At 45.4% G+C, this 65,935-nt stretch overlaps 1 protein-coding gene across 1 annotated transcript; it reads right to left on the bottom strand.

Annotated features, from left to right (window-relative positions):
- Positions 1-8,626: 8,626 nt before the first annotated feature.
- On the bottom strand, positions 8,627-50,438 carry PITPNA (phosphatidylinositol transfer protein alpha). The gene is made up of 12 exons (XM_075589325.1): positions 50,197-50,438; positions 44,793-44,823; positions 20,908-21,053; positions 20,471-20,562; positions 19,708-19,715; positions 17,840-17,914; positions 17,528-17,611; positions 16,249-16,326; positions 15,918-16,028; positions 14,153-14,275; positions 13,155-13,221; positions 8,627-11,501 (listed from the first exon to the last, which is right to left on the bottom strand). Exons 1-11 carry the CDS (start codon positions 50,214-50,216, stop codon positions 13,174-13,176), a joined length of 816 nt encoding a protein of 271 aa, XP_075445440.1. The 5' UTR covers positions 50,217-50,438; the 3' UTR covers positions 8,627-11,501; positions 13,155-13,173.
- Positions 50,439-65,935: the final 15,497 nt, after the last annotated feature.

Genomic DNA, 65,935 nt, shown 5'->3' with positions numbered 1-65,935 from the left:
CCTGTCTCCCTCACCCTCTGTCTTATCTTAACTGCCGTATACCTACACCGAAGTAACCTACTCTGCTTTCTTCCAGATCTGACTCAAATTTCACGCGGGAGACATCGGAAGACAGGTAAGGAACACCTCCCCTCTAGTATAGTACCTTGAGGGACTGCGGATCAGGTAAGATCCCAGGCGGGATTGCTGCTTTTAGAAATTGTGAAGAGGGGGCATCCTGACACTGGTTAATGGGTTCAGAATCATTCACATCTGGGTTTTTTTTTTTTGGTTCGATTATTGAGGCGCACACACACACACACACACACACACACACACACACACACACACACACACACACACACACACACACACACACACACACACACACACACACACACACACACACACACACACTCTCTCTCTCTCTCTAATGGTAGTAAAGTATAAGTGTACTACAATAAATAACCTGTTATATATATATATATATATATATATATATACATGTAGAGGTATCAGTACCGTGTTAGCCGAGCTTCAATAATCAAAAAATAAATAGATGATACCGTTCTGTGGCTAACGAAATGCTTTTATTTGTGCGAGCTTTCGAGATACACTGATCTCTTCTTCCGGCGATGTTACAATGAATCATTGAATGAATTCATTGTAACATCGCCGGAAGAAGAGATCAGTGTATCTCGAAAGCTCGCACAAATAAAAGCATTTCGTTAGCCACAGAACGGTATCATCTATTTATTTTTTGATTATATATATATATATATATATATATATATATAAAAATGTGTCCCGGTTTTTCATTTTCAAAATCTGGTCACCCTAGCTCACAGCCCCTGCTTTTTGGGAGCCTGGGGTACTCTATCCCGCAGTGCAGCGCCTCAACCTATGAGGATCCCTGCGTAGGCAGGATGACTCCTCATAGGAACCAATACTTAAGCAAATACCACAACACACACAGCAATGGTAATAACAATATCCTTTACCAGCAGGTCCCTGCTCCTAAACACAATATCCACACAATAATAGTACCTGTGTAGTAACCCAAGGCCCCTTGTCCAGTCCCAGGAGCAATCCCACCCCAATGTTTGTGCACGGTGGGTACCTTCCTGGCTATGACCAGGGAATTAGGGGGGATCCTCCGTTAGCAGATTCGCATCAGTGGTCCCACGATGCGGGGTCTGCAAAACTCCCCTCGTGCCTCACCTTTGGTAGCGCACATCAACGAAATCAAGTCCCGGAGAATCTTCCCTGGTAGTTGGTCCAACCCGGTTGCTCTGCTGCAAATCTGGGCTAAGTGACAGAGTCCCTGAATATGGCCTTCCCTAATATACTTTGTCTAGGGTGGCTTAGGGCCTATCTCGGGCCTAGTGGGGAAAAGTTCTTGCCTAGTCCAGGAGAATACTCGCTCCTGAGACAGTACCTCTCTCCCTGGTGGCTCCATGATGACTGACCACGTCGTCTCCAGTCCGCGGAGGAAATCCTACTCCTTAGGCCCTCTCCTTCTGACGTCGCCAAAACCCAACATGGCCACCGCAACACAGTCCCATAGACTTACATGCGGCACCAATCCCGAAATGGCCAGCGCATCTTTCCTCCGATCTCCCGGTCTGGCGGAGCCTCGGATCACCGGCGCATCAGCGGGGCAATGCAGAGCAGCTCCCCCTCACCCAGGTAAGGTAGGGGAACCCCGCTACACCCTCCTCTTGGTGAAGACTTCATCGTTCCCACATGAGAAACTGATACTACTAACATGCATTATATAATGAAAATACATATCATACATATTATAGTCATTTTTCTTCATATCCATTATGATCATAAATTATTTTATTAACTTATTTTAATATACTTTATGAATTCTGTCTGAGTTTAATAAAAATTCTGAAATTCGCAGTGTATATACACTTTATCACATGTTGTATACAATCAATATTTCTTCCTGTGCAGTATATACTCATTAGTGTTGTGATTGGCTAGAACATTCACAGCCGATTGGTGCAACAATCTTTCCATCTAAATATCGACCCAGGTATAAATATATGGTTAATTTTATACCTTATTATACCCCTGATGAAGTCCGACAAGGACGAAACGCGTAGGGTGCTTTGAGTATACCCCTGTATATATTTTGTATGCCTTGTTATATGGTGACAATATACAATACAAGTTTGAAGGAAGTTAAAGTGTTTGGAGTTCCTTTTTGGCCGATTTTTCTACACTGACTCTGCATGCTGTGAGATGGAGGCTCCTCCCTAACATTGGGATACTGGGAGATCAGAGCAGAGCTGGTGCACCTGTCGCTCCATACACAGGTGGTGTGCTGATGCCGATGAGTGGAGGGAGGTCCCTGACATACCAAGTGTAACATCGGGGCTAGTTTGGAGCTCCTCCAGCAGCTGCACAAACAGGCGGCACACTGAGATTTATAAAGGAGCGTCCGTGGTGCATTGGAGATTGGCGTGCATAAGATTGGAGCGGATCCGGTTTACCTGACTCCTGACGTGTTCGGGGGTCACGTGTTATAAGAGGGGACGACTTGGCGAAAGAACCGAGGCGCAGAGAAGCCAAAATCCATCGGCGTAGTGGACAAGCAGTGTGGCCCCATCGGCGTGAAGGTCCAAGGTTTCCAACAGAGGTGACAGCCAATTCTTTGTCCAGCACAAGCCACAGATACCTGCTACACTTTCTTATATTGGAGACTAAGCTTTAAGTAATAAGGTGCTTTGAAAATCTGCTCTAACACATTAAGACAGGAACTATCCTTTATTGTGTATATTTTTGTCATCTTTTCCCCCATTTGTCACATTGATATTTGATTTTAACATTCCATCCACATTGTTTCTTTTATAGATACATTGAGACACTTAGTATCTACAGCCCCGGCCCCTTTTATTCTCCAACATCTCCGAATTTTTGGGGGGATTTTTTCCGAATGCCACGCACTTCACCGCGTTCATGCCGCATTCATACCGCATTCACGTTCATGCATTCAATATTACGAGCGCTACAATACCGGAACATATTCCGGAAAGAAAAAAAAATACTGCACCTGCCCGCGGTTATCAGAGTTGCGCCGATACGGCCGCATTAGGATAAAGGCGGCCGCAGCTGTAGTTCCATTTCCTATCACAGTGAACAAGTATCTACAAATTTTATATCCTATATCCTAATAGGTTCCGTTACTTTAGGGACCTGGTTATGTTTTTGCGCCAAATGCATTTTTCTACATAGTTATTTACTGTGGGTCTCCGTGTTAAGACCAGCATTTAGGCAGCATTTACTATACATTATTTGCTTGTTTTTTTTTATTATATATTAGTTAAATACAACCTCAGATGAACAGCAACACATGACATATTACACCGTGTCATGATTTATTTAACAAAAATAAAGCCAAAATGGAGAAGCCATGGCCGTCAGACCAGATGTGACGAGAACGGGGTGGACCCCGGCCCCCTCAGGCTGCGCTGCAAACAAAAGGCCGTAAGTCAATGAGGACGGCCAGAGAGTGCTCGAACGAGAGTGACAGCTCGGCCGATATTTCGCAACACAAAATGTTTTGATTTTGTTGCGATGGCCGTGTCACGTGCGCGGTTCAGCCAATGAGGGTGAACCGCTCATGGGATGACACGGGCACGCCTCCCTGTTGCGTGTCCTCCACATCCCACAGGCCACGAATCGCCTCTGTAGCAGGCACTCTGTCACACGTGTGCATGTTCCTAGTATATAAGAAGGCCTCAGGGTAGTACGCGACCGTCGATCCGTTGAATATAGCCCCTGAAAAACAAGCTGTGTACGGCTTAAGGGACCAGCGGGTGCCACTTATTTGGACGTACACCGTTACAGCATTAGGGCAGTGAAGGGGTTAATGACATGTATAATTACAAAGTATAATGCACTAGGATGTACAGATTTCCACACATTTTTGATTTACAAACCCACAGAACCACTCATTTTATATTTAGACACATATAGCCCCAAAAATACATATTTGAACAAGAACTATTCTCTAAAACCAGAGACAGAACATAAAACACAGACATATATATTTAGGCACTGTACCGTGTATGAGTTTCACTGGATGTGCACTGAGCTCTGTCTGTGTTTTATGTTCTTTCTCTGGTTTTAAATATATATTGCCATGCTCAGTAGCACTCCTCTGTGACACTCAGATGCTTATATATATGTTGTGGTTATTTTGGGGGTTCAATAGGAGCTTGTTAGGTGTCCAGTATGTTTTGTAATTCTTGTTCAGCTAGTCTTAGCTGATTGGAGGGTGGCAACCTCCTACCTAATTGAAGCTTACCCCCTCCCACATTTAAATGGTTAAAAGCTCACTCCATAGCATCTCCCACCCTCAGGGGAACTTGCTTGCTTGCAGTATGATTGTGACAACTCTAATACAGAGTGCTTTTCCTGGTAATGTACAGGTGAATAAAAGCTTCAATCAGACTTAGAACTTTGCAACTAATATTGACAGATTTATTATAAATCATTCTTCCTGGTATTGCACAGGTTATTAAGAATTTATATTAGTGTTAGGGACCCTTGAAACATGGTCTGCCGTGCAGTTGGCTCAAGGGCTTACAACAATTTGGCCAAAATGTTAAACTAAAAGACCATTTTATTTAATAGATATTTATACATATTATTTAGGCACTGTACCGTGTATGAGTTTCACTGGATGTGCACTGAGCTCTGTCTGTGTTTTATGTTCTGTCTCTGGTTTTAAATATATATTGCCATGCTCAGTAGCACTCCTCTGTGACACTCATATGCTTATATACATGTTGTGGTTATTTTGGGGGTTCAATAGGAGCTTGTTAGGTGTCCAGTATGTTTTGCAAGAACTATTCTCTGCCATACTGTTAAAGTTTTTTAAGCAATTTCCTATTCCAGTTTTGTGTATTTTCATGACATCAAAATAGCCCTTTAGAGACATGTTGCCTGTGTGCTGGCCTTATGATTATTTTTGTTCCATTATTTGGGGGGTTTTCGTCTTGAGGATTATTTTTTTAGCTAGATGATTATTGCCTTATTTATTTGTGCAGTAGATGTTTGCTTTACTCTAGCTTTCATTATGAGTATTTGCAATTGTACTTGCATTGTTTATATATGTGTTAATAATATATGCTTTGTTAGTACAGCTACATGTGTGTTGTGTGTGGTCTCCGATCCCATAGGTCTAAACTGTACTTTTTTGGGGTTCCCCACTTATTCTCATTGTGATCAAAACAACCAGTAACAATTTTATTGATTGCAGACCAATCAGTACTGGTTGCACCATGGAGAGTAGACATCAGTAGAACACATACATTCAGTGACCGTACAAACAAATATGTGTGGTTTCAAAAGCCCTGCACAGTATAATGTCATATATGAAGTCGTCTTTGTGTTGGACTATTGATGGTTATCACAATGGTGCGCAAACTGGGGGTGGGGCGCAAGATTATTTAGGGGGGGCGCGGGCTGCGTGCGGGGAAATCTGGGGGCGGGCGGCCAGAAGCTCCGTGCTGAGGCTGCTTCTCTGCTGTTTCTAGCAGAGGGGGCGGGGCCTTGCTGTGGGGTTGGAGCTTTCCTTCCCTGCACACAGACATCCCCTCCGCCTCTTGTGTTACCCGTCCCAGTTTTCAGCAGCATGGGGGACAGAAGCAGGCTTACAGTAGTACTTCCTCCCCCAGGTGAAAGTCTTTGACTTATGATTGTGTGTTTTGTCTGTCTGTCTTGTGTGTGTGTTGTGCCTGTGTTGGTTGTGATTGAGTGTATGTGTGTGTGTTGTCTGTGTTGGTTGTGATTGAGTGTGTGTGTGTGTGTGTTGTCTGTGTTGGTTGTGATTGTGTGTGTGTGTGTGTGTGTGTTATGCCTGTGTTGGTTGTGATTGTGTTTTGTGATTGAGTGTGTGTTGTGAGTATGTTGTGCCTGTGTTGGTTGTGATTGAGTGTGTGTGTTGTGTCTGTGTTGGTTGAGTGTGTGTGTGTTGTGAGTGTTGTGGTTGAGTGTGTGTGTTGGTTGTGATTGTGTGTTGTGTCTGTTGGTTGTGATTGTGTGTGTGTTGTGATTGAGTATGTGTGCTGTGTCTGTGTTGTGATTATGGGTATGTGTGTTGTGATTAAATGCAGCGGTGCGCAAACTGGTGGGCGTACGGTCTCCAAAGCTTGGTGCTTCGGGAGACAAACAAAATTGTCAAAATTGTCAGCAGCAGTCAATGCGCGCACACACACACAAAAATAGCCCCGATCCATGCTCCCCCCACTCGTGCTTGCAAAATTATGCAGGACACCCTGTGCTCATGCTTGGAGAGTTGGTGATGTCACCGCTCTCAGTGGCAACGTGGACACAGCCTAATTTTGCAAGCGCGAGCTATTGAAATAAGTATTTAGACATTTGTATTTACATTGTATATCGTTTAATAAATTTTTTTTTTTCCATGTGATTTTGATTACATCAGGCAGGGGGGGCTCGAGAAATTTCATGGATGAAAAGGGGGGCTCGGCCTAAAATGTTTGCTCACACCTGGGTTATCACATCCTGCAATTAATCTATTTGAACAGAAAATCCTCAGAACATTTCAGAGTTCAGAATGTGATAATGAAAAATGATATCTGGTGGGAAGCCAAAATCCAGTAGGACATTTCCTATGTTTTCATGACAAGAACATACGCTGTTTCTCACCCCCATTCTCCTCCCTCATCTCTTTCTTGCCCCTCCTCCATCCATCTCTTCCCCCTCCCCATCTCTCCGCTCCCTTTTCTCTCCACCACTCCATCCATCTCTTCCCCTCCCCATTTCTCAACTTCCCTCCTCCCCCCTCCTCCTCCACGTAGATGCTCTTATCCTATTCTCACAGCCCCTCTATCACTGTACTTACCTGCCGGCAGACAATTCAGGGATGAAGGTCCATCCGGCAGCAACAGGAGAAGGATCGCAGTGGAGCGGCGGTGGATGGTGGCTGGGGAGGATCATGGCGCCAGTAGTGGTGGAGCCTGCCCCAGCAGAGACCAGAAGTTGTCATTGATTTCCGGGTCATTAGTTAACACAAGTCTGTGTACCAACTCCCATTAAAGAAGCAATCCATGCCGTTTTATTCCCCCTTCCATTTTCTAAATACAAGAGGTCTCCAGAGCTGATTCCCATTAATTTCAGCTCCAGGGACCCCCTGCTTCTGGAGGTACTTAACTCTGTAGTGAATGCCGGTTGCCACTCCAGGGGTTACTATATGCCTGCTTTTCAAAGTTCCCGGGCCCTGCGGCTAATAGGAAGCACTGACATCACTTGGTGTGGCTTCCTATTGGCAGGTGACGAAGAAGCTGAAAACTGCAGCGATACTGGTACCCACTTTGGGGGTATCTCTGGAAGCAGAGGGTCCCCAGAGCTGAAATTAATAGGGTTCAAATGGGGGCCCCCTGCTTCAACCTGTATTTAAAGAAAGAAAACAATTTGGATTTCTCCTTGTACTTGAATGGAAAAGAATGCATCATTCACATCTTTCTCACTATATTAAATGAGCTTAAAGCAGCAATAACCCCAGAAGCCTAAACAAGTTAAACACATAACGTTAGTATCTTCCTTCATGAGCATGTCCTGCCTTTTCTTTTTTTGTGTTACAAATCATTGCTCTCTTAATCACTAGTTCCTGAAGTTACCATGGTAACAATTTAGACTTCATGCGGCTCTGGGGTAGAGCGCCATTTTATCCTTCCAGACACTTAATATTTCAACCGCTTATCTCTCCTAAATGGAGCAAAAAAATGCAAAGAAAAAAATAGCGATCAGCGCAGACTGCTGCTTTTAGAGTGATAAAAGAAAAATGTAATTGTTGTATTATGTAGTATTTGAGATGTTGCAAAAAGAAAAAAGGACACGGTAATACATTCCACGTTAGTCCTTAATACAAAGCAGTAGAAATTCTGCTCAATCTTATTACAGACATTTCACATATGGGGGGTGAGTTGTTGAGTTACACGCTGTTCATCAGCTAGCTACTGTGGGATTGATCTATTCTACGGTTTAACCTTTTTGGTTAAAGAACACTATAATTATATTGTGAAATTCTGTGAAACTCCAACCCTCTCTAATAGCGCGTCTGAGATCAGATGCATTGTAAGGAACCCCAACCCTCTCTAATAGCACGTCTGAGATCAGAAGCATTGTAAATTCTTCTGTATTTGGAACAATTTTCAAATGACCTGGAAATTGCAGGGAACCCTATAGGGATGCCCGGGGAACCCAAATGTTACTAAGAAACCGGATTGAAAAACACTGATCTATTCCCTAGTAAGGTTTATCAAAGCCCCAGTTATCATTAACCGAGGTCCATTGATAATATTGTAAGATCGAGGACAACACATCTACGTATGTCTTTATTTATATAGCACCATTAATGTACATAGCGCTGCACAGCAATAATAACACATTAAGGATCTATTTTTAATTTGCCACGTCTCTGCCCTTTTAACTTTGCCACCGACTTGGAGTTTGCAGTTGCATCACACTGTTGACAAGACAAATATGAGCATTGTGCTTTGGGATTGCCTTCTACAATTAAACGAATAGTACTATAGATGCAAATTTGGACACATTTTTAATTTGAAGGCGTATTGTGAGAAATAAATGACACAAACATAGCAAGTCATGAGTCTTCTAGAATATTTATTTGTTTTTTTTCTCCCAATATACCTGCATTGGAATATTAGACAAAAAAAAAAAAGGCACAAACTCACATAAAAAGAAACAACAACCTAGGCAACTCTACAAATAGTACTTATTTTCAAAGGAATGTTATTAAACAATCAAATTCTGTCAGAATTTCAGCTGAAGTTTATGCAAGATACAACCAGAGGAGGAGGCGGTGGCAGCTTCGATTTAAACAGTACGTGTGGATAAACATTGGATGATTGGTGTTTGGACTCTGCCATATGTTGGGTTCCTTTTTCCACAGGGAACAAATCTATTGTCCTTATAATCCAACCCTCCTTTAACAGAGCAGGACCACTTTTCTGGGATAATTAGTGGTCACGTGTGCTGAGCAGCCTTCTAAGCAGCAGTACATGACAGACACTGTTCTTAGAGAAGCAGGAAAATCTAAACAAACACTCTTCCAAAAAAAAGTCTGCAGTTTTTTGTTTTGTTTTTTTTTAACCCGCCTACAAACCCATAAAATAGGCAATGAATCACAAAGGCAGCAAAACCACTTAGAAGGAAATAAAACAGCAGCTGTTTTCTTTTTCCAATCAACAAAAGGCCTAAAATATAGTACGCACGGAGATCTCCGTAGTTCTGCTACTTGACAAAGACCAAGAGAGAGAATGAAGCGACTTGTTTGTAGGTTTTAGAAGCATAAACACGGTGCATCTTAAAATCATGAATTTGCAAAGAGATCACGACTAGATGTTTCAGACTCGGACAGTCGAGTGGTTTTTATTATTTTTCCCTAAAGCAAAGCATATGATCAAACAAAAATTGCACGTTTTTTTAAAATCTTCAATATGCACCTTCATCTTGCCGGTATCCAAAGCAAAATACTCCTGGAAGCCCCGTTTAAATCACCTCACTGCCAAAAGGGACTTTTAAAAGGCAACAAGAACCTTTGACAGGTAAGAGGGTAAAATACATTATTACAGTCTTTAAAGAAACTGTTTGCCCTCTTGACAAAAAACGTTTGTGTAGCTGCAGTCTCTTAAAAAGGTAAAGTCTCTCATGCACTGCTGCTGTCTGTTGCAAGGGACGTACAGTAGCCACAGGTTAAAGAGGACACACAAAATAATGAATTATGTTCTGCAGTTTCCATCATTCAATGAATTTACTTCACGGATGTAGGGTATCTGGTGGAAAGGTTGCACTGCTAAAGCTTTAACTGTTGGATTGTTGGCTGCACAATCCCCATACTTGAAACAATGATGTTAGAAACAGGTTTCATTAGGTCCTCCAGTCATCATGCTGGCGTCTGACATTACTTCCAGTGTGTACGATTTGAAGCCACAACAACCCATCATTGTCCGAGCCAGCATTTCAGATGGTGTTAGTCGGAGGCTCCGACGTTTACACTTCAGAATTGTACTTGCTGAATGGGAGGAATGAAATAATTGAATTCTGGTAACTACAACACACGTGCCGATTTGTATTGACATCCTGGAGAAATAAAAGTGAATCTTTGAGGTAGAGGCCCAAATATCCTCGTGAAATCCAAATCTTAGATGCACCTCCCACTAAAATACCTTCATAATTAGGCAATTCATTGATCGACTTCCGCTGGGACAAAAATGTATCAGGCTTACTGGTCTGAGGATACAGGTGAGCACTGTGATGGCAGGAGAGTTATCGTTTTTCTGATTGTTTATACTACTCTTCAGGGAATTAAGAAGATTTGTGATGCCAATTAAAATTACCATACAGTATTTGTATGATATCTTCTTAAATACATGTCCCCCACGTCTTCTTTATTAATAAAAAAGCATCATCTGTGTTTACACAGCCAAACCCCTCCCCCCACCCAAAAAAACACGTTCTCTCCTATACCGAAGGATCAAACAGCCATGATTGCCAATATTGAACTACAGAAGATCACCAACACATGAAGATGTAAAGAAATAACAGTTATGAATAGGACGGATGGCTGCTGAATACGTTACATACATCGCTGAAATTGGTTTATTGCATATCTGCTGGTTGATTAAAACTGGGCCCGCTCCATCCTTCCGATTAAATCCGCAAGGTATACAGATATTTCACATTACTGAACACTTCCTTAGGTTTCAGCGCTTTATAAAAAAATAACCATTCCTTACAAAAAGATCTTCAGAAAGTTATCTAAAGAAAAAAACACAGAAAATCTGGGGATGACAGCACAGGCCTATACATAGATTATTTATAAATACCTGAAATATTCTAAGGAGTGGCAGAAACCAATGACATCTCACCAATTCAAAAAGGCAAAGTGAATCTGTGGAGTCCTAGTGATATTCTGCATGCACAGTAACCTTACCAATAACTGTAGTACTACTCTGGAGAAGAGGATGTAATGCAAACTGTTTAAAAGTTTTATTATTATTTTTTTTTTAAATATATTTTTTTCTAAATATCCACCCCCCCACCCCTCCCCTTGCTCCCAAAAATAAGACAGCCTAACACAATTCATCCAAGTTGTAAGGACGTAAAACAAACCATTTGCAATTCACAAAAATCACAAGACGCCGTTTCGCCTAAAAGGGACATTTAAATTAAGCAGAGCTCGAGGGGAAACGCTCGGAGGACAATGGAAACCGAAGAGGAACGAGGCTCGTTAATACAGTATTATATACATAATGCACCCAAGGCGTGAGCTCCTTTCGTCACGCAGGTGTGGGAATCTTAGTGCTCATTTGTAATAGGGCGACTAGCTCACAATATTAAAGGGTGTCTAGAATTTACTACAAGGGGGTTAAAAGTCTGCCAAAATCAGGTAGGAGGGCTTGATCCATGAGAACTCCGGAGCACTGGGTCAATGCTGTTGGTCACTAAACTTCAAACTGAAAAGGAAGAAAAATAAAAAGTCCGTAAGTGACAAAACCATGTGGAACATATTATTTACTGGGGGGTTTCCCCACCCAAATCCTGCAATTCACCACTAGCCTTTTGGTTTGACAAATGTTTAACCCGTCTGCTGCTAAAGGGGCCTGCATTGTTGCAGGCCCGTTTGGCATTGAGAGGGTTAACGAGTTGGCCATTGTCTGGGGTAACTAGGTCCATCAGCGGGGGAATGAAGAAAGGTAACGTGATGAAGAGGTTAGATTTAATGTCCGTTTAACTGGGTAGCACACCTGTGGCAAGACAAGGGTAGCCATGCTACATAGGCTCCACTGAAGCCAACGGAGAGAAAAGACGGGAGGGAGGGAGAGAAAAGACGGGAGGGAGGGAGAGAAAAGACGGGAGGGAGGGAGAGAAAGGACGGGAGGGAGGGAGAGAAAAGACGGGAGGGAGGGAGAGAAAAGACGGGAGGGAGGGAGAGAAAAGACGGGAGGGAGGGAGAGAAAAGACGGGAGGGAGGGAGAGAAAAGACGGGAGGGAGAAAAAAGACGGGAGGGTGAGAAAAGACGGGAGGGAGGGAGCGTTATAGTCAAAGACATGAGCTTTAATAAATGTGGCTGCAGAATAACTTGTCTGCAAAATAAAGTTTGTACAGGAGGCTTCCAAAAGAAAAGCCACAAACAAAACACTTACATATTCAGCACGGCTTTACAGAGAACAGAGATGTGATAAAGTTGCAGAATTCAGGCATGCAACTTTATCATATTTTACAAGTACATGATATAGACACACACACACACACACACACACACACACACACACACACACACACACACACACAGAGGCTGGAAACATGAACAGCAAGAGGATTACCACCAAATATCACAGGTAACACGATATATGGTGCTCTTGGGAGCTAGTTATGGGGAAATCCTGAAAACCTGACCTATTGGGAGGGGGTCTTGTATTACATTAGCACTGCAGCAAACATTAACACATCAGTATACTTCTAGTTCGAATAGAACACTTACTATAGTGATTTCTATTCTCAGACACTATTTATCCCGATTCTAGATTACTAGACCTATCAGACTATCAGAGGTCACAGCTCTAGGTATTTTAACTTAGTTTCTCCCTTATGTCTGCTAATTTTTAAAGGTTATATTTTAGAGGTCATCTTAGAGTGTAATAGATGATAGATAGATAGATAGATATATACATCTATCATCATACACATCGTTGAGCAGACACTCCGTTTGCTATTATCCTTTACATTTGTGGTCAGCCACGTTTGTACAGCGCTAACCAGAAGGAATGCCAACATAAATCTTTATCCGCAACAGAAATTACTATTGGGATTTCATTATGAAGAATTATATCATGAAAAATATGCAGCCAACTATAAAAGAAAATGTAGGGGGTTTTTAAGTTGTGGCTAATGATTGTTTATTTTATACGATACTATTTTCCCCCCCTTTTTCCACTAGCCGGGTAGATAAATCCAAACTAACTCAAGTCATTACACATCCGTTTGCTTTTGTCAGTTCTAGTGAAAGTGAATAGATGGGCAAGAACAAAATTGGGAATCCATCATTTGCTCATGAAATTCAGAAAGCTGATCCCATTGTTCAGATGAAACAGGTTACCGTACTTACAGAACGCAATACTTTAATGCTAATCATCAGCAGCCACCATTCCTTTCACTGGATCCTTCTCTCTCATCTAGGGATAAAAAGAGGGACGTTACTTGCCACGATAAAGCCATGCAGGGGTTAACATTCTGTGAGCTGTCCAGCAACCAAGGGGTTAACTTTGTTTTTTGGGGGGGCTTTTTTTTCTTCCCCGCTTGTGAGCACATTGATAGGTCTGCAACAATACCATTCCCCATTATCTCTTAGCATCACTGCACCTAGGAATTCTGGGTAAAGATATGCAAATGAGCACTCACTTAAAAAAAAAATTGTGTTGGGTACCAGAGATTGGCCATGCGGGACCGACTTTATTGTTCAATAAAACAATTAAAAGGCCACCATGCTTACATTGAAGTGATTTGTCATAGATCACTCCAGGCTTCAAGGAACATCGTAAAACCCACACTATGATTACTTATACACACACACACACACACACACACACACACGTTTGATGCAACTCACAATATTATCAGGTGTTAATGTGCAATGAGCAGAAGTACTGATGTGATGTAATGATATGAAACACGAGAAGAGATCTGTAGTACAAATATCCGATCATTTGTTTCCCTCAAAACTAAAAGTGAGACTAGGAGGTGTGTATATGTGTGTCAAAATTATCCGAGTGCACAGGTGCAGGGAGCATTATTCTAGGGGCTCCATACATCATTTTGTATACAAACATGGAAAAACAAAGGCTGCATTGTTTGAGTGACGCAGGTCGAGATGTCAGACTCTTGACGAACTTACAATGCTAGACATTGCACCTCATTGGGGGTTAGTCACTAACTTGCAATAGTGTCACAATAATGGCCTGATCAGCACCATAAGAGTTTTAATGAAACCCCTCCAAATATCTCCAGAAGGAAGGGCGTCCCAGTCATCTCTAACATGGGACACCCTTCTTCTAGCAGAAGGAGCTACATTCACTGTACTACGAGACGCACAGCAGCATTACCAACCTCATCAAGCTCTTCCTTTGTCTCTGCTTCCATCCTGCGAATGTCTTCCATTGTTAGCTCCACCCATCGGTCCAACCAACAGAAAAGTTGACGGTGGAAATTTGTAAATAGACGCCTCTCTTGCTAATAATGATAATAACAACATTTATTAATTGGACATCTCATCTACTGGTAACATTGGTGAAGATGTTCAAATGTAAACATAAAAACTGCCAATACACAGTCGTACCACATTATCCATCAAGCAGAGTATCCAGTCTTCAACAGTAATAGGTCGTGGATGCGTCTGGGAAAACGCCCAGTATTAGGTGTATTTATGCTCAAAGCAGAGAAATTGCATGTGTCCGTTTTGCTAGTGGCTATTTATGTACACTCTCTGGTCCTTGTGTTATCTCTACAATATTTCAGACGTTGTACAACCATGATATCTCCCTTTGAGCATCTTGCTTCCATAAAGAGACTAGTCTTTTCAGCCTCTTCACCATATGAATGCTCCATTATTCTTGCTGCCTTTCCCTGTACCTTCTCCTGAGCTCGCTTACGTTCTTTCTAAGCCGATGTCATTCTGTATTCTAGAGATCTGCACACCATGGTTTTATACCAGGGCATTATTAAACTATACATTTTTTCAAAGCCTTTATTGATTATCTTTAACATTTCACTTTCCCCGGGTTTCATGTGCTGCTGTGTGTCGAGTTTGTTTCCATAGCGTTCACTACCGGCTTCAAAAGGTTTTTCTCTCCCCTTGTGGTACTAGATAATTTAGATCCCATGAGTGTAGATTTACCTTAAAATGTACTAATGTTGTATACTCTATACCCGTTAATCCTCCCCTGAAGGAGGAACTATTTATTCCTACGCTTTGTTTTCAGTCCAGTTCCTCGACTCCAAAGATTCTTCTTTAAGAAAAATAAGGTTATGGACCTTCCTGAAAGCTTTCTGACCATACGAGGATACTACTACAGGGTCTCCTTTATCCACATGCTTATTGACCATCTCCAAGATTTCTAACAGCTGGTAACATACTCCCTCTGCAAAAGCCATGCTGATTTGTACCTAAATTGTTAGGATGATTCATGCGCTTAAGATTTGCTGTTTTACTCATAGTTTCCCAATCAGACACTTTAAGTTATAGGCATGCCGGGTTGGTGCATTACCTTGGCTCTAACTATAACTCTCTGCTCTAGAAGCTGGCTATAATAACCGCAGCTCAGCCTTCAGCCCTCGGTCAAAGCTTCTGTCTTGGGATGCTCTGTAATTGGACAACATTTTCTTTGATGCTTCTAGCTCCTGTAAATGCCAAAGCTAACTTTACATAACTCCCTTGCAAGCAAAAAAGGCTCATGAGAATACATGCACACAAAAATAGGTGTTACTAATAATTACTGAAAAATAATCTTTCTGGCACTACTTGAGCCATACACATAAGTCCTCTTAAATGCTTGTGGTAATGTTGCCATTCTTTATACAGACTTCCTTGTTTACCATGCAGTATAAGGTCTTCCAATGTTTGCTAAAATACGTCATTTTAACGAAGCGTACATTCTGGGTTCTGGCTCTCAAACACCACACCCTCCTCAAAAGACAGGTTTGGTCGTCTCACGATCAGTCTTCCCGTATAATATCCTTACGTCTTGTTTCATCTCTCAATAACCTTTGACCAGATGTCCTTAGTCTCTTCCGGACATGGTTATCCTCTTGCTACGTCAGAGTTTTATCGAGCCTTTCACGTGAAGAACACTCTCCTCTGCCCTGCCCGGCTCACCTTCTGTATGAAGCTCTCCACTTTGTTCTGCAGGCCCCACCACTTGAACTTGATGGTTACCAGCTTATAGGCGCACATGTGGGGACAATCCTTCTGCTGTGCCAACGTTTTCTAGAAGAAGCAGCGCATACAAGAAAGGATCAGCAAATTTTGCCATAAAAAAGAAAAATAGATATATTCTGGACCAGTAAATCCTGCCCGTTGACTTTTGACAAAATAAATAAATAGACACTGCACCAGCATGGAGAGGACAAGGTAAGGTTGTAGGAGGGTCGAGAGGTATTTCATCATTACCATTCTTGTACAGTGTAATAATCACACCACTTATTACCTTCCAATCAGGGCCCAGTGGTCCCCGACCAGTTTTTGCAGATTTACATTTTGCTGGGTCCTCCTCTGGTTTGTAATCCTAAAAAAAATAAAAATATATATACATTAAAGAAAATAAGCCATTTTAAACACATTCCATCAATTAAAAACAACGAGAACCAAACACTGGTTTCTTTAATAGGGTCAATTTTTTTTTTTTACTCGTCACAACTTACTTAGTGTACCTGATGTGTGGACACTACTCGTTTCACATTGCATAGCCAGTATAACCAGCCTCACACTGACGAGACCCAAAAGGTGGACATAGCTGTCCGAGTAGGTTTAATGGCTATGTACTTTTTTATCCCAGGCTTTGCTGAAAAGCTGTGTAATGCAGCAGGCATAAGCTTATAGACAGGGTCGGCCTTAACTTTGGTGGGGCCAACAGCGGGGCCCCTCCTCCTGCAGCGTAATGACGTCACGGTGTAACGACGTCCCGTTGTCATGGCAACATGACTTCACGGCGTACCATGTTGCGTTGTCATGGCAACGTGGCAGGTTGCGATGACAACAGACGCTGCAGAAGGTCGCTCTCCATAAGGTAAGACATCCCATGGCCCTCAGCTACACACACTTCCTCCTTCTCCCCCCTTAGGGTGAGCAGTGGTGCGGTCCTGCACCGGTTCGTGGGACTCCCAGCTCCACCCTGTCCTGTCGGGCGGAATTTGGTTCCCGGTGCCAACAGGAGAAGCGAGAGCAGGGAGCGCGTGGCCCAAGGCAACCGCCTTGACCTAAGCACAGTGTGCTCATTTGCATATCATTACCCAGAATCCCTAGCTGCAGTGGAAGCACTGGATGCGGAGTAACTATGGGGAAAGACGGGGTTGAGGACCTGTCTGAGACATGTGAATGTGCTCATACGCGGTTTCTTGATCGAATAGTGTTGCAAAGTTATTCATCTTTAGTTGTTAAAAGATAACCCAAATAAAATATATGTTTTCCTCCTGGCCAGATTCTTCACTGTAAAATATCGTGTTTGCAATCTCAGAGGAACCTTAATTTCTAAACATTATTATTATTTTTTTTTGAACGCACATTAAAAAATGGCAGATGTCCGTTTTGTTGCAAAATAATGTTTTTTTAATGTATAATATTGCATAGTTACAATCTACTGTATGTTAAATTTAGAAGTGTATAAGTAAGTACCTGTCATTAACAGATGTCCTTCACGATAAACACAACCACAGCACTACAGGATATTAGTTTTGCTTCTGCAATAATATTATTTTTTTAAAACCAACCTTGGAGTTAACCTGGCAACGATCTGCAATGTCAATATGTACCACTTCCACATTCTTCCAGACGTCTGGCTCTAGTTTGTGCACCTATAAACACACCAGGATTAGTCACAATGTAAAGAGGAGCTCCAGCATCGAACTGCAGAGCGCTGAGCTGTCAGCCACTCTGGCAAATATGGGGCATTCAGACAACAATGCACTTCCATCATGCAGTTACCGGGACTGCCATTCAATCACATCAAAGACCTGGGGATTTAAGGCTATTACCATTGGCACGAGAGTTAATATTAAAGAAGCTTTAGGTGCTCCACTTACATTGTCCTGTGTTCCCATGTCTGGCTTGTGCAAGGTTTCAATCTTAATCAATAAATCATCCTTCATGTATTCATTCTGCAATGTAAGCAACATGCAATTAAAATGGGCCCCATTCAACTGCAGGGCGAGGACCGAATTGCTACTGGTAATTCAGACACAGAAAATGACATCTCTGAAAAGAAGCAGTACAGTACTAGGAAGGACACAGCTAATAAGCCATGGTGCGAGTTTACATCTCTTGATGCTAAAATATGACTATTTTAAATTATCCGAGATAATTGGCTGCTTAGATTGAATTTGCTTTTAGCTTCGTCGCAATGCTTACAAACTGTATGGTTACTTTATTTACATTTCTTCATAACGTGGTTTAATTTTGCAGATAGAGGAGTTCAGCTATAATATTTCTCGCAATGTTACATCTATGTCTTTATGCGCTCATCCACATTATTATATACCCCGTCTAGTAATTATTTTGTAACGTTTGTGAAAAATTGGAAAGCGCTGTCTACAGACTCATTCATTCTTCGAGTATTCGGGATTATGGATTTTTCTGCTTTGGGAAATGATAAAAACCCACCAGTACTCATCATTTAGACCCCAGCGGAGGAGAGGCGTCGTGTGTGGGATCTACCAAAAGATACAGGCAGCGATTCATGCGATAATTTGCGCTATAAAACTTCAGTTCTGTTAATAAATCAGAATGCTCCCCGAAGAGCCGTCAGCAAGACGAGGAAGAAAAGCGGCAGTCTGTTTAGCGGATATTAAAAAGAATGACATTTAAAAAAAAATGAAGGATTATGGCTCCAACTCATAAGTGAATTGCTGAGTGCATTTTGTGGAAGAATGAAATTCATTGAAGTCTCAAAGTTGGCTGGGACAGCAATGGCAGGAAATGCCAAGCTAGCAGCTTGTACCCCAGAGTAGCCTGGGTGAAATTAGCTCTGATCAAGAAGAAAAAAAAATGAGGACACAGAACAATTCACTTGGTGTGCTTTTGTGCGCAACGGTATTATTTCAGACGGGGAGAAAAACCCCACTGTGCACAAAATACACCAAAGAGACGAAAGCTTGCCAAACCACAATGGAACTACTCACTATTTGGTCAATTCCTTTTAATGAACTATACGGTTTGCCGTCCAACGTATCCAATGTATCTTTACATAAAACAACAAATGCAAAATTGCTAAACATTATGAAAAAAAAACATCCCGTCATTCAGCAGGGCAGAGTCCCACGGGACGGCAGCCCTGACATGTTCCGAATCACATCTGATTGAATGATTCAAACACATCAGGACTGGTTTTGTAATGTTTGTTGAATGGAGGCGAGTTAATATGTCCCGGTTTAGTTGGTGAATGTTCGTTCCTCGTGAATGTTCTAAAGAAAAATTGAGCTACAGTGCAGCAAAAAGAAAAGTTTGGATGCTTGTTGGCAATTTGCCAGGCCGATACGGAGTACTGATTTATGCAGAAAAATTATTATTGACAAAAAAAATCTCAAACTTTGGGATAAAATTGGATCTCCAAGTAAAATATTTGTGTCTTGGTGTCACCAGCCAATAACCACCATTATTTTGCCAAAATGACTGGAAATGTTTTGCAAGTCAAACTAAGTTTTGCATTGGTACATTTTAAACTGAGGTCCTACTACGTACACTCCAACTTCTCAATGTTTGGACCTAGATCATGGTGCCTGGCGCTGGAAGAACCAGGACAAACACCTGTCAGGACTTTTTGGGGGTTTTTTCCACCAAGACATAAACTGGGCACTGTAGGGTCCACCTCATTCTAAATTTGCAGTTGTACCTCAAATCTTCACTGGTATTACGATAATATAGCAAACCAGTTACAGAATAAACACATACTCACTGTAATTACTGCCCAGGGAGATATGAAAAGAGAAGAAAGAATACAAATTAGCATGTGCAAACATTTCAGACCTTTTGAATACACCTTTTATACCCAACTTAGATGTCCCCTTTTTAACATCCTCCGTTTCAAGTCTTTAGGACAGCTTCATAAAGCGCCGGCATGGGTTAGCGCACCCGATCGACGTCACCACCCAATGACAAACGGAAGTTAATGTCACATCGGGTGGGCTAACCCCGGCCAGCGCGTCATGAACCTGCTCCTATGTCATATTTATCAAGCTTAAAATAAGCAGACCACTTTTCCATCTCCTGCGTTCCCAGAAGCTTAAGGAAAACTCAATTGAACCTCTCAAATGGCACTGCCCCTAGATTAATTCCCGTTAGCTAGAGATATTACACTGAAAACGGACAACCTTTTACCAATGCCATCTCTCTCAGAGATCCACGTGGAAGAAGAAAAAATAGAGCATGCGGACGCCAATTTTGCCTGCTTTCAGACCTCTAGCCTCTCCCAACACAGGTAACAAGATGACTGTCAAAATGGGCTAAATTATTCATCGCAAAGAGCAGTGCAAGTGAGAAGTACCTGCAGATTAGGTAACAGAGTCACAGCTAGAGCAATGAGACCCCTCACAGTAACAGATGCTCCCAAGTAAACCTACCAGCATGTAAAAGATTGCGTCTGTTATATTGCATATTTTTAGTACTGTGAGAGAGAACTGCTATTCCCCGCCTCCCCCCTCAGTTTTCATTATACTCACTGGTCCGACAGTAGGGGTAGGCATTCCACGCTTTCTCGTGCATATTCAGTGCCCCCTCGGGCGCCAGCATCCTCACGAACGTCGGCACCTTGCTACACACAGAACAAACATTGCAAGAATGTTGTGAGCAGGCCAGCCCACGATAGCTGAACTTCTACAAATTGTTTAAAGTGCTACTGTATTTGTCAAGATTAATAAAGGGCCTGGGTAGTCCAGAAGAAATTCACCTAAATGTATCCATTAGCAAATAGCTGTATCACATTCATTGCCAACACTTTGCAATTGTCTTGATAATCCATATTTTTAGATATCTAAAAGTTATTTAAAAAAGGACAGCATTTCAATGTACTTATGCACAAAAGTTATTAAAGTTAAAGGAGAGATCTATGTTTTGGTCCCACTTTGGACCGCGACTTTAATTACACTGTCCAACTCACCTCTGTAAGTGGTAGATCTTGTGTGTGTATTGACCCTTCTCCCCATCCTTCTCATAAGGTTCATTCACCAGCACTTCCACACCTTCTCCTCCGCCCGTCTCATTCTTACTGGCTTCTGCCACAGAATACAGCTGACCCACTTGGTACTGAAAGAGTGGATGCAAAAACCATGTCTCCCACTCCGCAACCAGGGTATTCACCCCTTCACATGCCTTGTAGTTTGCAAGGGGTTAAACCGGCAATCCAAGCTGGATGTTTTTCCATTTAATTGATGCAAGGGGTCCCAATTAATTTCAGCTCTAGGGACCCACTGTTTCTGGAGCTACCTCTGTAGGGGTTGCTGGTAGCAGCTCCAGCTAGTGACCTGGGCTTGACATAATGGCTGCTTTTCAAAGCTCCCGCATCCTGCGGGACAACAGGAAGCCGTGATGTCATCCGGTGCAGCTTCCTATTGGCCCGCGTGACGCGGGAGCTTTAAACTTTCAGGAGATACCATTGGCACCGCCTTCGGAGGTAAGCATCTCGGGAAGCAACGGGTCCCCGTAGATGAAATGAACAGGGTTCAGCTCCGGAGACCTCCTGCTTCAATCCCAATTAAAAGAATAAAATTTAAAAAAACACGTCCCGCTTGGATTGCTCCTTTAAGATTTCTTTATAGAAATGTTCCAGTCCGTAGCACTAAACAGTGAGATGAACTAAGCCCATAACATGATAACAGACAATATGTCAGTTGTTCTTGGTGGTGAAACATTTAGACAGGAATAATACACTTTACAGCCATTCAACCAAAATATTGATACATCCATGTCAAAGCTGGTGCCAGGTGGAACAAAAACAATTATATACATTTACAGTTAAACAGATTTAATGTGCATATGAAGTATGGTAAGGAGCACTGTACACACAGGAACAGGAGAATGTATATGGCACACTAGTAAATCAGCACAAAGTTGGCTGCAAATATATAGGTTTTTTGAATGAACCTTGGTGGACAAAAAGGACCAGATTGCTGAGGGGTGAAAAAATGGCCAACACCACATGATTATATGGCTACCACAGAAATATTTCAGGCACACTTCTAACATGCTGATGAACCAATGTGCATCACACTACTTGGCACCAATTAAAATATAAAATATAGAAATGTTGGAGTAACCTCCACAGCAACGCTTCTAAGTATGTGGTCTGCATATCACTTGGATATTATTAGTCATTGGTGGTGACTATAGAAATAAAGGACTGATATAGCCCACCCGGTGTCCGTTTGCAAAAGGTACTTTGTCCAGCGGAGTGAGTACCTGTGACCTGTAGCAGAGGTTGAGACCGCGGTGGTAATGCTTTCTAAACTCCGTGTCTGAGGGCACCTACAATAGGCTGGAATGCGGGAGCAGTGATATAAACCTATCCCATGCGAAGGTAAGCCCTTCTGGTTATAAATCACTGTAAGAACCAAACCCGCGGCTCATTTCTCCATGAAAATCTTCCAGATTGAACACAATCATATCGACAGTAAATAAGGGTTACTCGCTCCGATCCCGGTCCACGAGGGGTTGTGGGCGTGCTCCTACCAAGGTAGCTCACAGGAGACAGGCAGGTAATGGCAGTGCACAGCCGATTGAAACAGACTTGGACTGCCGGTACCGGTTGCACAAAAAACATTATTGGCACATACACACTGGGTGGGAAAAGCCACTCCAACGCGTTTCGCACCGACACTGATGCTTTGTCCAAGATTGAAGGCTCAAATAAACACGAGGAATTTAAATACCCAGATCACACCTGGCCCGTGCCGCATCAACAATAAAGGATGCCTAAATGCAGTGGCGTAGCGCCCCCCCCCCCCCCCCCGGGCTATAGCTACGCCCCTGCCCGACACCTGAAGTGGAAGAGTAATCCTGGAATCATGATGCCAAATGGATAGTGTGCTTGCGCAGGATAAGTGGGGTCTGAGTAAATGCAGAAAGTGCACATTTAAAATGAACCCCTTATGACCCAGTCTTCACTAAGGAAGATCTCGGTAGATAGGGAAACACAAGTAAAACATAATAAACAGGAACATTTTAAAATAGATACTTTTTTTTGTACAACGGCACCGGCAGTCCAAGTCTGTTTCAATCGGCTGTGCACCGCCGGTCTCTTGGTACCAAATAATGCTGTTCAATAAAACAATTATCATTTAAACTTGTGTTCGTTCCTTTAGGTGGCAGATTATTACTTTGTCTGTGGTCCCACAAGCTGTAAGTTTGAGCACCAATAAAATCTTTTGAACATAGCAGTTTTTATTTTAACTTTATTTAGGTGTGTGCTGCACAGTATGATGGTCTTGCCTCTCTTCTTTATAAAAGTAATAGTGAAGCCACTAAGTGAAGATCTGAAATAAAATGTTAATATAAACTTGTACCGTAGAGCAGGGGTTCGCAAACTTTTTGCCTTGCACCCCCCTGCCGGCTCTCCACCACTGCTCGCGCCCCCCTGGTCTGAAGCATCAAATGACACTGCGGGATCATGTGACGTCACGTGACCCCCGCGTTGCTGAAGCCGATTGAGTCACGGTAAGTGAAGTTGCCGAGGCCTTGCGCAGTCCCCCGGCATTGAACTTAAATGCCTTGGGGAAGAGCACGGGGCCTCTAACCACCATGCCCCCCCCCACCAAAAAAAAAATCTCGCGCCCCCAGTTTGCGCCCCTCTGCTGTCGAGTATGGGATGATTAATATTGTATTGCATCTAAATGGATATAAATCTTTATTTGATGGCTTTGTCATTTTCTCTATTCATGACGGCGTGCTAGAAATATTGTTACAGTCTTGTGTGTAATTTGACAAAATTCGTATGTCACAATATGTTCCCTTATAACAACTGTCACTTATTTTATTATTCTTATTTTTTTTTAAACTTGTATTTGAGTCATTTTTAAATAAATTGTGGGGAACGGAAGGGGTAGAGGGTACATATTGAAGACATCGGGGGATGGGTGACCCATGACATTCATTTTTCACAGATGTTTCAAGTTATAATCTCAATAAAGGCATTATTGTGTACTATCTTTCTTTATTTACATTTCTCAGTTACGCTCTTTTTTTCTACATTATATAGTGTATCATATCCTGTAATGCTCTATGTCTAGATGGGTCTGTGTCCGTCTGCTCTCAGGCTAGTTTTGAGTCTTTTGATATTCAAACATACCAATAGATCAATAGTACAAGCCGGAGTGTCACATAAAGAAATTCCGTTTAAAGGCCACCGTACTGAGTTAGAGCTTCATCCGGCTTGGAGGCAGCACTGCGACTGACGCGCATGCGCGAAAGGTGGAAACGGGAGCTGCGGCAGGGAGAACAGCAGAAGGGAGGAACCTGGTCTGTGCACGAGCACCAGAAGACCCCCTTGTTGCTGATACATCTCTGCAGAGGACCATCTTAGCAGCTGGAGCGGAACCCACAACCAACAGCCAGGGACTCTGGAGGACGGTCTGTGGAGTCTGGACGCACTTCTTCTCATTGCCATAATGTGTTGGCCGTTTGTGAGTTTCCAATCTCTTTTTTACTTATTTGTTAATAAAACGGTGTTACACTATATTTCCCTTCTCTTCCCTAATTTGAGGTACTATCCGGAAGTCTCCCTTATCCCTATTGGAGAAATCATTGTCTAATGAAGTCTCACTTATCCCTAGTGGAGAATCATTGTTTAATGTAAGTGTATTCCTACTGAAACCTACTTATATGATCCACTGTCTTAACTACCCCTGATTGTGGTTCCTTTTCTGTTTATTATTTCATGTGTCCCGGAGTCACAAGTGGAACCACGTGCCAGAGGATCCCTTTTCTTTCACCACCTCACGGTAACCCACATGATTGTTCCCACAAAGGAGACTGTGATGCTTGAGAGGATCTAGAGGCCACAAAACGAAACGGTGTACACCCTCAGTTATAACGGCTAATAATAATAATAATAATAAAATAAACACAGCGGCATACAGATATATGAAAGAATGTAAATCGCTGTCCAGGATGATGGGATGGGTGGCCATGCTGACGGTAGTACACTTAGAACTTAAGATGTTTGAATACGTTCTTAAAAGGCTGCCTAGTCCCGGACCACCTTACCTCCCCCTTCCACTTTCCTTGCCTTTTGTCCTTGTCCCCCTTTTTTTTGTCCTCCCCTCGTCTCTCCAGCTGCACTCAATTCTACGACAAGGCTCGCACCCTCAGTTAAGCGGGGCAGTCTGTCTGCCCAGTCCCACAAGCCTCTCCGAAGTCCTTTCTCAAATACTATACACGGTTTATACTAGGCTGATAGGCATTCCCTAGATGTAAACATAGGACCTAGGCCCAATGCATCTCAGATTACATTAATGCTTAGAACCCTGGTCAAATGGTATTATGAGAGACTATTTTTAAGGAACAAAGGGTTTAAAAACCCCAAGAAAAAACGCATAGCTACAAGAAATTGGTGGGTGATATTCTTTTGCAGAACTCACTTTAAAAAAAACTGACCCCCTAAGAATTTAAGACAAAAACTTCACATTAATATATTTGATACACAGGATATTTCCATTCGGCCCAGAGATGGTCCGTGATAGTGAGGTAAGGTATCTGATGGTCACAGGCTCTCTCAATGGGGTGGAGATGACGATTGCCAATGAATACGCCCCCCATGAAAACAGGTAAAAACATTTTGAGAAATTTGTTAAGAAATTGGGAACCACCATGAGAGGTCAGATCATCCTTTTATGTGTTTTCAATGTATCCCAAAATAGCTCCCTAGATCAAACAGTCCCTCTACCAAAGAGACACTCTGAGAACAGAGATCAGAGGAACCGGCAAATCTAATAACACAACTAAAGTCTTTGGGCTCATTAATTCCTGGAGAGAACAAAAACACCACATGATATAGATATCGATATACACACAAACACACATCCACACACAAATAGATTCTATTTTAACATCTGCTTCCCTCAACCCCCAGGTCAAGAAAGCCAAGCTCAAAATGATAACATGGTCCGACCATGTTCCCCGTTGAGATGGAGACCAGTAATCTGGTAAATTTTCATTCATTTCGTTCATGGGGTCTAAACGAGTCCCTCTTTGAAATTCCCGAGGTCTTGGAGACAGTGGCCCAAGAGATAACGGACTATTTTCAGTTTAACGCCGAATAGTGTCTCCTCTCAGTTCTCACTCTAGGAAGCCCATAAGGCAGTATTGAGAGGGAAGATCAGAGGCATACAGTAGCATCACACAGGAAGAAAAAACTGAGAATCAAAAAAAGAACATGGAGATTCAGTCTTTAGAATCAAATCATAAGCATAGTCATTCAGGCCAAGTATTAGCAGAACTCATAGCACGAAGGAGGGAGTTGTGTGCCTCTGAGGAGGCGGAGAGGACCAAACAACATTTTTTTGAGAAAGACAACACGTCCAATTCCATGCTGGCACACAGACTTAGATGAGGCCAACCTCTTCATAGGATCCACACGCTCCGAAACAAACAGGACCTGGAACACCAGGAATTCCATACTTACTACTCCCCTTTATACAACAGGGGGGGAAACAATGAAAACCCCAAGCTATTCAAGGGATCTAGCGAAATACCTTCGTGCGGCGCTCCTTCCCACCTTGTCCGCGTCAGACCAGGAACGTCTTAATGCCCAGATCTCCTCAGAGGAGATATTGGAGTTGATAAAAGGAACTGAAAACATCCAAAGCCCCGGATCCAGTCGGTTTCTCAAATCTATCATAAGATGGTAAAGACCCTACATGCTGCACCAGCTACCGGACTATTTCTCTCATAAACATAGACCTAAAAATCTCCAAAATTTTAGCAAACCAGTTGAATATAGTCTTGATAAGGTTGGTCCACTCAGACCAAGTAGGTTTCATACAAGGTAGACAGGCCGCAGATAATACGATGTGCAATAGGTCTCAAACAGTAGCCCAAGCAAAAAAGATCAAAGAACCAGCTCTTAAAAAAATAAATATATATATATATATATATAAAAAAATAATAACTTGCCATAAACCTACGGATCTCCAATCATTCTTGACTCAGGAGATCTGTAGATTTGTTGCAAGTTATGTCTATTTCAAGAGCTAATCATTCCTCAGCCTAATGTGGCTCTGTAATGTGAAGGGTTGAACAGTCTCCCACTAAACAGCACAGTAAAACAGACAGTGGTGTTCCCAGTGTTCTGTACGAGAGATGCATCAATATATATATTTTTTTCTAACTGAAGCCAAAATAAAAAATAAAATAAAAAACGGTGACATTTTACTTTCTTATTCACCACTTTCTAGTAATTTGTTGTTTCGAATGCTTCTTTGTGAGACAGGAGTTGAATTACTTACAGTACATGATTATCAGTACTACCGATGGTCAGTAGCAGCTCACAAGATAAAGTGTATGATAAAGTCAAGTGCTGACTTTACCAGTGACTTGGCTACAGGCCCGTGCTCCCCACCGATGCCAAACAGTGTTAGAAAGAAAATGTGGGCATAGTCACCGTTGCTGCAAAATCTCAGGGACTTTGTATTGAGTAGCAGTTGGCACGAAAAATAGAATACATAGAAATGGCACGTTACACAAAAATGTATCAATTTGGAGCCTAAAGGGGTTATAATTAATACAATGTACTGTATTAGTAAATACATGTTTGGGGCAAATTATACTGAACCAGCTCCATACAAACACCAAACACCAACTTTAACATAACATCCCAATTCCACCCACTGTTTACAAGCGAGTTATATAGATTGAAACCGCTTTGGGGCAGGGTCTTCCTTTTGCCTTGTGTGAGATTTACTTGCTGCTGATCCCTATTGTTCATATGTTTTCCCCTTGTATTGTAACTGTTCAAAGCGCTGCCGAAACATGACGTTCTATAAATAAAATGAAACGTATCAAATATGCACATCCACTTCCCCCGACACCCCCACACCCTCCCCCCACCCCCAGCTTGTTTGTATTTTCAACTTGACCATAATAATTTAGTGTAAATATTACTGCCCGTTTCCTCTGTGCCTCTGCCTGAGGTTAGAAGCCATTAGACTGGGGTCCCACATTATAGGACCTTGATAACCAACTTTGTCACTTCTTGCCAAAATGTAACGCAAAAGGAGAGCAGCACAGTACTAATAACTCCACCATCAACTGATGGAATCGGAATCTGACTCTTCAGAGTATACTCAAGGTTCAGTGTGGTACAAACAGAATAAAGCATTTTACAATGTACAAATGCAGCCACCAGTATCAGATCACTGGCCTTGGAAAATCTGGGGCAATCTCACAGTAAAAGCCTCAACATTTCTGTGAGATTCCTAATGGCCCATCGGATTAACACATTGGGGGTCCCTGCAGTCCCACTCAAACTGAATCAAACTGAATGGGACTGCAGGGACCCCCGCTGTGTTCATCCGATGGGCCATTAGGAATCTCACAGAAACGTTGAGGCATTTACTGAGAGATGCCTTAGGTTTTACCCAGGCAAGTTATCGGATACTGGTGGCTGCCCCTGTACTTCAATCTTGCAATGTGTCAAAGACAATTTCGAGTCACCATCTTGGTGCAGTGCTCCTCTGTGTGTTAGTCTGCTTTCTCATCGCATGCCCATAATGTTACGTTTCTCCCTCCTCGCCCTCCGAATAGCTGAGCCCTGTTGTACAGGTCACAAGAGCAGTATTAGAGCGGATCAGCTGGTCCCAGCAATGTTAGCATCCCGCCTCCATAATCCTTCCTGTTATTTCTGATCCTTTAATCTCATTTAGAATTAAAAAAAGAAAAAATGAAGCGAATCAGAAGTGAGAAGATCCCCACAAGTTCCAACCTCAGAATGTGCGTTTGCCTGGGAAAGGAGAAATGCGCCAACAGATAGCTATGGCAGGGAATATCCAGCTGTTTGTAATCATTTCATTTACTGTGAGAGTGACCACTTGAAGTGGACAGAACAACTGGATGTCTGGACATCTTTACATGGAAACAGAAACCATTTTTTTTATACTGAAAACAGTGAAGACAAGGAGTCCGCCATTATAGTTCTGCACATTCAAAACATGTCATTCTTATTTATTTGAAAAAAGCAAATGTGTAGTGACCTAAAAAATAAAAAGCCTCAAAATGGTACTGAAAAAAAAACCAAAATAAAGTTCAATAAAACTGATTGAAGATTCCTGAAGTCTACCCCCTGAATAACGAATAAAAGATATCAACCCATAACACGTGGAACAATCATATTGTGATCACTGCTCCATTGTAATCCGACTAGTAGGCTAGGGTCCCCACAAGCAATGTAGTAAGAGACCTCACAATAAAGTGTCCCAACATATAACATCGGAATGGAGAATAAGCAGGTGATATAAATAACTCATGTCTGAGTTGTTGATGTCCTTAAGACTGTCCAATCTTCTTCCACAACAGGGGGTGTGCTTCTGTTTTTTCTGAGGTAGTTGAAGAGAAACAATAGGAAAAAGCAGGCACTGGAGCACAGTAAACAAAAGAATAAATGATGTCCAAGAGAGCGTGTGCCTATTAAAAATGATTTAAAGGAAACAACAAAAAAACAGCTACATTACGGGGTACACAGACCCCCACCAACGCAGTCACCTTGAGAAAGAGCTCACGCTCGAAACGCATTGGTGGGGGTCTGTGTACCCCGTAATGTAGCTGTTTGTTTGTTGTTTCCATTAAATCATTTTTAATGGGCACATGCTCTCTTGGACATCATTTATTCTTTTGTTTCCTGTGTTCCAGTGCCTGCTTTTTCCTATTGTTTCTATTCTTATTTATTTGGCAGAATAGGTTTACTGGCTATACACTTCTTTATCCGAGTCTGTGCTGAAAAAGCTTTGTAAGGCTGCGTTTATAGTACTGGCTATAGCGACGCTACCCGTGACGTCACACGCCGCCGTCGCAGTAACAAAAGTAGCACAGGTGTGTGATGTCGCTGGCGGCAAGGGGCTATGCTATTGGCTGCTGACAGTCCACGTGGTCCGGCTGTCTGTAAATCTCAAATTCTTTTGAACAACAGCGATTTTGGTAGCTGTGACGTCACACGTCGCGCCCACTTTGGCCGGTCGCTACTGACTACATTGAGTTGCTTTGCGGCTGCAAGTCGTCACCAGTACTATAAACGCAGCCTAATACGGCAGGCATAAGCTTTTGGGGTCCATGTTAAACTGGATAAGAAGCAGAGTGACACTGTGTGCTCATTTGCATGTCATTTCCCAGAATCCCTGGCTGCAGTGGAAGCATTGCATGGTAAGAGATATTGGGAAAAAGACAAGGTTGCAGGCCTGTGGATGTGCTCACAGGTGGTATTCTTATTTGCCATTTCACCATTTTCATTTGTAATGATGGTACCAAGCAGGGAACAAAACATTTAGATGGCAGTGTCACATTTAGAGTAATTTCACTCAATGTTGGATGTCCCTAAATACCCATTATTAGAACCGAATTCTTGCTGCGACCGTAAGCAAGTATGTTTTTGCAAAGAGGCATATTTTTAAACTCTCGTGGTTTGGCAGCAGTTATAAATACATTAAAGAAGCGAGACGCTATATTTTGGGCAAAGGATATTACTACGATGGGAAAACAGCATCAGCAACAAAAAGGCATCATACTGCAGATGACCCCATGAATCAGGCTACATGTCAATATAAGCTGTTCATTTTTTGGTGTTGAAAGAAGTGGTGAAGTGATTTCTGATAATAACATGAGATGTGATGTATTTTAATCAATCTAGTGCTTCAGGGGTAAATGTGGTTGCTGTTCATTTTAAAAATACAAAAAAAGACATGTTTTATGACCTGTTAAACCCTTAGCCAGAAACGGTGCATCACACCGAGGTGAAGGCGCTCTCCGTGCGAGCGTGGGACTGGCATGTAAGCCGGCCCCATCTCCCATTTTGAGGAGGGAGGTGTCATGATAATATCATGAGATATTATGTATCAATCTGGTGGCTAGCATTTGTTTTAAAAACACAAATAAATGGTTTATGGCCTGTTAACTCCCTTGGCCAGGCCTAGTTTTAGGACCGATAGAATCTGGAGATAAGAGCATCGGTTTTGCCAGAGAGGGGATTCATTTATGGTCCCTCTGACATCTAAGTAAACACGACACTTTTAGAAGTACTTTCAAAAGCATTCTCTAGTCTGGAGGGTTCTGGATACCTAGAAGGAAAGGAGCACAGCATCAGTGGATCAAAAATAGATAGGCAACTCCACACAATCAGCTTAGCAATGAAGGTGTAGGAAACACACCAACATTTTTCATCCAACAGGACTTTATCAAGGTGTAAGGGAATAAGCATACATTTTATAAGATAAAATTCGCGCCAAAAACGGCCCAAGAATGACGTCATGCATCGGTAATGTGCCACTCTGATTGGCCGGTAAGGTCAGCTGACATAACATTGAACAAAAACAACTTTAATCTATCTGAAAAAACAAACAATAACAAAAGCAATAATACACAATGTGAATGAATAAAAACAAATGTTAAAAAACGCATAATTATGTTATATGCCAGATGGAAACATTATACTATAATGGAGCACGATGAAAAAACATTATCTAGAGATATCAATAAACTATGACTAATTGAAAAAATATGTAAACAGACCAGCCAAAAAGATGTAACATGCTGATCCAAATGGATCCACCTAAGGCTATATAATTCCCTCTTCCTACAAGTAATCAAACCAAAGGGATATACATACATGGCGACGCATCACACAGCCGGCTGAATCCCGGTAAGTGGAGTGTTGCAGGAGGCCTCACGCGATCCCCCGGGATTTAATTAAATGCCTGGGGGAAGAGCGCGGGGCCTCTGCAAACGCCTGTGCCCCCAGAAAAATCTCCCGCGCCCCCCAGTTTGCACACCCCTGACCTATGGTAACGTACTTTATCGGGATTTCTGTTTTATGCTTTATCTTGGTATTTTAAGAAACTGTTCTGCATTTATTGTAACTGTATGTTCTTGTAATAATCTTTTTTTCTGTAATCTAAGCACTGTATATTTATATATTAAACAATTATTTAACAAGTAATGCTTTGGGGCTCTGAATGAACTGTTGCACGCTTTGGAGAGTATTTACATTTTTGGACATTTTGCTACAACAGATTTGTGTGTTCGTTCGTGCATCGTTTTTTCTATAATAAACAGGGACCTGAGACCCTGACAGATATATATTAAGAAGAAAATGCACACAGTGCGCACCAGGGATTAAAATAAAGTCAAAATATTTATTAAAACAAAAAGGGACTGAGGGGATCCAACCCCACCTCAGTACACATATGCACAAGATCCGGGTGAATGTAACAAAATGCAACAAAAAATACCCACACACAAAATGAGATGTATCTACTTAGACTAGATCTAAACACAACATTACAAAAATTAAATGAATAAATAAAAAGACAATTGTTCAAAATAACGGATACATGGACCCGGATATAAGCTAAAAATGAAGCTGAACAACTGCCTCAATCTGAAAGGGGGAGACGGGAACTTACACTGAAGGCCCGAGCGGGTTCCGCTGGTGAGCGTACAAGGGCCCGGGCCACGCCACCGCAGAGATGTCACCACCGCACGAGCTCCCTGCAAGCGCCGTCTCAGCCTAACAGCATACGTGCAGTGACCTGTCACCTCTACGCGTTTCGCACTACGCGCTTCGTCAGGAGTGTAATTATACATTTTGCATACTTCTCGGGTGGTGGCAGTGTATTGATATGATTGCAATTGAGTAAGGGGTTAATATTAACTCATTGAAAGTACCTTGCAGAGGAGAAAGGTGAGTTTGCTAGAGTAGCCGTGTGTATTAACCCCTGGTTGCATATCTCACGTGCTCACCATGACAGATGATGTATGGGGATGGATTGAGAGGAGATATTGTTCCTTTGAGGAACCATTGTGAAGATGAAAAGCGGGTCAGCTTGAGTGCTGTGCATTAACCCTTGTCCCGTATGCAGGTCACGTGCTCACAGGTGTGCCATACATGACACAGTATTGCTGCTCTAGCGGGTGATGTGTCCCCCTTCTGCCCCGATCCTTGTGGCTGCCCCCGTGGGGGGGGGGAGCGGGTGATGTGTCCCCCTTCTGCCCCGATCACCGTAGCTGCCTCCCTGCCCGCGCGGGAGATGGAGGGGGGTTGCGCGGCTGCCGGGGGGGGGGGGGGGGGGGAGAGGGGGGTGAGGAAGGGGTTGTGTCCTGGAGCAGTGGTGGCAGCAAGGTGGTGTGTGTGTGTGTTTATATATATATATATATGTGTGTATGTATATATGTGTGTTTGTGTGTGTATGAATATATATGTGTGTGTGTGTGTGTGTGTGTCTGTGTGTCTGTGTGTCCATGTATGTATGTGTGTGTGTGCATGTGTATGTGTGTGTGTGTGCGCATGTGTATGTGTGTGTGTGTGCATGTGTGTGTGTGTGTGTGTGCATGTGTGTGTGTGCGTGTGTGTGCGTGTGTGTGCGTGTGTGTGCGTGTGTGTGCATGTGTGTGCATGTGTGTGCATGTGTGTGCATGTGTGTGTGTTTGTGTGTGCATGTGCGTGTATTTGTGTGTGTATGTGTGTGCATGTGTGTGTGTGCATGCATGTGCGTGTGTGTGCATGTGCGTGTATGTGCATGTGCGTGTGTGTGCGCATGTGTGTGTGTGTGCGTGTGTGCGTGTGTGCGTGTGTGCGTGTGTGTGTGTGTGTGTGTGTGTGCATGTGTGTGTGTATGTGTGTATGTATGTGTGTGTTTGTGTGTGTTTGTGTGTGTATGTGTCTGTGTGGTGTGTGATGTGTGTGTGCATCTGTGTGTGTGCGTGTGTGCGTGTGTCTGTGTGTGTCTGTGTGTGCGTGTGCATGTGCATGTGTGTGTGCATGTGTGTGTGCATGTGTGTGTGCATGTGTGTGTGCATGTGTGTGTGCATGTGTGCGTGTGTGCATGTGTGCATACCAGTGTGTATGTGTCTGTGTGGTGTGGTGTGGTGTGGTGTGTGTGCGTGCGTGCGTGCGAATATATTTATCAAAGTTGCACAATGTTAATAAATAATTTATTCTCACGTCTTTTTTTTTAATTTTTAAAATATTATATAATATATACACACACACACACATATATACACACACACACACACACAGGTTCCCCAGTGACACACAAACACACACACACACTGACGGCTACCAAGTGACACACACACAGTGATACCCGCCTCCCAAGCGCGCTTGCCGTCTCCTCTGCCAGGACAGCAAAAAGCTCCTGGTAGAGCGAGCGGTAGCAAGCAAGAGCGAGCAGCAGCACCTAAGCGCTTACTATGTCCGAGGCCTAAGGCTACGGCCCCGCTCCCTCAGTCAGCGCGCCCGCACTGCATGCAGGCAGCGCGCTGAGAGGCACAGACCGCTATCTGCGGTCTGTAGGGAGCGGCGGCCGTGGTTTGAGCGGAGGGGGGCGTGATTTGAACGGAGGGACCCGCTACTCCCCCCCTCCCTCCACGGGCTCAGTCTCGGTCTCCCGGGCTGCAGGAGGGAGCTGCTGCGGGCTGCTGGAAGGTAAGCAGCTCCCGCTCCCTCCCCCTTCCCCCACAAATGCCCTCCTCACACACGCTGATACACACACACACACACACCACCCCCTACCTTGTGGAGGAAGTTCTCTGACAGCTCCCGCCCCCGCCGCTGATAGGTTCATCAGCGCACCACGTGACGCGTCACCGCTCGGGATCACAATTTTCTTGCATCCCCTGGCGGCTGACGCGTCACAGCGCGTAGTGAGCCGTGCAGCGAGGGGGGACTGGGACCGGCTCAGAAGGATTCCCCTGCTGGTGAGGAACGCGCACGCTCCGCCGGACGCAGCGGGACCAAAGCCTACCTCAACAGCTGCGATGTATCCTGATATTACTAAGGTAACATTACCTATTGTTACAGTTTACAGTTCAAACTGCTGGGAATATTTGCAACAAATGATCACAAACAGAAACGTGTTGCAAAGATCTTGCACTGCTTGGGAGGTGAGCTAAAATCTGCTATAGAAATCAAAGGATGATAGTATATTAAAATTCATAATGGCATGAAGAGTTCAAAAAAAAATTTATATTATTTAATACTACAGAACTGATTTATTTAAAGAAAACCCATAAGATTTCAAGTTTTGCTGCTTTAAACATAAGTCAAACTACATAAATCGATAACTGGGACCCCCCCCCACCCCCCAAGCAGGACATCTGAAAAGCACATTATGGGAAGGCAAACTTAATTGAAATAGATCCCCGCTTTTCCATTTGTTTGATGAACGATTTATATAGTACAATTACCACCACACCCCTAAAACTAGCAGTTAAATGAGGACAAGTCAGTGATCGTGCGTGCTATAGGTTAACAATGACAATCTAATAAAGGGCGGTGTTGTAATTTTTCCTCCCTCATGAAGAGATACACGTGTATACATATACTGCAGACATTCACACATATACACTTGTTTTTATAGACTTACACCAGTTCCAGGACAGCTAGACATTAGCAAGATAGAAAAATTGGCTAAAGTGCTCCAATGCCAGGAAAGACAAAATATGGTATAGCCAACACCACTTCATCCAAAGGCAATTGTAATGAGTAATAATATTGATGGTAATATATAATGACCAAATGGGTACTATCCTCCTGAAGACAGTTAGTAGGTGGTACAAGCCCACCCACAATCAGTCTCATTGGCAGGTTCCCCTGAATATAAGCAAGTACTCAAATAAGCAAATACTTTGTATCCTTGAAAAAGAACACTGCGACGTTCGAAACGCGTTGGATGGGTCTCATGACACATTAAAGTGCCCTTTTATTCATTTTTTGACTCTGGGTCCTTCCTGCTCCTTCTGCCTTGTGCGCTCCGTTCATCGTTTTACTTCAGCTAGGCTTTACCAAGATTATGTCCCTTTAGGTCAGTCTAAACCACCTCCTCAGATAAGGAAGAAATGATTCACCTCCCCATAAACTTGTAGGTGAGGTCTTCAAAATATCAATGTGCAGCTGTAGTGATAAACAGCTTCGCTAGCAAAACTGGGATAAAAAGGAGTCCTGATCACAGCAATGAGTCATTTGTAGCTGCTATTCCGCCACAGTCACTGTCACACGCTAGATAGCGTTATCATTTTGTTTTGGCATGAGATAAGAAAACTCTGCTGCTCAACGTACACTGAATAGTTAGAGAATACAGTTGCATGGAGGATGCCTTTTTCTCCATGACGAGAGTATATGTACGATTATATTGTGAGTTGGGAGGTTAAGTTTGACATTTGCTACTTGGTTGCTATAGAAGTAGGAAAAAAACCTCAAAAGAAAATAGACACCAATCCTGGTTGCTATCAAAAACACAGACAAACGGAGCCCTCTCCCATAGCTAAATAAAACTGGTCTGAACAGTCTGAGTTGTAAGGCACAGGTCAGGGAGATACCGTTGACAACTAATTCCACATACACACACATTACGTCCCTGACATTTCATTTTTGGCAGATTGCATTACGAAACCAAGGCTATCAGCAGGAGCTCCAAAGTGCAGGAGATATAGAAAAGTCCTTGTATAAAACTATATTCATGGACTACGGCAGCCTATGACCAAGCAAACTGCCGTGTTGCTCCAACAAAGTTCTCCTAATTGATTTAGCTTAAAAATGTTATTTCTCAACAACAACAACAACAACAACAACAACAACAACAAACAACAACAACGTGGAGATCAAGGTTTACTAAACCAGGGATTTTCCTTAGGAAAGGAAGTGACAACACTGTTCAGTTGGTCCGGCTACTGCAGGCAAGTAAAAATAATCATTTAGCAGGACTGGCGTTATATTCACCTACAAAGACTTCAGAGAGTAACAGCGCAGTTACTTCCGCACAATATTACGAACCCAACGTTCACAGTGGGCATGAATAATCAGGCCATCTGAGGCTACAAACCACATTGGTAAGCACTATGCCAAGTAAAAGATTAGTACTTAATAAATGCAAAACGAATCTAAAACAAATCTTTGCTAAAGTAGCAAGCATTTTTATATTCATGTCAAATCTAAACAGAGCCGGCTAGAAATCTGACGTTGCAGAGATAAGGAGATGGCGGATGGAAGGTTACAGGCCCGTACAGAAGCCCCGGTGCTCTCCCCTGGCAATCCAATTTGTTTAACTGTTGTGGGGAAGAGAGAGCGGGCCCCAGTGCACCCCCATCCAGCAGGTCCTGAATCCATGAAGTCTATAGCAAGAGGCCTGTTGCTACATATTTATTTAATGTATTGGTCATTTATTCTAGCAAGATTATGCTTCACATTTTAATATAACTGGTGGTGAAATCCCTATCGTGTTGTAATTGTGTACTATGGAAACTTAGCAATAACAAAATCGGCAAGAAAATCCCCATGCGGTCATAATCTTCCCTTCCAATTGCTGGTGAATCAGAGGATGTTTGAAGTTAGGGCAGATGCTTTCAAAGGCGTCTGGAGTCCAGAGTCTAATGATTATAATAGAGCAGTGGTTTTTCAACCTATTTTTGATAAAGGAACCCTGTAATTATCTGTGAAATTCTGCAGAACCCCAACCCTCTCTAACAGCGCTTCTGAGATCAGATGCATTGTAAGGAATCCCCAACCCTCTCTAATAGCACGTCTGAGATCAGATGCATTGTAAGGAATCCCCAACCCTCTCTAACAGCGCGTCTGAGATCAGATGTATTGTAAGGAACCCCAACCCTCTCTAACAGTGCGTCTGAGATCAGATGCATTGTAAGGAACCCCAACCCTCTAATAGCGCGTCTGAGATCAGATGCATTGTCAATTCTTCTGTATTTGGTACAATTTTCAAATTACCTGAAAATTGCACACAACCCTTTAGGGGTGCCCGGGGAACAAGCGTTCTTAGGAACCCCAGTTGAAAAATACTAGACTGGAAGATAGATAAGGGGGTTGTACAGTACCTGCTGTTCTAGAATGCCTTGTAGTATAAGCACTGATGCATGATTTACAGCAGGGTTCTTCGACTAGTTTTCCAAAGGCTCAGGAATCAAAAATATTTAGGTGCAGAAGGGCCACCAGCTTATTGTCAAAAGGGGCTGAAGGAGTGGCTAAGTGAGTAAAGACACCGACTGGCACGGAGCTCTACGGGATAGGGACATGTGCCTGCAGAAAAATCGCTGTACAACGCTACGTACACTAACAGCGCTACACAATAATAATTATTATCACCATTATTAATAGATGAAAACTTATTACAAGCATTTATAACATCTGAACCATGCACATTTACATTAACTTAAATTACAAGTGAGCTTCAGTGTGAAACTGCAGTTAGATCAGTGGTGGCGAATTCCAGCGCTCTAGGGCCACCAACAAATCAAGTGTTCAGGATATCCCTGCTTCAGCACAGATGGCTCAATCAGAAGCAGGCAACCGGTATGAAATTCCCAGGGACAGACAAAAGCTTTGGGGGGGGGGGGGGGGGGACCAGATGTGGCCTGCAGGGTACCAGCTGAAGAACCCTGATCAGCATAAGACTTATCAGGTAAGACTAGTAAGAACCTTAGTACTATGTAGTCTGAGAGATCCTCTGCGCAGTATGCAGACTTCCACCTGTAGTTAGGTAATCACTCCCTCTTGCAGCTCCCTTTAGATGGGAGGATTCCGTTGCATAATTAAGTAATAATCCCCTCAGAACAGGGCATTACTGGCCAATAATGCCCTGGCTGAAAGAGTTGAAGGCCCGAGGCGAAGCCGAGGGACTTTAACCCAGCCAGGGCATTATTGGCCAGTAATGCCCTGTTCCGAGGGGATTATTACTATTATAGGCTAAATGTAGACTTTTTTCATAAATAGACACTTTTGTATAGTTAAATAGATTTTTTAATTAAAATAAAATGGTAAATACATGAAACCACCTCTATATACGCTTACACTGCAGATATCTATATCACACACTGCCGCCCCTCTGTGTACACACACACACACACACTGCCGCCTCTGTGTACACACACACACACACACACACACACAGCAGCTCAACACACACACACACACAACAAAGCAGCTCTACACACAAACTCTGCTGCTACACAAACATGCTACACCCATAAACACTGCTGTTGACACTGACACACACACACACGAGCTCTATACACACACACACACATACACACCAGCTCTACACACACACAAACTGCTGCTACACATACAACAGCACAACACACACACACACACACTGCACCCACAATAAAAAATGCAGCCACTTACTACACTTTGCACTCTCCCCCCCCCCACCTCTACACACAACACAGCACAGCACAACACAGCACCTCTACACTCACACACACAACACTGCACCTCTATACACAACACAGCACCTCTACACACACACATACACACACACAAACTGCTGCTACAAACACATGCTACACCCATAAACACTGCTGCTGACACTGACACACACACTGGAGCTCTATATACACACACAAACAGCACCTCTACACAGATATACAACAGCACAGCACACACATACTGCTACTGACACACACAAACTGCAGCCACAAAGAAACTGCAGACAGACACTTAGGCCGAGTCCCCAGTCTTCACTGTGGCACGCGCGCCCGGCGGGGGGGCGGCGCGTGCACAGCGCTACACAGCGATCTGCGGTCTGAGGGAAGATTTGCAACGGGAGTTGGAGTGGCTGTGGGTTTGCAGGTGTGTGGCCATGACGTCCCGCGGCTGGTTCGCCCTTATTGGCTGCACCGCCGGCGGGGGCGCAGATGTCGAGGTCAAATTCTCCTGCCTCCCTGAAAACCTGTCGCGCACCTTTCCCCAGCGGCCGGACTGGAGGGGCGGGGCTTGATAGCACAGCGCACGCCGAGTCGTGCGCTGTGGCGGTGACTGGGACCGCAGCCTTACTTATTTGCTTTGCAGACTTACCCCCCCCCAATTCAACTGAATCTGCTCAGAAAATCTCAGTCAGCTCGGGAAGGGGAGGAGTCAACCCGTGGCTGATACGTCCTGACCAATCCCCTGCCCTGTCTCAGATCTGTTACTTCGATCAGACGAATCCCCTGCCCTGTCTCAGCTGTTCTGAAAGCTGATTGGCTCGAAATAAACACATTGAAAACTACATTCTGCTGCTTAAATTCCGGGCATTACTGATTGGATAATGCCCGGAATTTTAACCAATCAGAGAGCAGGGATTGCAATGATGCGCGGAATTTTACTGCTTTGTCCTATAATTGAAGATAAACATACAGTAAAAGGAGTAAAAAAGGAAGCACAACAAGGTAAGTGTTTGAAATGCTATTAAAAACAAAAAGGGATCAATGTCCTCACTTTGGCATGCTCATCCACAAAGCTTTTCTGAGAAAATTCCCTTTAGGTCTTTATGAACAAATAAGATCCCACCATTTTGTAAAGATTTTCTTTTTTTGGGGAGAAAATGCCTGTTTTTTATGTTTGGAATGGCAAAGAAAAATAACACTTGTGAGCACACTCGCATATCTCAGACAGGTCTGCAACCCTGTCTTTCCCCATCATCTCTTAGCAAACAATGCTTCCACTGCAGCCAGGGATTCTGGGAAATTGCATGCAAATGAACACACAGTGCTCATCAATTTAAGCACGGGGAACCCTAGGCTTCCGGAGATACTTACATCATTAGGGGGTTACGGTAGCCGCTCGGCTAGCAGGGTTCACGTAATGGCGGCGTTTAAAATCTCCCGCGCCCTGTGGGCCAATAGGAAGCCGTGACGTCATCAGGTTCAGCTTCCCATTGGCCCGTGTGACGCGGGAGCTTTAAACTGTGCAGAGATACCGGCACCACCTTTGGAGGTCTGTATCTCGGGAAGCAGGGGGTCCCCAGAGCTGAAATTAATGGGATTCAGCTCCAGAGATCCACTGCTTCAGTCCTATGTCAAAGCATGAATCGCTTCTTCTTTTCTTTACCACCATTCATTAAAAAAAAATTTGCTTCATAACTCAACCCCAAGTAGTGCATGTTTGCAACTGCTGCATCCTTTTCAATAGACAAAAGGAACTGCTGCAAAAGAGCAGAATACATGAGATAAATTCTGTGATATTTGTCGTCATGTTATTCAGAGTTATCCTTTCAGGCCTACATTTAAAAATCGGAACCAGGGATTTCCTCAGAGCTGAGCAGTGCTATTTGTAGCCCCAAGTACCACCTTCCGCACCCCTCCCAGTTCCAGACGTATTTACCTTTTTGTGTGCCCGTGTTTGGGGGAATCTAATATGGCTGCTGTCCAAGCCTCACTCCCACAGGCCAACAGCATTATCATCAGAGCACGACATGGCAGCTTCCTATTGGATAACTCCAGTGGTCATCTACGATTTTACATTTCATTCGTTACTACATTGCAGTGTTCTCTCATTGAGGTAGAAGAGAATTGATTCCCCTTCCGGTTGGGCGTATATAAGCTCCAGAGACATGTGACCATTGTGAGAGCAACAGCGTGGCAACACGATGCACATTTGCACTCAAAGGGTTATGAAAGCATTGGAGGCTTATACCAAAAGTAAACCCATCCGCTTTGTATAATGTATGGAAATATTCAATCATTTACATACTGAACACTGATGTTTTGTTTCTAATTTAACCACCTAGCTAATGGTTAATTCTTATCTGCCGTCCACGACGATTGTTAATGATTGTTGCCGTTGCACACAGGGGGGAAAAAAAAATGAACTAGTGATAATAGAATGTTTAATGAATCAATGTTGGTGGCTGACACCAAGTAAGAATAATAATAAATGTAAAAAAAATAAAGGATTTGAACAGTTTTTTTTTGAGAATCTAAAAACATTCCTTTGATTTAATTTACAACTCGGATACGGGTATTGAATGTATACATGTTCCCTCCATGATCTAGAAGATCATGTTATATCAGCAGTTCCTACTTTTCTGTATTCCCCCCCCCCCCCCCTTCTAACACACCTGAAACACAGATCCCCCAAAGTGGATTCATGTCCCCAAGATATTTGTAGGGTTCTTTTTTGGCCAAAGTGAGAGAGACAAAAAAAAAAATAATAAAAATAAAATAAAAATATTTAACCACGGGGTCCTTAGTAAAACGTTGCCACATCATCTCTTGCCAGAACGAGGCTGATCCCGGCAGCCATAGTGTCCACAGTACAAGTCTTTTGCTCGATGGAGCAAGCGCTTAAAACAGTATATCAGGAACAAGGTGGTACACAAAGCTCGGGGGAGGAGGGGGCGTGGATGAGATCCAAAAGAAATCCCCACCCCCGGTTCAGATAATGTATGATGACAAAAAAAAAAGAACGAAGATGGAGATAATGGTAATAAAATCCCTCCTTCACTTCAGCTTCCATTCCCAGGATAACCTTCCCGAAAAAATTTGTTTTAAAATACTGTTTTTTTTTAAGGCACCCTAGTGTTAACCTTCTAAACATATCATTGTGATTACCTCAGGTGTGGTCCTAGGTGAGACTGCATCTTTACCATCACCTAGGGTTACAAGGTGTCCAGTATTGAACCAGACTGTCCTGTACTTGGACCCTGTGTCCAGCAAATTTTTTTTAGAGGTAATACTGGACGTGTCAGGTATTACCTCTCTAGACATAGTGGCCTGACCGGCTTGGGGAGGAGGGGGGAGTGGGATTTCCCCGAGTAGGGCTGTTGCTAGTGTGCTGGGCAGCTTCCTCCATCCTGATTGGCTGCTTTACCCAGCAGCAGCCAAACAGGAGGAGGAGTCAGGAGCCTGGGGGTGGGGCAAAGGAGAGGCAGAAATAGCATGGAGTGGAGAGAGGAAGGGCAGGCGGGGGGGGGGGGGTGGTGTGGGGGTGTGTGTGTCTTGAGCACGTCACACCTTTCGCTGTTATGTCCAGTATTTTTGGGGAAGCCACCTGGCAACCCTACCATCACCTGTTCAGCTATAACTTTCTGACCCACAGACAACACTGCTATTATTCTGAGCTCCATTTCCACACAGGGAAATCGGAAAGATTGTTGCTGACTGGAAGAAAAAAAAAAAACACTGACAAAAGCGGGTGTCAAAACTTCAAGTGAAGTCTTCTGATTAACAATTATAACCACTTTGCTGCCAGACGGACCCACAATGTATTACCAACACGCAGGCAAACTTCGATCAAACAGAAGTAATTGCTACATTTTTCATCCAGACGCAATTTTATGGAGAAGAATAAAGGTAACTCAAAAACGCTCAACCATGCAGAGTACAATAAGGACAAAAGAAACACTGTCAATGGTGTTGAACAGGTTACCCGACTCTGTTCCAGCAGCTCTGACACATTATACTAATGATTCTCTACTGGGGTGTTGCAACATCCTGGTGTGTCACTACCCCAAGCCATGCGTGTGACTAACATGTATAGAGCAAGAAAAATGTTTGGGATACACACAAAAGCAGAAATTGGAAAATATTTTACAGTGAAAAAGAAAAAATTATCTGTATTATTTAGCATAGAAAACCAAGGGACAGAAAATAAAGGCGTGTCCTGTAATTTAAACATAACCTAAAAGGTAGCATAAAAGGTAGCAAATGCCTGCATTATGCAGAGTTTAAGCTACACATTCACATAAATATATCAAAGCAGTGCCCTTAAGCTTAAGGCTGCAGAATTAATCAGCTTGTACAGCTGCTAGCCAACATTCATGGACAGATTTTGTACTTTTGGACTCAACTGCTTAGAATTAGTCACTGGGTCCATACTGTGCAGCCGGATGTTGCAAAGCAGTTACAATGAGTTTATGGTGGGTCAAAATCAAAAATCTCATTCACGTCATACACAGGTTGCCCAAGCTTGCTCTTCTCTGTCACAAACATCACTGTTTAAACATCAGCTACACAACATTTAATGAAACATTAAAAACATAAATAAATAAACTTACAGCAAATGTAAATTGCATGGCTCTACAGAGAGTGAGATAATATTACAGCCTAAGGGCCTCATGCAGAGAGCAGCGCTATTTGCAATCTCGCCATTTTCAGGAGAAAATCGCGCTAAAAACAGCTGAAAATGGCGAGTTAGGAAAAAAGCGCCATTTTTTTTTTCTATTTGAAAATCTCGCCGCGCGGCTGGCGAGAAACTACATTTCGCCAGTCTGAAAAATATCCGAATTCAGAAAGGCGCGCTCGCCATCTAGCGGCTGTTTTTGGCGCGATTTTCTCCAATTTTCTCCGCCAACTAAAGTTGTCAAGAAGCAGGAGGTCGCCGTCAATAGGGGGAAAAAAAATTGCGCGATTTTTTTTTTCCCCCTTTCAGCTGCGCGAATCTCCTCATTTACAATTCTCCACATGCAGTAATGCTAAAAATAGCGGATTTCGCCCATTTCTGCATATGGAGAATAAAACTCTCCATTAAAGCCACTTTTTCTTAAACTCTCCAATTTATTCTAGCGCTGCTCTCTGCATAGGCCCCTAAGGAACTGTGTGGACAATTAACCGATGTGGCAAGTTATATCCATGACGACTCGGGAGCTAATCAATGATTTACAATCTATCCGAACAATTGCCTTGCACACTTCATGGATGAGTTAGCCAGACTTTTGTTTTGCAGGTTAAAACATTTCATGAAAAGAGAGTAATGGGATCCAAATGCGTTTTGTTTAAAAATAATATTCAGTGCCAGAGACATCGGTTCCCTCCGGCACTGAAAGAGTCAAAGCACTTTTCGTTAAAGCGAAATCCAAGGCATCAAAAAAATAAATATTTGCAGTGCATGGGCCGATTTCACTGTCAAGTAAAAACTGAGTCAGACGGCACACAATAATGACTTCTCCAAACAGAGCAGGTTCCACCCTAAGCTGGGCTATTAATGTTAACTCCTTTGTCAAAACAGCATCAGGCAACTTTTGTGGTTGAAAAAAAGAAAAAGAAAAAAAATGAAGTAAGGAAAGTTGTTCTTACCTCCTCTACAGATATCGGCAAGACTACCCGGCTACAAGAGAAGAAGAGAAGAGAAAATTACAACCAGGAGACTCAAATGTGCAACATAATAATAATAACATGTTCTTCTATAGCGCTGCTTGTTTTACGTAGCGCGTTACAGAGACATTTTGCAGGCACAAGTCCCTGCCCCGTGGAGCTTACAATCTATGTTTTTGGTGCCTGAGGCACAGGGAGATAAAGTGACTTGCCCAAGGTCACAAGGAGCCGACACCAAGAATTGAACCCGGGTTCCCCGCTTCAAACTCAGTGCCAGTCAGTGTCTCTACTCACTGAGCCACTCCCTCTCCATTCTTTGTATTTTATACATATTTGTATTTTAAAAATAGACACCTCGCCCCACAATGAAATCTCATAGTTAGTTAGACATACACCTTCAATCCTGGTCAATAAGGGATATTCTAAGGATGCATACAGCAACCTTGACCCATCTTGAATACTTTGACAATGCTGAAAATCAATGCCAACATAGCAGCACGTGGCACTGGTTATTTAATGCTACGAAATGGCTAGTACCTTCCCTGCACTGCAATTGGTTGCCAATATGGAATTACAATTGTCTGATGCACTGGTAGACACAGAAAGCCCTTGGCCACGACTAGAACTTACTATAAAAATTAAAAACGAGAGCTTGGCTCTTTCTTTGAGCCTTATGCAAATATTGATAAAAGCAAACAGCTTCACCTAACTTTTTCCTATAGTTTTGCTTGGACAGAAAGAAAATGGTGAAAAGATCCTTTGTGGAACCTACATTGGGAACAACTTCCTCTGTAGCAAAGAAAAAAAAAAAAAGACTTCCTGTTTTTAAAAGTTCATTGACCTGACCCTCCCGCTGCCCTGTCTCGCAGTGAATGTGTCCACTCGTTTGGGGTTAGAAGGGTACAAACGTATTGCATTGCAAGTACCTCTCTCACCCCGTGCAGCCTTACACCTCTCTCTCACCCTCGTTCATCCTTACACCTCTCTCTCACCCTCGTTCATCCTTACACCTCTCTCTCACCCTCGTTCATCCTTACACCTCTCTCACCCACGTCCATCCTTACACCTGCTCTCCCACCCACGTCCATCCTTACACCTGCTCTCCCACCCACGTCCATCCTTACACCTGCTCTCCCACCCACGTCCATCCTTACACCTGCTCTCCCACCCACGTCCATCCTTACACCTGCTCTCCCACCCACGTCCATCCTTACACCTGCTCTCCCACCCACGTCCATCCTTACACCTGCTCTCCCACCCATGTCCATCCTTACACCTGCTCTCCCACCCACATCCATCCTTACACCTGCTCTCCCACCCACGTCCAACCTTACACCTTTCTCCCACCCACAACCATCCTTACACCTGCTCTCCCATCCACATCTATCCTTACACCTGCTCTCCCACCCACGTCCATCCTTACACCTGCTCTACCACCCACGTCCATCCTTGCACCTGCTCTACCACTCACGTCCATCCTTACACCTGCTCTCCCACCCATGTCCATCTTTACACCTGCTCTCTCACCCATGTCCATCCTTGCACCTGCTCTACCACTCACATCCATCCTTACACCTGCTCTCCCACCCACATCCATCCTTACACCTGCTCTCCCACCCACGTCCATCCTTACACCTGCTCTCTCACCCATGTCCATCCTTGCACCTGCTCTACCACTCACGTCCATCCTTACACCTGCTCTCCCACCCATGTCCATCTTTACACCTGCTCTCTCACCCTGTGCATCCCTACACCTTACAAGTACCTCCAACTGCACTGGGTTCAGAGTTGCCTGGCAAGATCCTATTTATTTAAACCGGAGAAGCAAAGTGAAGGAGAATCTGCAGGCCTTGATTAGCATATGGGGAGCTTAGAGAGACCACATTTTGGGACTGGGTGACTGCTCCATGATGTGTGACTGAAAAGCAATATAAGGTGCCGATATACCATATTTAGTGCTGCATCCTTACAAAACTATTAAATAAAAGAATTAAACTCGGCAAAGCATTGCTGTCTCTCCTGACAACAATGGGTCAACACTCTCTCTATGCATAACGATCACAGTGCTATCAGCTGGGATGCTTCCTCAAAATAAGACATGCTCTGTGTGATTAGATCAGAAGCAAAACACATGTAATAAAAGGGAGCACCCCAGGTCAAGCAGGAAGATAGAGCATTTGCAGAATATGTAGCATGTATATCTTCAAACACCCTCAGATTAGAATTCCCTGGGGTAACTGATGCAAATCTATGATTTCGAATGAGAACTAGTAAAGGAAGAATACATATAAATCTGTCTAACTCCTGCTTAGCCCAAAACAACAGTGGAGTGCCAGATGACAGGCTCTGAGTGCATAGGAGGGCACGGAGCTCAAAGCATCAGAAATCCGTGACCCCAATACACCTCCGGTGAGCTCGTACTGAATTTCACATGACTAGTCTGAGACCCATTGCTACCAAGCTCAAAATCCTTAAGACGTGTGCGGTTCCTGGCACTGTAAATGCTATGCACAATCCTCACCTATTACCAAGGAAAGAGCTGTAAAAGGATTAGTTACAAATATTTCAACACTAAGTCCCTGTTTTTCGTCACATTACCAAACTGTTCTAATTATTGTAATATCTCAGACAGCGGCGAGTACAGCTCAGTGGGGTGTGTCAAAGAGCAACCAAATATCAAAGTCTATGCCAAGTTAACCAAGTGACGCTTGGCATTCTAGGGAACAAATTATATGTTATTTGATAGATTATTTCATTTTGTCATCTGTTAACCATGGGCCTATTCCAATTCCAGGGAAAGAGAGGCTCTTGCCAAATCCCCCTTTTCTATGGGTTACCCACGCAATCACCCACTGCAGGATGTGCAAAAATGTATCACTCTCCTCCATCTCACTATCATGTAAACCTGATCCCCAGCCAATCATATATCATGCCCAGCAGCCCCAAACTACTGCCCTCCATACCAGCACCCAAAAACGACTCCTGTATACCCGAGCTTGAATAAATTGTATTGCTTTTATCCCTACAACACACCACCCCTACAGCTGCCCTATGAAACAACACTGTACTGCCACACCTACCAATACTTCAGCGCCTAACTTCTTAACCTATTGTCCCTTCGCAGAGTCTCTAAACCTATCACACCACACAAGTCCCTTAAAGCATCCCCCCGATGGTCCACAATACATATCCTCCTCCCATCATTAGTCCCCTAAATATAATTACACCCCCCCCTAAACCTATTGACCACCCCCAATCCCCTAATCCTATGAACCCCTAAGCTTGAACTGCCTCATCCTCCTTTCTGCCCCCACCCCAACAATCCAGCCGCAGTACTTCCTTGCACCTGCTCTCTCACCCACGTCCATCCTTGCACCTGCTCTCTCACCCACGTCCATCCTTGCACCTGCTCTCTCACCCACGTCCATCCTTGCACCTGCTCTCTCACCCACGTCCATCCTTGCACCTGCTCTCTCACCCACGTCGATCCTTGCACCTGCTCTCACCCATGTCCATCCTTGCACCAGTCTCACCCCGTGCATCCTTGCACCTCTCTCCCACCCATGTCCATCCTTACACCTCTCTCACGTCCATCCTTACACCTCTTTCACCCCGTCCATCCTTACACCTCTTTCCCACTCACGTCCATCCTTACACCTCTTTCCCACTCACTTCCATCCTTACACCTCTTTCCCACTCACTTCCATCCTTACACCTCTCTCTCACCCACGTCCATTCTTGCACCTCTCTCGCACCCTGTCCATCCTTGAACCTGTTCCCCACGACGTCCATCCTTAAACCTCTCTAACGTCCATCCTTGCACCTGCTCTCCCACCCACATCCATCCTTACACCTCTCACCCACGTCCATCCTTGCACCTGCTCCCTCACCCACATCCATCCTTGCACCCCTCTCACCCACGTCCATCCTTGCACCTGCTCTCACCCACGTCTATCCTTACACCTTACACCTCTCACCCACGTCTATCCTTACACCTTACACCTCTCACCCACGTCCATCCTTGCACCTGCTCTCTCACCCACGTCCATCCTTGCACCTGCTCTCTCACCCACGTCCATCCTTGCACCTGCTCCCTCACCCACGTCCATCCTTGCACCCCTCTCACCCACGTCCATCCTTGCACCTGCTCTCACCCAAGTCCATCCTTGCACCTGCTCTCACCCAAGTCCATCCTTGCACCTGCTCTCACCCAAGTCCATCCTTGCACCTGCTCTCACCCAAGTCCATCCTCGCACCTGCTCTCACCCAAGTCCATCCTCGCACCTGCTCTCACCCAAGTCCATCCTCGCACCTGCTCTCACCAAAGTCCATCCTCGCACCTGCTCTCACCCAAGTCCATCCTCGCACCTGCTCTCACCCAAGTCCATCCTTGCACCTGCTCTCACCCAAGTCCATCCTCGCACCTGCTCTCACCCAAGTCCATCCTCGCACCTGCTCTCACCCAAGTCCATCCTCGCACCTGCTCTCACCCAAGTCCATCCTCGCACCTGCTCTCACCCAAGTCCATCCTCGCACCTGCTCTCTCAAACCCCGTGCATCCTCACACCTCTCTCTCAAACCCCGTGCATCCTCACACCTCTCTCTCAAACCCCGTGCATCCTCACACCTCTCTCTCACCTCGTGCATCCTTACACCTCTCTCTCACCCCGTGCATTCTTACACCTCTCTCTCAAACCCCGTGCATCCTCACACCTCTCTCTCACCCCGTGCATCCTTACACCTCTCTCTCACCCCGTGCATCCTTACACCTCTCTCTCACCCCGTGCATCCTTACACCTCTCTCTCAAACCCCGTGCATCCTCACACCTCTCTCTCAAACCCCGTGCATCCTCACACCTCTCTCTCAAACCCCGTCCATCCTTACACCTCTCTCTCACCCCGTGCATCCTCACACCTCTCTCTCAAACCCCGTGCATCCTCACACCTCTCTCTCAAACCCCGTGCATCCTCACACCTCTCTCTCAAACCCCGTGCATCCTCACACCTCTCTCTCACCCCGTGCATCCTTACACCTCTCTCTCACCCCGTGCATCCTTACACCTCTCTCTCAAACCCCGTCCATCCTTACACCTCTCTCTCAAACCCCGTGCATCCTCACACCTCTCTCTCAAACCCCGTGCATCCTCACACCTCTCTCTCAAACCCCGTGCATCCTCACACCTCTCTCTCAAACCCCGTGCATCCTCACACCTCTCTCTCAAACCCCGTGCATCCTCACACCTCTCTCTCAAACCCCGTGCATCCTCACACCTCTCTCTCAAACCCCGTCCATCCTTACACCTCTCTCTCACCCCGTGCATCCTCACACTTCTCCTGTTCCTCCTGCCCCCCCTCCCCAGCATATCATCCCTCGTTCAGTCCTTACAACTCCTTGATCAGCACCATGGTCGCGTCCCCCTGCTCTCTGCGCCGCCCGCACCTCCTCTCTCAGCTGCTGCCGGCCCCGAATGAAGGTTACCGGTCACTTCCTACTCCGCACCGCGCGGGGGGCGTGGCGTTGCTGCGGCAACGGCGACGTCATAGGTGCCTCGTCACACTTGGTACGCGGTGAGGTCAGCCAGCGCAGGCAGGCTTAGGCTCCGCCCACTGGAAGAAACATCTGGTTACCGAGAAAAGCACATATCCCCTGCTTGAGGTTCCCCGGCATTTACGTCATTCGAGGCCACGCCCCCTGAAACAGTAGGGCGAATACTGTCGCTGGAAGTGTCAAAGATGATGATGTCATTCAGGCCCCGCCCACTGCCTTATATCACGTGACAGACACTTAAGGCTGCAGTCCAATGAATGTTGTTAAAGGGGAAGCGCTCGGCAACATAACACGTCGTTTTCCAGTTCCCTCAGCCAGCACAGAGTTGAAGTGTTGGCTGTTAATTAAGTCGAAAATATTAATAGCTTTAATTTATTTTGTTTACTTAAACTTCTGATGCCTAAGGCCGTGCCTATAGTGCCGTCAATGGCGACGGCGGGTGACGTCACCCGTCGCCAACAGCGAAAGATATGTTTCGCCAGGCGGCGGGGTCACGGGATTCCGGCAATTTGATTTGTTCAAGGGCCGTCACGTGACGCGACAGCCCTTGAAACATCAAATTTTGCCGGCTTCCAGTTTCCGCGACGTCACTCCGGCGCTTTGTCGCCGTCGCGCGCACTATAAGCGCACGCGGCGGCAATGTATTTGTTTTCGGACGACGTCGCCGTTGCCGGCACTATAAGCGCGGCCTTAGGCTGCGTTTATAGTGCTGGCGACAGCGACGCAACATCGCATCCAAACAAATGCTTTGCCGCCGTCGCAAGCGCTTATGGTAAGTGCGACGCGCCGGCTTGGTAGCGATCGCTGGAAGTAATCTCTATTTGATTTTTCCAGCGACCGCAGCCGCCTTCGCCGACACTGTGAAGAAGTCCATATTATAAATGATATCAGCAATTGCAGCGGATTTACAAGAACAGTCGTAGTACCACCCGACGCATTCCGCGCCCACAATGCCCTCAACACCCACAATGTTCAGGAGGGCAAACAAACTGCTGAACAGAAATGTTAAAGAGAAGCATTCAATATCACCCAAAAAAATAATAATAATAAAGCTGTTACACAAAACAAACAGTATGTGGCAGCACACCTTGTGTTTAATCCTAACAGGTATTCTCGTCCTAAATTCAAAGACCCAGAAAGTCCTCTGTCTAGCAAATAATTTGAAACCGATCACCTCCGCTAATTTTAGGGGGAAATATGTTTGATTCTCAAAAAAGTCAATCCTAAAATCAGAATCGTGTGTAGCAAAGAGCAAAATGTTCAGAACAAATGTTCCAAATCTTTTTTCGTGATAAATAACAGATGTTCTTTAATGTGTATATATAAGGGTTGTATGATCCTTCTAATGCACTCCACTCCCAAGGCCGCGCTTAAAGTGCTGGCGAGGCGACCGATGACGTCACCCGTCGTCGCCGCTGCCACCACCCGCAAAAGTTATAATTTAACTTTCAGCGACGTCGCTAGCGACGGGGTCATTGATTGGGTCAGAGACAGTTACATGTGGCGACAGTCTCTGAAAAATCAAATTTCCCCGGCTTACAAATTTTTGGAGTCTTAGTTTTGTTTTGGAGCGATGTCCCGTCGCCGTGGCCGTCGTGGGCACCATAAGAGCTACCTAAATCCTCCACTACACTACAATGAATAAGATAGATGACATAACCTGTATTACAATCAATGTGGCTTAATTTTATGTTTGCTGACAAATAAGGCCCTTAAAATGGTCAGAAACATAGGTGAATGTACAACATTTGCATTTACGAAGCCCTGCACATGTGTGCGTTCCATTGAAGTTATTACATATTGGAGATGTAGACCAAGAAAAATTACATACTGTATGTAGGTGCCTAATGTGGGTGGGGGGGGAGGGGCGGGGGAAGGAGGGGGTCTTCTGAATACCAATGTAGGACCATTCTTTACATACTGTAAGTTTTTTAATCCCTATATATATTCAGAACATGCCAATTTCTATTTATTATAGATTGAATGTGTAATGCTTCCATGCTATATTGGGTAATTAGAATGTAACCTTTCTTCTTTTGACTTTTTGAATCCATATTACTCATTTTTTTTCTTTGTAATAAATAAATCACCTAAACACAATGTTGTCTGGTGCTTCGTTTTACACTGGTTATATAGCTAAAGACCCATTGGAATAAATCTGTCCTTCACACAAGAATACTCTTTGTAATGCCTTGTATTCAAAGTATAGGGCAGTGGGGTTCATCCTTTATCGGTTAAGGAAACCTATAATTATATTGTGAAATTCTGTAGAAGCCCAACCCTCTCTAATAGGGCGTCTGAGATCAGATGCATTGTAAGGAACCCCAACCCTCTCTAATAGCGCGTCTGAGATCAGATCCATGGTAAGGAGCCCCAACCCTCTCTAATAGCGCGTCTGAGATCAGATGCATTGTAAGGAACCCCAATCCTCTTTAATACCATGTCTGAGATGAGATGCATTGTAAGGCCGTGCGTATAGTGCCTGCTATGGGCGACGGGATGGGTGACGTCACCCGTTGCCGCTAGCGAAAGTTATATTTCGCTTTGCGACGGCGTCGCGGGCTTCCGGACACTTGATTTGTTCAGGGGCTTTCACATGTGGCGACAGCTCTTGAAAAATCAAATATTCCCAGGTTCCAAAATCCGCGACGCGACGTCGCATTGCCGCCGTCGCGCTTACTTACCGTTACGGGCACTATACACACAGCCTAAGGAACCCCAACCCTCTGTAATAACCCATCTGAGCATATCTCCTCTAAAGTCCAGAAGGAGCAGGATCAACCCAGAAAGAAAACCACAGCAATAGTGTACACTGTATACAAAAATGTGAGGTTGTTGATTGGAGCTTGGCTCATATGTATATTCACTTACAGGAGATATGAAGTTATAAAGCAGTTACAACCACTGGCTGGTGTGTGCCTCTTTACTGCAATGTTGGCTGTCTGGTCTCAGGGGTATGTTGGTAGCGACCTAGTATACTCCAAGACGTGTGGGAGTGGATGTACCTCAGAATAAAGACAAGGACATAGTGCAGACCAATGATTGACACAAGCTTAGTGTTAGCATAAACACATACTCACACTTTGTAAAGTATTTACAGGCAATAATGAAGGTTAAGATGTCTGTAGCTGGGTCCCTGTTGTTGTTAGCAAGCCGAGCGCTCTGTAGGTCAGCAGTTCTACGGTCCTGTGGTCTTAGATGGGAACCCTCCTTGATCAAACTCATCCCAAACAATAAGTACATCGGCTATATACCTTCTCTATGCAACTGTCTTAGATCAGAAAAAATGATCACCTCCAAACACGCAGCACTCCTCCCACCAACCCATAAATAGGTTGGCATGGGAGGGGGCACGGAATGGGTAGGTTGGTGCAACGGCTGTTCTTATAAATCTACAATTATTGCTTATATGGTTGATAATAAAGAAGAAAACCGTCTATGTTAAGTAATTACAGCAGTGCACTGAAGATGGCGTGTTTACTAAAGAACCAGCAGCACGCAGATTACCGCAGTAATGGAAGCTGTAGTTTCAAGTTCCGTTGATATCCTTTCTGCGAAGGTAGGGAAGTTATGACCGGGCAGTGTTTTCAGAGCGAATTATTAAAGAACCAGTTGATAATTCAATGTGATCTGCATATTATATGGTCTGGCAACTTTACCCTGTTCATTATTCTCTGGTAATGTAGCCAATGCATTAAATAAAATACAATGGTAGCTTACATTTTTCAAACGCCTGACACAATATTGCAGTCTATCCATGTGTTTATTTAGATGGGGAGAGATTTTCTGTCAGCGTGGTAAGTGGCACACGTTTTCTTTTATTCCCACCAGCTCCAGTTTTCCAGTTTTGTTTTGTCTGTGAATTATAATTAACTCGCTGAAAGTACCCGGCGTTGCTCGGGATTTCTAAAAAAGCAACCTCATCCCTCACCTCCTCTTCTCACCCCCCATGCCATGTTCTCTCTCTACCCCCATTTTCTCTCTCTCCTGCCGTCTTCTCTCTCTCCCCTGTCTTCTCTCTCTCCCCTGTCTTCTCCCTCCTCCCTGTCTTCTCTTTCCTCCCCCATCTACTCTCTCCTCTTCCCGTCTTCTCCCTCCTCCCCTTTTCTTTCTCCCCTCCCTGTTTTCTCTCTCTCCCCTCGTCTTCTCTCATTCACATCACTTTCCTTTAATACCTTATGATGTCCCAAATTCTTCCGAATTCTCTCCTTCCTCAGTATTCTTACTTTCTCCTCATGTGCCAACTGACATCCTCCCTTTCTTCCTTCGCCTGCTTTCTGTGTAAACTTTATAGCTATCTGACTCTCCTTATCTGCCACCAGGCAATGTGCATTATGATGCCACCAGTATGTCACGTGCCAGATGGCAACCAGTGGCTGACTTGCTTGAGAAATTGTAATAACTCATTGAATTAAAAATAGAATGTATCCAATTGTATTCGAACAGACAAAAACCTGCTCCTTGATCTCAGGAACCATCATGCAAAATGTGGTTACAATATCTTAAGAGGTGTCCAAATGCATAGCAAACAGAGAAATAGCTTTCCGAAACATATAGTAGATGTGCAAATTTCTCACTCTTTCACAAATGGAAGTCAGGGGCTGTGGCTTCTAACGCTTGTCATTTTTACTCTTTTCCCATGGAGTATCATCACCTTCCCAGCTCCTCGGGTTTTACGAAGACAAAGAAATGGCTACGAGAACATTCAAAAGTTCCAGAGACAGACGTCAAAGAAGTACAATCTGGAAGGCAGGATTTCTATGACTACAAAAATGGTATGGATGGTTGGCTGTTTTGGTGGGGGGGTTTTTTGTGCAACTTCCACATCCACGTGCTCTTCACCCAGAATCATTCATGCCACTCATTTAGCCACTTTCCCTGTGACGGTGGAGACATTTCGAATGAGGTTTTCAAACCACCTGCTGTAATTTCTCCAACCTACAGTATCTCTTCTAGCCCATTTTGCACCAAATGTCTTAATCAAACCAGTGACTCTTGCTGCTGAATGCACGTTCTGCTTCTAACAGGTGGGGGTGTATAATGAGTAATGTCGCTGTTGTTACCTATACAAACCACATAATTTTTATGGGATCAGGGAAAAGTTTTAATGGAAATAATCACAATGCCGGCATCTTCTCAAAGTACCATGCTGGGAGGTGCCATCGTGCAAGCCACCCTCAAATGTTGACATCAGCCCATGTGGAATGAATGAAAAAGCTCAATCCACCCAGAAGCCTACACGCGTTTAACTATTAAAATGCTAATATCTTGCCCCCTAAGCATGCCCTGCCATGGTAACCATTTAACTGCAAAGGGCTCTGGGTAAAGCATCGTTTTAACCTCCCAGAAACCCATACACTTAATATTTCAAACTTGAACATGTCCTGAAAGAAGCAGCCGATTTTAAATATAAGAACCTACTTGGGAAGGGTAAGAAGAGGTCTCTTAAAGTAAGTAAAAAATAAAATGCGAGAAATAAATGGCGATCCCATCCGACTGCTGCTTTTCGCATTATTATCTGTTGGATTTTATATAGTGGCTAAAGTGTGTTATATGTTGCAGGGAGCAATGATGACACACTGAGCTGGTTAAGAGTGTGGGCTGAGAATAGCTCTAGACTAGGAGTTGGGAAATTTCAGTTCCCTGTTCAGCCATGAACTAACCGGGCAACCTTGTGCAAATCAGTTAGTCAGACATAGCTCTCACCCAAGCCATGATAGAACTATACCTGCCCTCACAAGTATGTTGTGAGAATAAATGAGATGACTAAAAAACACTTTGAAATAGAGACATTCTATAGAAATACTAAGCATGGCGACTGTCATTAAAATCCTTGCTTTGTTGGCTTCTAATCTAAGGCTGCGTCCATAGAGGGGGGAGCAGTACTGAACCATGCTGACGCTGAGGCTGAGGTGCGATCGGGAGGCGGGGGGTGGCGGGGCAGTGACGTCGCTTGGTCAATAGCCCGCGACGCACTGATGTCAATGTCACAGCGCCGTGACGCTGCTTCGCGCTGATTGGATGTTTTTAGTCGACAGTGCGCTGAAAAACAGCTTGGCTGTCGGCTGAAAAATCCAACTCCTCAGCACGCCTGCGGACGCTGGCGTGAACCCCCTCTCAAGACATCCTCATTGAGGATGCCGGGGCTCAGCGCGGAGCGTCCGCACGGCTCAGCGTTGCTTGTCCTTCTATGGACGCAGCCTAAAAGTTGCAGAGAAACAACACCAGTAGTTGCATAGATCTATAGGAAAGATTCACTACAGTGCAATCGCCATGATGGCAGGTTGATGACCACCGAGTTGAATGGCAGTTAATGTGTGATCGTGGCTGTCACGTTTTGGTGAGTCCGTTATGCTGTTTGTTCTGTGCCATGCTCACTGTGGCAAGTGAGTAGGAGCAGGCAGCTCAACTCAATCCCATATACTAAGCAAGAGGAAGCTTCTTAATGGCTGAAGTGTTTATTGGACACAACAATACAGATAAAAAGGGGAAATATGCTGGGTTAAACACTGTGGCATGGGGAAATGGAGAGGAAAGGGGGACTAGAGTGGCAAATAGGATAATGCCAAGTATAGGGGTAGGTAAATTACAATCACTTTACCAGAGGAGATAAGTGAGGTGACTGCTCAAAATGGCTGCTGGCTGGAAGAGGATACGGCCTGCGATGCAGGAAAAGGGGCAGGGAGAGACCAACAGCCGGGGGTCCTGGATCATACCAATCAGCCAGTGGAAGAGTTGCTAGGCAACAGGCTGAGAAGCCAACAAGGAAGTTACAATGTTGCACCATTACACTGCTATGCATGCTAGCAGCCTCAGAACATGGAAAAAATCTAACAGGGTCCAGAACACTGTTAGATCAGTAAAATACACTTGTGTTAAAAATTCAAGGCTGTCATGAATGGCTGTCATATACACAAGCCAAAATCGGCTTAATTTCATAATGAAAGATAAGCTATTTACTTCATCATCATCATTTATTTTTTAATTAAATACAAGCCTCCACTTAAGGGGGCATCGTAATACTTTACAGTCAGTTTGAGAACAACTACAATTAAATACAATTATTTTGTTACACAAGAGACAGACCGGAAAAGCCAGTTATAAAAATACATGGTTGCATTAAAGGAACAAAGGTTGTACATTCAATTTACAGACATTTCATGAACAGTTAGAGATAATATATGATTCTGGGCGTGAAACATTTACAGACAGGACACAAATTGTGTTAGGAGAGATGTAGGATAGGCCTGCGATGTCTTTTTAGAAAAGGCCCTGCTACAAGGATCTTACAATCTATGAGACAGAGTAAGTTGAAACATTGGGTACAGTGGATGTGAGGGTTGGTGAGTTTCAGAATGCAATAGAGCAGCTGTTACTTTACCAAAGATCAGTGAATGGCAGCAAACGGTGACACCCTTTGGCTGCCCTTTGGCTGACACCTTTGGGGCGCCTCAGGTGTTATGTCCCAGAGATTCTTTGGTAGAATAAAACAGCACACAGTATCTCAGGTCAGACATGCATGGGGGAGGGGCTGATGGACTCCAGGTGGTCTTTGAAGAGTCTCTTATCCTCATGCGGTTAACCCCTTTCAAACTGGCTTAGTGGACAGGCTTATTGGGGAACCTCTCTTGGGGAGATGCCTTTGGGGGGATTCAGATGTTATGGCCCAGAAATGACTACATTCATCTTATAAATGGATAATAGACAGATAGGAAGAAAGTACAGTCAGGCACCAAAGGCAATGTAACTGTTTAAGGAGTTTCATGAGAGTAAGATGGGAGGCCATAGCAGTATGGTGAAGACAGCAATCCAAGTAAGACACTACTGGACTAGGATGTGGAATGTTATAAATGTTTTAGGAAACACAATCTCAGAACGTCCACAAGTTTTTAAGAAAGCGAAGAATATAAATAATAAACTGGTATCAAGTGCTTTTAAAGATATTAAAGAAGATAAGAATAGTTGGATACCAAAAAAGCCCAAGGGATTTTTTCAATGTTATTCATGCAAAGCATGTAGTTATGGGTCATATTCTGGACCCAGGGTCATGTCTAGGGTATGAATGAACCCAGATAGCTTCAACTCAGCCCCCTTTCCAAAGCACACCAAGTCCTGTTATATTTTCTTCACTTTATTAGGAAAGGAGCTGTATATACAGGCACGTGTGGATGTAATGGTGTCGCGAGAGTGCTTCTCTATAGGTGCTTCGTAATTAAGGGCAGGTGAAATGAATTGGCCTTGCCATGGGGTTGGAACAGAGATGGGTGCTGTACTCACGGTCTCCAAAGTGGAAAAGGAAGTGAGGGGGGATGTGGGTAAAGGGAATAGTCTTGGGACAGACTATCTGTGAACAAAGACAGAGGGGAGGGCGGAATAGCCCATTCTGAGAAGAATCTCAGAGGTTGCTGTAGCAACTCACTGGTTACATGCTCAGAGGCAGAAAGGGCAACATATTGATACATCACACAGGCACTGTGTGTGTGGAACAAATACATGCAGCTGAACTTAAGGAGCTGACAAGCAGAAGCTGCAAAGAAGGGGGGGGGGTGATAAGAGAGAGCAGAAATTGGCTTACTTGTTCCATGACAGGTCATGTGATAAAAAGAATTTCAAGTCATCTAAGACAGGAGAAACTTTTTATAATGAAGAGTTTTCAAATTGTAAATATGGTGTCATTTACAGACGAGAGCACGACTATTCTGAAGCTTGCCTTAAACTAGCCCGGTTACATTCTGGGTATGTGCTGGGTATGTGCTGGGTATGTGCTGGGTGTAACCTGGCTAGCTTAAGGCAAGTTTAAGGCATTTCTGCATTGACTAATGACCCATAGGATTAACACAGCGGGGGTCCCTGGCAGTCCCATTCAGTTTGAATGGGTGAATGGGACTGCCAGGGACCCCCGCTGTTAATCTGATGGGCCATTAATCAATGCAGAAATGCTGGGTCTAGTTTAAGGCAAGTTTACGGCATGTATCCAGCATGTTCCTGGGTCTTTTTGGCGATTGCCACAGGTTTGTGTTAGAATTGTCGCAGTCTCTGCTGTAGCTCCTGGAATGTCGTGCCGAGTCCAGTATGTCGGACACACAACTAGATGTGTGCATGTCTGCGTACTGGAGCAGGTTGGAAATATAAAAAAGGGACTTATGACACACAGTGTCCCTAGACATTTTAAATTAAAACATAATGGTGACCCTGTAAATCTCAAGTATAGAGGCATTGAAAAAGGGGGCGGAGATATGATCCGACCCTCTCACAGAGGGAAATATTTTGGATTATTAAACTAAAAACTCTAATACCAAATGGACTGAATACTGAGATTGAAACATGGTCTTTAAAAAAAAAATAAAAAAAATTTAAATTGCATTTGCGGTTTGTATATATATTGTATATTTTGATATCAGTATGGGTTCGAATGCAAATACATTATTGTCATTAAGGATTTTTTAAGTTTCTTATTATATATTAATACATTAAAATTAACATTTTTATTATAAAATGTAAAAAAAAAAATATTATAATGTACAGTTATATAAATTCATTACGTACACTAACCAATTTGTATTGTCTTATTCTTTCCTTGTGTTCTTTCCCTTACACAAAAATATAGTTGAGTTTATCTGGTATATTTGAACTATTTTGAGTCACAAAGAAATAATTTTTTGCTCAGATAAGTTTTTACCATGTATACAAAGTTTTTTTTAATAAAGTGTAGATCGTTTTAAACAGATTGTTTAAATTGTATGCAAAAGACTTTGTATCATTTTCTAGTTAGGTTTTTAGTATATTATATAAATGATTGATTGAGTTCAATGTAACCAATACTAAGAATTTGTATCTCATTAAGCAGAATTGCAGTAGATTCTGTTCTAATTCATAAAACAGGATTTTATATATTTTATATAAAGATAACGTATATGTTGATTATGACAGGCACCATGTATATTGACAAAATTGAATGTATTACGAAGATGTAGGTTATATTTATACCCAATTAGGCAATTAATAAAATTAGCCAAATATTATCATATAAATATTGGCTAGCCACATGCACTTTAGATTCCTCACGAAGCCCGAGTGGCGAAACGCGTAGAGTCCAGGGGCCATTGCACAAACCGCAAATTCAATTAAAAAATTACATTTTTTTAATTTTTTTTTAAAGGACCATGTTTCAATCTCAGCATTCAGTCCGTTTGGTATTAGAGTTTTTAATCCAAAATGTTTCCCTCTGTGAGAGGGTTCGGATCAGACCTCCGCCCCTCCAATTTTTTGGAACTTTCTCAATGACTCTATAGTGGAGATTTACAGGGTCACCGTGATGTTTTAATTTAAAATGTCTAGGGACACCGTGTGTCATAAGTCCCTTTTTTATATTTCCAACGTGCTCAACGTGCCGGAAGTAAGAGTGGCCCAGCTTCCAGCGAACGCGCGCTGGTGTCGGAAGTAAGAGTGGCCCAGCTTCCAGCGAACGCGCGCTGGTGCCGGAAGTAAGAGTGGCCCAGCTTCCAGCGAACGCGCGCTGGTGCCGGAAGTAAGAGTGGCCCAGCTTCCAGCGAACGCGCGCTGGTGTCGGAAGTAAGAGTGGCCCAGCTTCCAGCGAACGCGCGCTGATGCCGGAAGTAAGAGTGGCCCAGCTTCCAGCGAACGCGCGCTGGTGCCGGAAGTAAGAGTGGCCCAGCTTCCAGCGAACGCGCGCTGGTGCCGGAAGTAAGAGTGGCCCAGCTTCCAGCGAACGCGCGCTGGTGTCGGAAGTAAGAGTGGCCCAGCTTCCAGCGAACGCGCGCTGGTGCCGGAAGTAAGAGTGGCCCAGCTTCCAGTGAACGCGCGCTGATGCCGGAAGTAAGAGTGGCCCAGCTTCCAGCGAACGCGCGCTGGTGCCGGAAGTAAGAGTGGCCCAGCTTCCAGCGAACGCGCGCTGGTGTCGGAAGTAAGAGTGGCCCAGCTTCCAGCGAACGCGCGCTGGTGCCGGAAGTAAGAGTGGCCCAGCTTCCAGCGAACGCGCGCTGGTGCCGGAAGTAAGAGTGGCCCAGCTTCCAGCGAACGCGCGCTGGTGTCGGAAGTAAGAGTGGCCCAGCTTCCAGCGAACGCGCGCTGGTGCCGGAAGTAAGAGTGGCCCAGCTTCCAGCGAACGCGCGCTGGTGTCGGAAGTAAGAGTGGCCCAGCTTCCAGCGAACGCGCGCTGGTGCCGGAAGTAAGAGTGGCCCAGCTTCCAGCGAACGCGCGCTGGTGCCGGAAGTAAGAGTGGCCCAGCTTCCAGCGAACGCGCGCTGATGCCGGAAGTAAGAGTGGCCCAGCTTCCAGCGAACGCGCGCTGGTGCCGGAAGTAAGAGTGGCCCAGCTTCCAGTGAACGCGCGCTGATGCCGGAAGTAAGAGTGGCCCAGCTTCCAGCGAACGCGCGCTGGTGCCGGAAGTAAGAGTGGCCCAGCTTCCAGCGAACGCGCGCTGGTGCCGGAAGTAAGAGTGGCCCAGCTTCCAGCGAACGCGCGCTGGTGTCGGAAGTAAGAGTGGCCCAGCTTCCAGCGAACGCGCGCTGGTGCCGGAAGTAAGAGTGGCCCAGCTTCCAGCGAACGCGCGCTGATGCCGGAAGTAAGAGTGGCCCAGCTTCCAGCGAACGCGCGCTGGTGCCGGAAGTAAGAGTGGCCCAGCTTCCAGCGAACGCGCGCTGGTGTCGGAAGTAAGAGTGGCCCAGCTTCCAGCGAACGCGCGCTGGTGCCGGAAGTAAGAGTGGCCCAGCTTCCAGCGAACGCGCGCTGGTGCCGGAAGTAAGAGTGGCCCAGCTTCCAGCGAACGCGCGCTGGTGTCGGAAGTAAGAGTGGCCCAGCTTCCAGCGAACGCGCGCTGGTGCCGGAAGTAAGAGTGGCCCAGCTTCCAGCGAACGCGCGCTGATGCCGGAAGTAAGAGTGGCCCAGCTTCCAGCGAACGCGCGCTGATGCCGGAAGTAAGAGTGGCCCAGCTTCCAGCGAACGCGCGCTGATGCCGGAAGTAAGAGTGGCCCAGCTTCCAGCGAACGCGCGCTGATGCCGGAAGTAAGAGTGGCCCAGCTTCCAGCGAACGCGCGCTGGTGCCGGAAGTAAGAGTGGCCCAGCTTCCAGCGAACGCGCGCTGGTGTCGGAAGTAAGAGTGGCCCAGCTTCCAGCGAACGCGCGCTGGTGACGGAAGTAAGAGTGGCCCAGCTTCCAGCGAACGTGCTCAGCGGGCCGGAAGTAAGAGTGGCCCAGCTTCCAGCGAACGCGCGCTGGTGCCGGAAGTAAGAGTGGCCCAGCTTCCAGCGAACGCGCGCTGGTGCCGGAAGTAAGAGTGGCCCAGCTTCCAGCGAACGCGCGCTGGTGCCGGAAGTAAGAGTGGCCCAGCTTCCAGCGAACGCGCGCTGGTGCCGGAAGTAAGAGTGGCCCAGCTTCCAGCGAACGTGCTCAGCGGGCCGGAAGTAAGAGTGGCCCAGCTTCCAGCGAACGCGCGCTGGTGTCGGAAGTAAGAGTGGCCCAGCTTCCAGCGAACGCGCGCTGGTGACGGAAGTAAGAGTGGCCCAGCTTCCAGCGAACGTGCTCAGCGGGCCGGAAGTAAGAGTGGCCCAGCTTCCAGCGAACGCGCGCTGGTGTCGGAAGTAAGAGTGGCCCAGCTTCCAGCGAACGCGCGCTGGTGCCGGAAGTAAGAGTGGCCCAGCTTCCAGCGAACGCGCGCTGGTGCCGGAAGTAAGAGTGGCCCAGCTTCCAGCGAACGCGCGCTGGTGCCGGAAGTAAGAGTGGCCCAGCTTCCAGCGAACGCGCGCTGATGCCGGAAGTAAGAGTGGCCCAGCTTCCAGCGAACGCGCGCTGGTGCCGGAAGTAAGAGTGGCCCAGCTTCCAGCGAACGTGCTCAGCGGGCCGGAAGTAAGAGTGGCCCAGCTTCCAGCGAACGCGCGCTGGTGTCGGAAGTAAGAGTGGCCCAGCTTCCAGCGAACGCGCGCTGGTGACGGAAGTAAGAGTGGCCCAGCTTCCAGCGAACGTGCTCAGCGGGCCGGAAGTAAGAGTGGCCCAGCTTCCAGCGAACGCGCGCTGGTGTCGGAAGTAAGAGTGGCCCAGCTTCCAGCGAACGCGCGCTGGTGTCGGAAGTAAGAGTGGCCCAGCTTCCAGCGAACGCGCGCTGATGTCGGAAGTAAGAGTGGCCCAGCTTCCAGCGAACGCGCGCTGATGTCGGAAGTAAGAGTGGCCCAGCTTCCAGCGAACGCGCGCTGATGTCGGAAGTAAGAGTGGCCCAGCTTCCAGCGAACGTGCGCTGGTGTCGGAAGTAAGAGTGGCCCAGCTTCCAGCGAACGCGCGCTGGTGTCGGAAGTAAGAGTGGCCCAGCTTCCAGCGAAAGCGCGCTGGTGTCGGAAGTAAGAGTGGCCCAGCTTCCAGCGAGCGCGCGCTGGTGTCGGAAGTAAGAGTGGCCCAGCTTCCAGCGAACGCGCGCTGGTGTCGGAAGTAAGAGTGGCCCAGCTTCCAGCGAGCGCGCGCTGGTGTCGGAAGTAAGAGTGGCCCAGCTTCCAGCGAACGCGCGCTGGTGCCGGAAGTAAGAGTGGCCCAGCTTCCAGCGAACGCGCGCTGGTGCCGGAAGTAAGAGTGGCCCAGCTTCCAGCGAGCGCGCGCTGGTGTCGGAAGTAAGAGTGGCCCAGCTTCCAGCGAGCGCGCGCTGGTGTCGGAAGTAAGAGTGGCCCAGCTTCCAGCGAACGCGCGCTGGTGTCGGAAGTAAGAGTGGCCCAGCTTCCAGCGAGCGCGCGCTGGTGTCGGAAGTAAGAGTGGCCCAGCTTCCAGCGAACGCGCGCTGGTGCCGGAAGTAAGAGTGGCCCAGCTTCCAGCGAACGCGCGCTGGTGCCGGAAGTAAGAGTGGCCCAGCTTCCAGCGAACGCGCGCTGGTGTCGGAAGTAAGAGTGGCCCAGCTTCCAGCGAACGCGCGCTGGTGCCGGAAGTAAGAGTGGCCCAGCTTCCAGCGAACGCGCGCTGGTGCCGGAAGTAAGAGTGGCCCAGCTTCCAGCGAACGCGCGCTGGTGTCGGAAGTAAGAGTGGCCCAGCTTCCAGCGAACGCGCGCTGGTGCCGGAAGTAAGAGTGGCCCAGCTTCCAGCGAACGCGCGCTGGTGCCGGAAGTAAGAGTGGCCCAGCTTCCAGCGAACGCGCGCTGGTGCCGGAAGTAAGAGTGGCCCAGCTTCCAGCGAACGCGCGCTGGTGCCGGAAGTAAGAGTGGCCCAGCTTCCAGCGAACGCGCGCTGGTGTCGGAAGTAAGAGTGGCCCAGCTTCCAGCGAACGCGCGCTGGTGTCGGAAGTAAGAGTGGCCCAGCTTCCAGCGAACGCGCGCTGATGTCGGAAGTAAGAGTGGCCCAGCTTCCAGCGAACGTGCGCTGGTGTCGGAAGTAAGAGTGGCCCAGCTTCCAGTGAACGCGCGCTGGTGTCGGAAGTAAGAGTGGCCCAGCTTCCAGCGAACGCGCGCTGGTGTCGGAAGTAAGAGTGGCCCAGCTTCCAGCGAGCGCGCGCTGGTGTCGGAAGTAAGAGTGGCCCAGCTTCCAGCGAACGCGCGCTGGTGTCGGAAGTAAGAGTGGCCCAGCTTCCAGCGAGCGCGCGCTGGTGTCGGAAGTAAGAGTGGCCCAGCTTCCAGCGAACGCGCGCTGGTGCCGGAAGTAAGAGTGGCCCAGCTTCCAGCGAACGCGCGCTGGTGCCGGAAGTAAGAGTGGCCCAGCTTCCAGCGAGCGCGCGCTGGTGTCGGAAGTAAGAGTGGCCCAGCTTCCAGCGAGCGCGCGCTGGTGTCGGAAGTAAGAGTGGCCCAGCTTCCAGCGAACGCGCGCTGGTGTCGGAAGTAAGAGTGGCCCAGCTTCCAGCGAGCGCGCGCTGGTGTCGGAAGTAAGAGTGGCCCAGCTTCCAGCGAACGCGCGCTGGTGCCGGAAGTAAGAGTGGCCCAGCTTCCAGCGAACGCGCGCTGGTGCCGGAAGTAAGAGTGGCCCAGCTTCCAGCGAACGCGCGCTGGTGTCGGAAGTAAGAGTGGCCCAGCTTCCAGCGAACGCGCGCTGGTGCCGGAAGTAAGAGTGGCCCAGCTTCCAGCGAACGCGCGCTGGTGCCGGAAGTAAGAGTGGCCCAGCTTCCAGCGAACGCGCGCTGGTGTCGGAAGTAAGAGTGGCCCAGCTTCCAGCGAACGCGCGCTGGTGCCGGAAGTAAGAGTGGCCCAGCTTCCAGCGAACGCGCGCTGGTGCCGGAAGTAAGAGTGGCCCAGCTTCCAGCGAACGCGCGCTGGTGCCGGAAGTAAGAGTGGCCCAGCTTCCAGCGAGCGCGCGCTGGTGCCGGAAGTAAGAGTGGCCCAGCTTCCAGCGAACGCGCGCTGGTGCCGGAAGTAAGAGTGGCCCAGCTTCCAGCGAACGCGCGCTGGTGCCGGAAGTAAGAGTGGCCCAGCTTCCAGCGAACGCGCGCTGATGCCGGAAGTAAGAGTGGCCCAGCTTCCAGCGAACGCGCGCTGGTGCCGGAAGTAAGAGTGGCCCAGCTTCCAGCGAACGCGCGCTGGTGCCGGAAGTAAGAGTGGCCCAGCTTCCAGCGAACGCGCGCTGGTGTCGGAAGCTTGGCTTGGGACAGGAGGCCTGCAGC

The sequence above is a fragment of the Ascaphus truei genome, chromosome 3 (genome assembly GCF_040206685.1).
Source record: "Ascaphus truei isolate aAscTru1 chromosome 3, aAscTru1.hap1, whole genome shotgun sequence".
Classification (NCBI taxonomy): domain Eukaryota; kingdom Metazoa; phylum Chordata; class Amphibia; order Anura; family Ascaphidae; genus Ascaphus; species Ascaphus truei.
The sequence above is the reverse complement of the archived record's forward strand: the minus strand, read 5'-3'. Positions and strand labels throughout refer to the sequence as shown.

What these genes read in the sequence shown, in the direction of transcription:
- PITPNA (XM_075589325.1), bottom strand. Translation starts at nt 50,216, where the DNA reads ATGGTGCTGATCAAGGAGTT. An exon ending in CACTGGGCCCTGATTGGAAG is followed by an intron (nt 16,029 to 16,248) that starts GTAATAAGTGGT and finishes TGCTTCTTCTAG; the next exon opens with AAAACGTTGGCACAGCAGAA. An exon ending in TGGAGAGCTTCATACAGAAG is followed by an intron (nt 14,276 to 15,917) that starts GTGAGCCGGGCA and finishes TATCATTATTAG; the next exon opens with CAAGAGAGGCGTCTATTTAC.